Source organism: Leiobunum rupestre, chromosome 8, assembly GCF_980474605.1.
Source record: "Leiobunum rupestre chromosome 8, qqLeiRupe1.1.hap1, whole genome shotgun sequence".
Lineage (NCBI taxonomy): Eukaryota > Metazoa > Arthropoda > Arachnida > Opiliones > Sclerosomatidae > Leiobunum > Leiobunum rupestre.
Genome location: NC_143391.1, coordinates 22,554,501 through 22,622,318, shown reverse-complemented (window position 1 = coordinate 22,622,318; position 67,818 = coordinate 22,554,501). Strand labels below are relative to the sequence as shown.

The window sequence follows — 67,818 nt, the reverse complement described above, 5'->3', positions numbered from 1 at the left end:
CCTAGATGAAAGGTCAAGATCTTGCGCACCCAAATAAGATTGATTATAATTAACACTAGAGAAGGCAGGGGCCCTATTAGGCTAAGTATACGCCAATCACTAGGAATTATATCCGATCAGATCTGAGATATATTTTTTTCAATTTTACACGTCTCTATCTTATAGCGGTTTATACAGATTTGATTACGATGAAATCAATCGAAAGTGTCCCAATAATCAAGGAAGTGATCCAGATCTCGCTTGTTAAATTCAACGTAAGATAGAGCGAATTGTTGCCTAATACACTATGTTTATTTTACAGAGGGATATCAGTTACTGCTCTTACGGCACCCCATGTGGTTGGTACGTCTATAGAAAAGCTGACAGAAAACTCAACTATTTCGTTAAAAGCCCGTAAGTATTGTATTATAAATTAAAACTTGGACGAATGAACTACTGGACCCGAATCTAGATTGCGCACTCCGTTCTTTTAGATCACCGTCGATTGTAGCGCCATAGTGTTCGATATTGCAAAGATTTTCACCCAAATATTAAAACGTGCGCAAAATTAATCAACGACGTTACGTTTCTTACGAGCGGCACGTGTTATGTATTTGGGGGGAAAGGTTTCGCGATTCTCTCGGTAGGAGCGCTGGCGGGCAATCGTTCATTCTTCCGGAGAAATAGAAGTTAATAGAAACACTAATGATATTAAAGATCCATATTTTCCTCCGAAATAGGTGCGAATGTTCCGAAGAATTGAAATGCGTACGCGTCTCTGATGATCTCTCAATCGCTGCGTACGTCTACAAATGCAGAAGGGACGGAGAAGTACCCTATTCTCTCGTAGCCGACGAAGATTTAGAGCGATGAAAGTAAGCTCACCCGGAAGGCCGTTAATTCCTTCAGCTCTTGAACGTATATTTGAATCACGTATATTTTAATCAACAGCCAACGAAATGACTCGGCTACATTTTCATCGCGCAGTTTCCGACTTTGACCCTTCTCCTTTCTTACGATTCCCCATGACAAGACATATCGAAAATGGAGAAACCTGAAAATATTTATTAAATTTTTTTTTAATTCGACGCTACCGCTTACCAGGAGGGAGAATTACAAAATATCTAACAAAATGAAGTTTTTGTGTTCCTGACCAGTAAAGAAAAATCACACCAAACTGAGTGTGCTCCCATTTCTTTGGATTGGTTTTTGTCGCTGGAGCACACTGAATTTGATGTTATTCAATAACACCAAACCCAGTGGTACTCCCATGTCTTCGGATTTGTTTTTGTCGAAAAATTGGAGCACAATGAGTTTGGTGTTATTAAATAACACCAAACCGAATGTGTTCTCATTTCTTTGGATTGGTTTTTCTTCCGCATTATTTTTAATCATTGTAAATGTTTCTTCATCTTTAAATTTTATTTGTTATCATGTACATTTAATTACTTTATTTATTATTGGACGGAGCGTTTTGCCATCCAAATCGAATAAAAGTACTTTTTTTTAAATCAAAAATAAAGTTTTTTCGTCGTATATTAAGTAAATATTTTATTCGTGAAACTGGGTAATAACGATAACAATAAAAATTGGCACAGATCTCTGAATTATTTCAAACCTCCCGGCACTTTCCGTATAAAGAATGGAAGGAAAATGTTTGATCATTATTAAGGGACGGTGGCGCCATCGATGATTTAAGAATATATATATTTTTGCTCGTGTAAACATGGCAATTTAAAACTATAAGATTAAATCTCTGTAATAATTTTAACTAACAGACATAGTTAATGAACGCATTTTCTTTTCATATTTTCTTAGTTCACTCCAGAAAGTTAAGTTCAGAACTACATGCGGTCCAGTGCGAAGCAACGACGCTGACCAGCCTTTATAGAAACCATAGATTCCTTCCTTTTTAAAAATTTTTCCAATACAGTCAAGAAGTCCCTTATAAATAAGTCCAACGCCTTTACTATCAACAGGTTGATTATATAATCGTGTTGAAACAACGTCCATGGGAGTCATACAGAAAACAACCATTCCCCCACTCATCATGCTAGCCAATAAAGCGGCTAACCAACTGTCTTTTCTCACAATCTAGACAACATAAAACGCAATAAAGGAAATTGAAAAAAAGACTGAACTTTAAATTCTTGTAAAAGTAGTAAAAAACACATACGCCAGAATTTTCAGCAACATTTTTGCATTTTGAAAAGGTAGCTAATTGAACACTAGAGCCACAGGTAACTCTGACCATGGCCGCACTGACTCCCCTCCATAACCCGAGAAAGCCATGGTTTTTATAAATTTTCCCAAATGCATCCACCATCCCATGATGACTGTGTTGATGGCCAACAGCTACAGATGGTGCAGACTGGGCCTGCAGATGTGTTTTTATCTATGAATAGATAAAGCTATGCTTTATCCATATCACTTTTTAAGCTATCAACCAACGGCTTACCATATAGAAAGGGCTTCCCATAAAAGCACCAATACTTCCAGAAAACGCCCCAGCTACTACACTTTTAGGGAAGCTCACATCACCAGATTTGGTTTTGGTGATACCCAGTTTCTCAATACAGTCGTAAGTACCCAGTCTGATGCCATTCATAATGAGCTGGTACCAGAGGGCAGGCACCAGTCCTTTCTGAAGCCCAGTGATACCATCAGCTTTGGCGATGGTGTAAAACGCGTGAAACACATTCTTATAGTGAACGCTATACATACCACGGGCTTTCAATTCCCCCTGGAGTTGGACCCTGGTTTTAACCACTTCTAATGGGTTTGTAAATAAACCGGCCATACATGCTGCTGTACCACCCAACACAAATTCCATTTTAGTTTAATAAAACGGATCTATCAAAAATCATGAAGAAAATTTCGACTTGGAATATGGGAACACCATATCAGAAATTCAGAGCAACGGAATTATAAATATTTGTGTTTCAAAACCAGTAATATGCGATAATATTTGACGTTTCTCAGTTTCTGAACCGTTATCAAGGATTCAAGGCCAACTAAAATAGGCGCCTACCACTATAGAAAACCATGTCCTTGAACTACTTCTATTTTTTCCCAAGGAACTATCGCCATCTAGCGGAACTCTGATAAATAACATTTTGAAAGAAAATCAACTCGTAATTTTATCTTTTACGAATGCAAAATATACCAAAACCAAACTATAATTATACTTAAATTAAATATTATATAACGCTATAGGAAATAGTAAAATATTGATGACCACTAATAGCGGGCAGATTTGAAACCGAACAAAGTTAGATTTTTTTATAGCGGGAAATTTAAATACCAAAAACAGCGATCTTGTTTTGAAAAACTTTATTTAAAACATGATTCTTAAAAAACCCTTACGAAAACATAGTTATCATAGTTAACATATAACGTATGTTAAGCTCTTTGCTGACGTTTCCGCGAGAGAAATAAGATTTTGGAAAAGGGAGCTCCTTTTCAATACGGAAAGTTTGTAAGATTTTTCGAAACCAAATTAATTTTAATCAGTTTTATAAAAATTTGGACGAAAAAGGATCTTAACCGTAAAATTTTATCAGCCTGAGGTCCGATTTGAATTCGATAAATCGTTAACTAACAATTGAAGACCTCGAAATGCCAACACATGGATAATTTCCCGGAGAAACATCTTATCTGCATCCGGATGGTTCCTCTTCATACCAAAATAATGAGATTAGAAATCGGGATATAAAAGAGAAGAGTTGTCTTCTATTCGTCCACTAAAAGGACCTGCATTTTTCCAACAGGAACCATGAAAACTGTTGTCTGCGTCTTACTGTCCCTGGCCGGCTATTGTGGTAAGTACGGCATGTGCCAAGTTCGATAAGAAACCCCATTCTGAAAGAGATCATCGTTTTTTTTAGCCGCTGCCTCCGTATGCACTTTGGAATACAGTCCACGCTGTGGAGTCGATGGCAAGGTGTACAGCAACCTCTGCTTCCTCAGGAGCGCCAAGTAAATGAAACCTCAGATCCAACTGTATTTAACAGAAACTAAAGCTTTCGGATTTTGTTGTAAATAGCGTTGAAGAAGCCGATGATTTCGAACACTGTAGATTTGCTAACGACCACATCTGCCCAGCTATCTGCACCCGCGAATACAACCCAGTTTGTGGACCAGACGGAAAGATCTACGCCACGGACTGCGTTATGCGATCCGAAAACTGCGGGTACGAATAAAATAGGACAACGTTTTCTATAATGGCTGTTGTTTGCATAGACTTTCACTCAAAGTATATACGAATTTACAGCAAATTGATTTTCCCCCAACCAATGGAAAACTGCCAACAAGAAGCCCATGCTGCCGGTATTTGCACATTGGAATATAATCCTCGATGCGGTATCGATGGCAAGGTGTACAGCAACCTCTGCTTCCTCAGGAGCGCCAAGTAAATGAAACCTCAGATCCAACTGTATTTAACAGAAACTAAAACTTTCGGATTTTGTTGTAAATAGCGTTGAAGAAGCCGATGATTTCGAACACTGTAGATTTGCTAACGACCACATCTGCCCAGCTATCTGCACCCGCGAATACAACCCAGTTTGTGGACCAGACGGAAAGATCTACGCCACGGACTGCGTTATGCGATCCGAAAACTGCGGGTACGAATAAAATAGGACAACGTTTTCTATAATGGCTGCTGTTTGCATAGACTTTCACTCAAAGTATATACGAATTTACAGCAAATTGATTTTCCCCCAACCAATGGAAAACTGCCAACAAGAAGCCCAGGCTGCGGGTATTTGCACATTGGAATACAGCCCTCGATGCGGTATCGACGGAAACGTTTACAGCAACCTCTGCTTCCTAAAGAGTGCCGAGTGAGATAATAGTTCTAATACACGTTATTTAACTGGTATCTAACGAGCTGGGTTGGTTTCTATAGCGTTGAAGAAGCCGATAGCTTCGAAGTCTGTCGCTCAGCTAACCACCAAATCTGCCCAGACATCTGCACCATGGAGTACGCTCCAGTTTGTGGACCAGATGGAACGATATACGGTAACGAATGCTCCATGAGATCCATCTACTGCGGGTAAGTTTATTAAGTTTGCAATGTATTAATATTTTTAAATATTGAGTTATTGTTATTTCTTAATTTCAGCCATGTGGTTTTCCCCGTTCCAATGGAACATTGCAAAGTCGACCCCGTAATTTGCCTTGACATCTACGAACCAGTTTGCGGAGCTGACGGAAAGGTTTACAGTAACGACTGCGTCATGAAGAGCGTTAAGTAAGTTTTCAGTGTCACATTCAAATATTTCCCAAACGAGAGTAACCTAGTGTGTATTTATAGAGTTCAAGAAGCCGATAGTTTCGAAGTCTGCCGAGAAGAAAACCACTACGTTTGCCCAAAGATCTGCACCATGGAGTACGCCCCAGTTTGTGGCCCAGATGGAACCATCTACGGCAACGAATGCAACATGAGATCCATTTACTGCGGGTAAGTTTATTACATTTTTAACGTAATATTTGTTTTTTTCCAATATTGAGTTATCAGTATTTCTCAATATTAGCCATCTCGTGGGCCCCGTTCCAATGGAACATTGCAAATCAGGAGCTCAAGAGTCCCCAATCGCTTGCCCGGCCATCTACAAACCAGTTTGCGGAGCCGACGGAAAGGTCTACAGCAATGACTGCGTCATGAGGGGTGCTAAGTAAGATTAGATTTTGGTGAAACATTTCAACTTTCCATAGACGATACGAAATTAACACAATTTTCCACTAACATAGCGTTGAAGAAGCCGACGATTTTGAAGTTTGCCGATCGGAAAACCACTTCCTCTGTCCAGCTTTTTGCACCCGCGAATACAATCCCGTTTGCGGTAGTGACGGAAAAGTCTACTCCACAGCCTGCGTCATGAGGTTCCAAAACTGCGGGTACGTACTCCAATAACACCAAAAAACGAATAATAAACAAATTAGTAAAATTAATTTAATTTCGCCAGCAAAATGATGTCTACTCGCCCCATGGAAGAATGCCAACAAGAGGTCCAATCCGCTTCAGCTTGCCCCAAGATCTACTTCCCCCGATGCGGTACTGATGGCAAGGTCTATGACAACCTTTGTCTTCTCCGTTCAGAAGGGTAATAGCAATATTTATTTAGCCTGCGTGCCCATAAATGATCTAAATAACTTATTTTTCTTCTTTTTAGTATTGAAGAAGCGGAAAGCTTCGAGACTTGCAGAAAAGCCAATCACCACCTTTGCCCATTCATCTGCACCATGGAATTAAACCCAGTTTGCGGAAGCGACGGAAAAATCTACGCCACTAACTGCGTCATGAGGTCCCAAAACTGCGGGTACGTACTCCAATAACACCAAAAAACGAATAATAAACAAATTTGTAAAATTAATTCAATTTCGCCAGCAAAATGATGTCTACTCGCCCCATGGAAGAATGCCAACAAGAGGTCCAATCCGCTTCAGCTTGCCCCAAGATATATTTCCCCCGATGTGGTACTGATGGCAAGGTCTATGACAACCTTTGTCTCCTCCGATCAGAAGGGTAATAACAATGTTTCTTTAGCCTGCGAGCCCGTAAATGATCTAAATATCTTTTTTTTTTAGTATTGAAGAAGCCGAAAGCTTCGAGACTTGCAGAAAAGCCAACCACCACCTGTGCCCATTCATCTGCACCTTGGAATTAAACCCAGTTTGCGGAAGCGACGGAAAAATCTACGATACCAACTGCGTCATGAGGTCCCAAAACTGCGGGTACGTAATTATGCCGATAAAATCGGAAGAATATGTATGTATACACTTGGAATATCTAAGGACTCATTGGCACCGTGCTGAAAATGCGTTTGGAAAAATGGACGGAACATAAACTATTTCGAATGTAAAGTTTTGCCGGTATTTTCCAAATAATTAGCTGGCTGCCGTAGCGAGCGAAATACCAGCTGTAAGCCACGCCCGTTTCTATTAAAATCATCAGGGTCACCATCGTCTTCTTTAACAAATTCCAAGTGTATATATTTATAGATTCTTAATATCACCATATGTAACATAATAACTCATAAGTATGCCATAAAAGCATTTTCGTTAATGAAACCTTGTTCACGGGATATGACGTAAATTACGTCACTTACAACTAAGTGACGAAATATGCGTCATCAACTTTACTGGTTGGAAACAAAATTTTGTTAGAATTCCTCGCGCGTTTCTGGCTTTGCCCATGTCAAGTTTAACTCGTGCCTCGCGATCACATGATTTCATTTCCATGGTAACCTTTTCAATAGCGCAAGGATTATAAGCATTTTTGCATTTTTGGGTCCGCTTAATGTATGTTCCGCGTGAAACAAGGTCTCATTGAATTTTTTTCAATGGAAATATTATACAGAGGCATACTTATGAGCAATTATGTTACATATGATATCACCAATAAGCGAATGATTTTTAAACTGAAATTAATTCCTTAGCAAAATGATGTCTACTCGCCCCATGGAAGAATGCCAACAAGAGGTCCAATCCGCTTCAGCTTGCCCCAAGATCTACTTCCCCCGATGCGGTACTGATGGCAAGGTGTATGACAACCTTTGTCTCCTCGAATCAGAAGGGTAATAGCCATAGCTCTTTAACCGGGAAGACTTATACGTACTATTAACATCTTTCTTTAGTATTCAAGAAGCGAGAAGCTTCGAGACCTGCAGAAAGGAAAACCATCATTTGTGCCCATTCCTTTGCACTGACGAATACAGACCAGTTTGCGGAAGTGATGGAAAAATCTACGCCACCGACTGCGTCATGAGGTCCCAAAACTGCGGGTGCGTACGTTTGTCATCACGTTTAAACTGCGTTAGATACGTCAATTTAATACATAATTTTATTAACAGCAAACGTTTGACCACTCGTCCATTGAGCGAATGTGATGCCGAAGCTCAGCCTGCCCGCAATGTCATCTGCCCCTTGAACTGGGCTCCAGTTTGCGGTGTTGACGGAAAAATCTACGGAAACCTTTGTTTCTTGCGAGGCTCCAAGTAAATACGTCTTTTTTTTTTATCCATCACAATGTCGAATGCGATTGAACAAAAATATTTTCAATTTTAAGTGTCGAGGAAGCCGAAAGCTTCGATGTTTGCGGAGGTAGACCATAAGGCACTAAAACTGAGAAGAAAGAGTATACCATTCTTTGCCAAGATCTAATTTAATATCGATCACATTGTAAAAACTACATTTTAATAAAACGCAAATGTTAAGAAAAAATAAATTTATTATAAAACCGTGTTCGCAATAACGGTATCATAAAACTTAGTTGAAAACAATTACTATAATAACTAAGAAAAATACTAAGCCTAGTCTAACACAGACGCCAAATTTCTAGCATCTTTCTTCTTTACGGGATAATTTGTCCTTCGAGATTGAACTTTTGAAAGATTTAACAAACCGGACTAGACGTTACAAAAGGAAATGTTTCTTACGAACTCAAGAACCAAGTCAAATTATTGCGTTATAACAATATATTTATTTAATCGTACACATGACACTAAAAAACATTCTACAAAGAACCACCACCTCGTTTTTCACATTCCACCAAGGGCAGTATCTTTATTTTCTTCCTAAATAAAATATCGCGAATATGTGTTTCATTCGGTCAGTATTACGGAGTTACCTAAGAAGACATTTAACGTAGAAAACAGACGAACAGGATGTCCGAAGAACGTTTCGGGACGCGTTACGCGTAAAAACTTTCCTCAACGAATTAAAGAAGGGGGATTTGATCATACGAGCGTTGCGTGATGGTCATAATGTCAGTAACGTGATTTCGGCATAGAATGAAGAGTCTTTATCATTTTAATGGCAGACGCAAAGCGTGAGCCGACCAAGGTAAAAAGATAAACGCCAGGGAGGAGACTCGTCAACGGAAACGCCATTAAAAAACAACAACCACCAAAACGACAAAGATAACAAAAAATTGCAAAGACGCAGCCTTAAGACGAATGAAGCGTCTGTCGCCATCGAAGCCAGCGGGCGACGTACAAATGAAACGCGAATTATAAAAAATGGATTTGTCAAAAACAAATTAACGAGTCATTCCTCTTTTTATAATTATTTATGCCGTTGAAAATGCAATGCATCAAATCATTAACGCTAAATTGTAAGCACTAGGCAGTTCGCCGTCTTATTTTTAAAGTTATTCGCTATGTAAGTAAGTCGAGGTCGATTGGAAGCTACGAACAGACTTAACCCGATTATCTACCTAAAAACGAAACTGTCCCGTTATGTCGTCACGAGTAATCGTGGAGATCGTCACGGATGTAGTTTTTGATAATTTATTCATTAATTAATAAGTCGTAAATGAATAACTCGAAATTCTCGTTTTTTATAATGTCCGGAATAGCGTTTTTCTGACAAGTACATGTATTAGGAATTATGGATGACGCGTTAGCGACAACGTGTTAACGAGGAAACCGTACGTGTAACGAGGATTAAGTACGGATAAAGCGACACGATAAGGCCCTATAATCTCACCCGCAGTTAATCCGGCGAAATTCGCAAGAACTATCGTAAATCAATCCGTCGGAAGCGCAGACGGGATCCAAGAGATAAGGGCAAGCCCTGGGGCAGTTCTTATCGTTACCGTCTTCCAACGCATCATCTTGGACGCCATTTTCACTCGATTTGCATACATTCCAATCTTTGGCTTCGCTTACGCTAAATAGCGAAAGAAAAACTGTATAAAAAATTGAACAACGTTCGAAGGCGTTTTCAACAAAATGACGAGGGTGGAAATAAGAATCTTCTCTTATATAATAGCAATTTCAATTTTAAATCTTTTTTTTTCTTATCGTGTATATACTATTTTTTACGTAACACCCACGTTTTAAGACAAAGATGTAGTTAAAACCTTTAATGGAGAGGCAAAGTACTTAGAAACAAGATAGGCTATAGGGTTATCTTAGATTCTCATCCTTAACAACGTCAAAGCCACTAAATTTTTTCAAATTTTGTACGTTACGTTATAGGGACTATATAGCCGCGTAAAAGATTGGTAAAGTACACCCACAACAACTGTATTAAATTAAATCAGTTACCGAAATGGAATTGTCGACGAAACAGAAATAACGCGAGTACATATTTTGCGAGCGGATGGGAGAGAAAACACCCAAAAATATAATTTATATTTTCAGGTCAAGATGAACGTTTAAGAACGAGAATGTAAAAGCTAAGATACCAAACTTACTATTTATAGAGTTAATTATTCGAGTGAAGCGAAGGGGAGGACAAGTTTAATTACCCCGCGTTCTTTAACAGACAAGGGTTCTGATATATTTGACCATCCTCTCCGCAGGTGGCGTCGTAGGCGTCCGGGCACAAATGGCTCTTGACCGAAAAAACGCCTATTCAGTCAGCATTCCCCACCGAGAAGAAAACGAACAATGAACCAGAGGGACGGGTTGAAATCATAAATACAATCTCGTATATAAAAGCAAATTAAAAAATATATTAAAAGTCACAAACCAGATAAAATTAGAACGCAAACAACAAGTAGCGACTTCATAATAAACTACACAAAGCTACTTTCTGAAACGGAGCAACTTTAGCATATGCGATATACGGACGATTTTTATCGGCTGCGGGTACAACGAAGAGTTGAAATCGTGTTTTTACGATGTGTATTTTTATCTGCTTTGGCTCGTATAAACGCGAAAATGTTACGCAATGAAAAAAACCACGATCTGGATAATACCGGTAGTCCGTCACCGTTTAAAATAAATCAAGCATCCACACAAATTTAATCCGTGGTTTGCGGGAAAATGTTTTCGGAATGTTAAATTTATGCAAATTCTTAGCGCTTTTATTAGGAAGAGTATACAGAATTCCGGTTTTAAAGAAGAGGAGCGTCTTTCCCCCAAAATAAGCGAACACGCGTAACGAGGATAAATAAAAACCAGATCATTTGGAATAGTCGCTACGTGTATCAGATTGTCTTTTATTTCGAAACAATGAAATTGTAGGAACACCCTAAGACTGTCTCTTTCAAGCAAAGAAAGGGTCAAATTTTTTATACAGACTGGGACTATTTAGCCGAGCAAGAGAGCACTATACTAGTAGCGGCAGCGATCGGAAAACATACTTGTGGGGGCCCGGGCCATTATTTTTACTAAACAATTTAGATACATAAAACTTAAGGAAGAAAATGTATAGCTCTAAATCTTTAATGCCATATTTTTAAAAAGTGTTCTTTCTAATACGTTATGTAGATGATTGGATAAAACAGGGTACACGACGACGCGATTTTCTGTTTGGACCGAGGGGCTAACCACTTCCTCAAATTCTGTACACCCATTACAGCGAGTACAGCCTTTGGTAGTGCTAAATCTGTAATCGATTACTAAATCACTTTAGTACAGTCAAAGCTAGGGGCTTGTACAACGATTACGGATAGTGATCAGGCTTGGACGAATCTATCTGAATTTTTTTTTATGCTTATTCCACCTTAATGTTACCGCATTCTTCAGTGTTAAAATAACTTCTGTAAAAAAACTGAACTAGAACAGTGAAGTTAAAAACCTTTCACTGGTGCCGATTTATCCTCAATTTAATTTCTTTGGGGGCTCTGCCCCTGTCATGTTTTTCCCTGTGGGGGCTCGAGCCCCGGAGCCCCCCAAGGGATCGCCACCACTGCAGACTCGATAGCTAACGCTAGATTTCGCCAAATATAAACTAACGTATTTTTAAGAAACTTAAATATAACATTTATGTGTAGATTGGAACTTCTAAAATATTTAATTTTGTACATAATTAGCTTTTTAAATTTTAACAGAACTAACAACGATAAGTTCTGATAAAATAGGACAGTATATGAGTTTATCGCGTTGACTGATAGGCGGTTATATGTTATCTGAAAAGGCTATTAGATGAATTCGTGTAAAAAAATTTCTTATTTTATACGGAGCATCTTCATCGTAAGTATAGGACCAAAGTGTAGTACTCTTTTCCCATCAAAAAAATGGACGAAAAAATAAATGTTTTGAAATTTAATAATAAGCTTCTTCGTCATTTGACTAACAAGGAGAGTACCCGAGGTGTTTATTGCCGATTTAGTTCATAGTCGGCCGTAATGTGGACCTATATGAGATATGAAATTTCCCAAAAGGAAACGTTGCACTACCCATTCGATTTGCCATGGCAACCGAAAATGTTTTTGACCACTAACAACCAAAATAAGATTTTTCCCTTATTTTACCCAAAATTTGTTACAAATTTACCCTAAAAATGTTTCAATTTACCCAAACTTGATGAAATTTACCTAAATGTGGTCCAAATTACACATTTCGTGATTTTCAAAATTTTTCAAAATTTTCGTGGCTAGGACCCTGTGAAACCGAGAAAATCCCATGCTTTTTTAAATGGAGATTTTATCGTTTTAAGTGATCAAAAACATTTTCGGTTGCTATAGCAAAACGAATGGGTAGTGCAACGTCTCCTTTTGGGAAATTTCATATCTCATATAGGTCTACATTACGCCCGACTTTGAACAAAATCGGCAATAAACACCTCGGGTACTCTCCTTGTAAGATCAAAGGGTAAAATTGGATCGATCTTCGCTATAGTTATATAGATTCAACTAAATCCCATTCAAAACAATACACTTTAAATTTAATTTGAAATAGCGTTGGAGGAATGATCGAGGACGTCAAACTACTCGTTGATACGCTGAACCCCGTGTGTAAATGACCGACAAAACAAATTCGATTTAGCTTCGCGGACATTAGGGCGTTTTAAAGTCGTTGTAAGAATTAATCCACCTTTTAAAAAAATGGGAAACCATAAAAAACCACGAAATTAAGAGTGAATGCTTCCGATAGAATCGGCTTAAAAAGAGAGGAAAAAGTGGGATGAACCCAGAAAAAGAAGTACACAATCGAAAGTGGGACGGAGCTGTGGGCCAGTTATGAGAAACGACGAAAAAATGTGGGTTAAGAAAACAAGAATGGCAAAAACACGATTTTCTCCCGACGTTATCAAAAAACGCAGAAATGTCGCGATATTGCGTTATGTGTCGAGAATTAAAAACCGAAAGCAGATTTATCAAGCGAGCGTACCCCCTTCCCGTTACGGAAAACTTAGGCTACAAAAAGCGTTGCCCAAACAGGTATGAAAAACACCGAAAAGTACATAATGCGATAAAGGGATGAGATACGAGACCTTGGAAAGGTTATTTAAATACGAGAATGCTACTATTGTTTCGCCTCCAACAAGAACGATATTGTTCGCGCTACTCCGTCTAATCAGATTTACTAAATTCCCCGCAAAAACGAAAGCGGTGAAACTGGAGGCGATGGACTGATAATCTCGTACGAACTCAGCCGTCAACCGCAAATTCCAAACTGATCCTCGGCTTCCGTAATAAATACTTAGTAGCGGTAACGTTTGGGATACGCGACCCGCGTCAGTACCTTCAAAAAGAAGTCTATCTTAGATCACTATGGTATTTCGAAAACTAGTAATATTAGCTAAAAGGAAATCTAGCGAGCGGGTGTGTCGGGATAGGGATCTCCCCCAAACTGAATTCCAGCCCGCCTTTTCTAGAACTATCAGTTTACCCGCGATCAACCGTCAGAATGGAAGTCAGATAAAAATAGAGTATATTCCGGTAATGGAGAATAACGGGATTCTTATCAAAGCTCTTTTCTTCTTTGTATGAGAAGAAAAAAGAACATCATACCGGAAAGACTATACTATAATCGGGTTTTTTATTTATTCATCAACAAGCGAAACGTGCTCGTATACATTTTCGGTTATGCAAATTTGAAACTAATACTTCGAAGAATGGGGTATTTTTTTAGCAATAAAGTTAGACCCCCATTTATAGAAATGACCTATTTACGTATTCGAAAAAAGCGGTCGAAATCGATGGAGGGGGAATTGGATGTCGAAGAAATTGAAAAGAAATATACGTATAAATTAGAACTACAATAACATTTTTTTCAACGCGTTTTTGAAAAAGCGACTATCGAAATCCGCTCCGAGAGACAAACTAGATCTTCATTATTTTATCTTTTTTACGCTTTATCGGAACTGTCATTAATTAAAGCGCTGATTGGGAATCGCTTATTTAAAAAACGCGCGAATTTGTTACGTGAGGCAAATTCGATTAGCCGTTTTGTCGTCGTTCGTGCCTTCAAGAGAGCCACGCACGCGGCCGAGTTTATAATATATACCGAATGGTATTATGGGATAGAAGAAAAAATTAAACGCCTTCTTTCAATAAAATCATTGACACGTAGTTTCTAGCTTTCAATATTAACGAGGGAGTCACACCCACTCCGAAGAAAGATACGACTTCAATTCTTTTGATATCTGTTACGCGCAAAAAGGGATCGTGCCCTCTTAAGCTATACCACGAACCCCACCCGCAACTTCGAAACGTCGTTCGTAAAGCTATAATGTATACGATACGTGGTCGCGTATCGCGTTCCAATGTAGTATTATAAGATAGCTTTGTCGAAGCTATACAGTATCGAAAGTCTACGTTATATGTTTAACCCTAAACCCAGTTTTTGCGACACTTCTTAACTCCAAGTGATAAAGATTACAATCGAAACTGACAGTACTTTAGGCTGGTATTACTGACCCTCCATTTAAAGTTACTGAAATATTTTTTTAAGCGAAGGTTAGCCGGAAACTGAACTACAACACGACTAAACGCGTAAGAAAAGAAAATGGTTTTCTCCTACTGATCTAAATATTTGGATAGAATTCGTTTCTATCGTAAAGAGAAATGACTTTTTGGGGTTGAGTCGGTTAAGGTGCGATTCGAAAACGTACTTATTCCATTTTTTTTAATTAACAACCGAGTCTTACGAACTCGTTTCTCTTTAATTAAAGGGAGAGGTGGGTGATGATGAGCTATTAAATTATTCAAAGGAATTCCAGGCCGGCCACCGCCAAAGATTCGCGGGGAATAGAATTGAACGCGGTTCCTTTTCGGCGAATTGAAACTTTTGTAGTCCGTTCCTATTATCTCGGCACTTTCGCTCTCGCCGCTAAGCCTTTCTAGCCTATTCTTCACGATTCGAAAACTGTTTTACAAAAGCATCTTTCACTCTCCCTTTTTGGACGATTGGGCGCGCGAGGCGTATCTGATTCGGATGTATAATAATTGTTCGTTAAGGTCTAGGCTATCCCGCTGCGCTGATTTTGATTTCTCATCCACCGCCGCCGGAACAATCGAATCAACGATAATCGCTCACGCCACCCGCCTTCCCCCGACCGTATCATTATAAAACGAAATTGCCTTCAATCGATTACTCAGTGGAAATAATCGTTCTCAAACATCGATCGATCGTAACGCCCGGGCTGTGAACTGCATTAATTAAACGATATACTTTTCACAATTTCTAATTGAGATTTTTTTTCATTTGTTGATTAAAGAAAATAGAACACGCCCTTATTGAAAATTTTCGTAACTTTCTAAGCTGATTTTTTTATTTTGTATTTATCTGAGGAAAGTGTTTACGTTTCTTAATCGTTGCATTTTTTAAAAATCTAAAATTGGGGTAACGTTAGTTCATGTAAATTTGGTTGTGGACGTCTCCATATTGTACAAACTATCACGGGAAACACCGCCCTCACCATTTAATTTGATATTTAATACGATAATGTAACAATTTCCAGAATATACAAATAATATAAATGAAATAATAACGCAAACATTGAGATATCGTTATTTAAATGCATACATTGGTTGGTTTTAGAAATGTTAAGTCTATACACATTGCCGTTTATAATTTAAAGTGGATAGAAAATAAGTTACGATTTGTTTTAACATAACCATAGGTCAGCAACCCTTTTGGTCTCCAGTCTCCGTTCCTCCAGTCTCCACTGGAAGGTTGGGCCTCCAGTTTCCCGGTATCCAGGTCTCGAATCTCCATCCCGACTAGATGCCTCCAGTCTCTATAGAAATCGCGGATCTCCGGTCTCGGAGACTGAAACTGGAGGCCGGAGTCGTCGATGTATAGTTGGCAACACTTTTGGTCTCCATTCTCCGGTAATCCAGTCTCCACTGGAAGGTTGAGCCTCCAGTCTCCATCCCGACTAGAGGCCTTCAGTCTCCATAGAAATCGCGGGTCTCCGGTCTTGGAGACTGAAACTGGAGGCCGGAACCGCCGATGTATGAACGTAACTAGCGCCAATCACCCCTATCATAAGTCTATAATATTGTTTCATAAGTTTTTCACTTTGGGGAATATTTTACTGCGAGCTAGTAACGGAGTGACGTCATCACAAGAAGAAAATCTCCCCCTAGCGAGGCGCGGTCAAAGGCTACGTGTGACGCGTTAGCAAGCGGACGCCAAACGGCGACGAAGCCCGAAATGCAGTCTGTCTTGTGAATAGCTCTCAGTATAACTTTTGCATGTGAAGAAAGGAAGTGTCAAACTTATGTACAATATTATACATTTATGCTCCTATTTTATGTTAAATCTCGTAGCAGTAATGTTAAATTCGTTTATTCACCCTAAATATGGAACTTCATACTCTCTTTAACCTAGGAGCAACAAACACAACACCCCACAGTCCACACAAGGAGAACGCAACCCGTCAAAAGTCGTGGATTTTCTTGCGTACGTTTTTCATTGGTTGGACGCTTTAGCGCCTGCTGCCATCGGAAGGGGAAAATTCGGAAATTGTCTTCCCCCCCGCCCGTAAAACGTTCATCGTAAAGGCTCGTGACGCTCGTCCAATGAAATTCGTACACAACCCTTCGTTAGCGTGTTTAAAGGCTAGCTGCGTTCTCCTTGTGTTTGTTGCTCCTAGCTTTAACTATCGTAATATCTTTAGATATCTATCTTAACTTTAAAACATTTCAAGTAAACCCACGAAAAAAACGTGCCAATATTCTATCATTATAAAGAGATATACACATCCTGCAATTAATGTGGCTAACGACGTAAAAAGAAACATTCTTTTCCGTGTGAAATTCTCGATAAAAAAGCTTCGCAATCCAATAGGAAAGCGCTGGACCCTTGATAATCACAATATACGTAAATATTACTCGGAAGGCGCGCGGGGACCCTGAAATTGACGAAAACCGGAGATGAGTCACGTCGTAACGTCGCCAATTTCGCTATAAGCGAAGGAAAGAATTTCAAACGAATTTACTTTTAAAAATATCTAATTCCCTATACGCGGAGGTATATCGAAAATTCCTCAAAGAACATTAATAATATATGAATTCCTTCAGTCATTTGACGCGTGGTTGCGACACGCGGGGATGGTACACATGCGTCCGGCACGACGCCTAATGACGCCCTTCGAAAATTCAAGACGCCTTTTACCGAAACGCGCTATTAACGCGAACGTGTCTCACATCTTAACAATAGGCGCTAAATTGAAGGTCTAATGTCAGATGAAAAACCCGGATCGTTCTTTCATTGTTCAATTAGACTCTGCATTTGAAGTAAACACGCGATCACCCCCGATACCCCCCTCCTCCTCATCTGGATTTCCGCCGCCTGTTTGCGGAACAGACTTCACCCTTCGCAAACACAATCGCCATTATGTAAGCGGACGAAATGCGACTTAATTCGTGAAGAAATTAAAGGCAGCGATATCAATTGTAAAGCGGGTATTTTTTGGAGGAAAAGAGAATAAAGAGATTCGCCAAATCACGATTTCCTCTCGCTGCCGGCCGTTTCATCCTTAATGATACCCTTCGCCGCAACAAACATTGTAAAGACACACGGTCGTCGAAAGAGTTAAAATGATTCAATCTCGAGTTTAAGGTCGCCTATTTTTACAGACTTTTTTGGCCAAAGGGTGTTGGCTCGCGAACACCCTTCGAGATGTTCTCTTCGCGATGGAATCTAGGTCTCACTCAGATATACTCATCTTACAAGTTGCATCCATGTTTAAAAAAAACACAAATAAATTTAAAGTTTAATTTTTCCCAGAGACGAATGTCCTTGAAGATATCCACTTTGAAAGTTTCAAAGGAACGCGTTTAAATACGTAGGTTTATTCCGTATCAATTCTTAACAAACGTCTCTTGATTTTGAGAAATCACCAGAGATAAAAAGTCGTTCAAATAAAAATTGTAATTGAAAATTATTTATCCTCCGAGAGCTTTGAATAAAAAGGATGGTGGAAAAGTTGTACCGGATCGAAACTTGATCTCCCGTATTAATTAACGTTAGGAGACAGACATTTAGGGACAACGCGTTAGCGGCGCGTTGATGCCAGACGATTAGCCGGGAGCCCACAACTGTCATGTGGGATCTCACCGTAGAACCTTCGTATTAAACAAACGACCTTGCTACGGAATATTGGAAGTTACCGTTACGTGTCTACGGAACACGCAAAATTTCCTCTACCACCACCGTTTACTATCCACATAGCAATTTTATTAAAATGGAGAGTAAGGTACAGTTTTCGTCGTTGGCTTAAACGAGGTTTAATTAAGTGAATTGTCAACGTACGCTAGGGCTAAGTAGTTAAACGCGAAGAACCAAGCCCAAATAGTCCGTCCTTGACTCACGCCGTTTTAGCTGTTAAGAGGGAACTTTTTAAAATCAGTTGTGTGGCTACTATGAAAGATTTATTAAAAAATACGACCGTAAATTTTTCCGCGAACCGGCTCGACTAGGAGCTAAACGTACATTCCTGTTATTTCGCCGTTGAAGCGAAATACACACTGATTATGATTTAAAAGCGTTACTTTTAAAACCAGATCAAGGAGTCTCCATTAATATACGAAGCAACAACGTGAATCATACCTTAATCGCTTAGAGATTTATAAAAATGGCCGTTTTTGTTTTAAAAAGGGGTCTCTCTTATGAATTAGGAGGAAAATATAAAACTCATTTCGAAGTGACGGTTTCGCGATCCTCCGGGAAATTTCCAAGTTATCCATTGAATAAACGCGTCGGGTCAGTTGGTCAAACGGTAGAAAAATAATCGACAAATGAATGTTTAAGCGCGTATAAAGTAAAAGCGAAAAAAGTAGTCGACGTAACGGGGTGGAAACGATCATTAGCCAAACTGATTCCCTATTGATTTGATAAAATGGGTCAAAATAAAAATTGACGATGACGTTTAATTCATCCTCGCGAGAAAGCGCCGAAAAAAATGTTTTTACATATTTCTTTTGGTTCAATAATAAATCGAAGGAAACATTTTCCAATTATTAAGCGGGTAGTTTTAAAAAGTCACCTAAATTATCAATTATTTCGGTTGGGATAGGAGCGGTTAGTTCCACTATATGCCGAGAAATTTCTGAGATTTAAACGTAATTACCATGATATATTTTCCGCCCACATGGTACAGAATATACAATTAATTTAAACCAGAAAAGAAATTGCTACGCGTCGTAATGTCCAACATAATTAATATTAAAGTTCGCGCGTTATTCGGTAGAAAATTTACGACTAAAAAAGCATTACGTAAAACCTACACGACCAATTCGAGATAAAATTAAATCTACAAAGGTAATTAAGAGAATAAGCCATCTTTTCTTCACGCGGCTCAATAAATAACAGGATATCGTCAACAAATTTGAATTTAATCGAGCTAATTGCATATTCTGGCGGGTATACACGAAGGCAATGTCAAAAATTGTAAAATCTCATTACATAGAATCGTGAAATGAAATTCTCGGGAGGGGAGGCGAGAGAGAAAGGGCCTTCGGTTAAAATCTGTCAGGGTGTTTCGACTTTGCAGAAAAAGGCAAGGTTTTTACCTGCCTGCAATAAAAAGCAAAAGCACTTTCTTTTCATTTTCTTTTTAATATATCATTTTTACACATTATTGGTCGAGGGGGACGGAGGAAATCCACGTCGGGGGGGGGGGGGCTGAGAGAGTGATTCAAAAAGGGAAATAAAAGGTAGAATATTTAAAGGTGGGGGTCGACCATGTTCTAGATGCTTAAGCGGTAGATAGTATACGTAACTGGAGGGGTGACGTGAGAGACCATGCTAAAGGGGCCAACATTTTCATACCGATCGCCACTCGAGAAAGACAGAATTCGCGCGCTCCTTCGAGCGATTTCTCTCAAAAAAGCGAACTTAGAATAGAGGAGGGGCGCTAAGATTTTTACGAGAAGACAATTTCGCGTCAAATCCAGCTTCACTTATAGGTTCGCGCTTCGTTGGCTCGCGAAAAGAATAATTTCGAAGCTCGATAATTTTTTCCCAAAAATCGTAACATTATTAACCGGGGAAGCGAGTAACCCATTCCCAAACGCGACTAGGAAAAAGTACTCAGTGAAAGAAAAAACTAACGTATTAGTATTAAAGTGCGGGAACGATGGCAACTACGGAGTTGCGGATCGTCTTCGGACTAGCTATTGTTTTCGGAGCTTTTGTCTTGACATACTCAGGTAAGAGACATTGTCATTTATGTATATCCCTATTCGGCTGCCCCATGGCAAAACCTTTAAACCAACAAATTTAGGAAAAATTTGATTTTTACGCATCTGTATTACTAAGGCATGCACAAAAGTACTGTAAAAGTTTCAGGTAAAAGTCGTAAATATTTAACTATTTATGACTTAAAAATGGTTTTGGATTTTATAATTTTCGCATTAAAAACCACGTTAAAATCTTTTAACTTAGGTTTTGAAAAAGGCAAATATCTCAAAATTACGATCGTGTTGGTTAAAAGGTTTTGCCATGGGACAGCCGAATTGTCTTTCGAGGTTTAAAATTTCTTATATTAAATCGGGTAAATATGCCCACTCACCGGGGTTTCATTTTATATTAGACATCGTAACTAAGCCACTCAAAGGGGTTTATAATCACGAAAATACAGTTGAAATATTTCAAAATGTCAAAAAATAAATTCCACGACTTGATTGTCAAGCGTAGCTAACAAGGAGACTACCCGAGGTGTTACGCACCGATTTTGTTCAAACTCGGGGGATTGGTAGACCTTCATGTAACTTGAAAAATCCTAAAGGGATTTTATTCAATGGGCAACGGTTTTGCCATGGCAACGAAAAATGTTTTGGACAACATAAAATAACATGGGATTTTGACCGATTTCCCTGTGAAAATAATTTAAAAAATTGATAAAAATGTGACCAATTTTGATTTTTTTCGTCAATTTTTATCAATTGTTTTTATAATTTTGGTATTTTAATTTTTTTTCAATTTTGTAAAATGTTTGGAAAAGGTCAAAATCCCATGTTATTTTCAATGGGAAAATTTCCATTTTAAGTTGTCAAAAACATTTTTCGTTGCCATGGCAAAACCGTTGCCCATTGAATAGAATCCCTTTATGATTTTTCAAGTTACATGAAGGTCTACCAATGCCCCGAGTTTGAACAAAATCGGTGTGTAGCACCTCGGGTAGTCTCATTGTAAGTGTAGTTTATCAGATGAGATAAAATGTGACAAATGATGGTGTATAACTTCTTAAAAAATGTATTTATAAAATATTTAAACCATTGTTTTTGCGACCCGTTAGATATTGTTTGTTTGTCCCTTTTCAAATAGAAAAACAGGAAAAGATGTCAAATGCGTAATTTATATAAATATACATGTGGAAATATTATAAGTATCATTTAAATATACAGTTTTTAAAGAAAAAAAAAATTAAATAAAAATTACTTCCCTTATATCCTCGCAAAAAAATCAATAGATCGGAATGTGGCACAATTTCTATCTTCAATTGTTCGATCAAACCAACAATCAAAGAAACGCCAATGATAAAGTAAACGGTTCTGAAAATAAAAATATAAAACAACAATTTACTGAATATTTTTTAGAGTCCAAAGAATAGAGGCGGTTATTGATAGGGACGGAGCATTATTTACACGTTATCATTATCAGAATTAGCATAAAAAATATAAACGCTCAAAACTCCCTCACTCCTTTCGGTTTTACAAAAAATTCTAGTTTGTCCAGTTTTGGACAGAAATTAAGACCAAGCTAACCGTACAGTTCGGATTAAACCGAGGTAATAGGGTACCGGCTGTACGACTAAAACATATTAATTGGTATCAAATGAAGCAATGTAGGAGATATACGAGGCACCCATCGGGTACACGAAACAATTTGAGGAAGATTTTTGAAATTTTCCTTTCATACGTGAGTAGAAGAGATGCTACTTTAATTTGAGAAGCGGCAAATGGGTCAATATTTTGGTTATTTTTTAAAGCGTCCACTTGGATTCCACGCACCTCCCAAATCTAAATTGGAAACCGGTATGCGAAGATTCGTCGGGGCGCGATACTTTAAGAACTTACTTTATCGCCCACCCCAAAAAAAATAACTAAAAAAGCAGTCAGCTGACCTTTAATTACGTACCGGTAATATTGGTAATCGAGACAATAGCGCCACCTAGAAACCACTTTCGATTATATAAGGAACTTCAAAAGAGAAAGTGGACTGATAATATTCCAAACTGAAAGAAACTTCTTTATGATGTTTTTTTTTGAAAGCGCTAGAAAGAGTCGAGTTTTTCGATCTGCTCCGTTACGCGAGACAACAATACAAAGTTCCGTTTCACTTGGTCAAATCTTCTCCCTCACTCTCCACTTTCGAGCTCGCGTACATTCTTTTTCCCCTTCATTAATTTATTCCGTATTATTATTCACCTTTTTTTTTCCTACAAAAGAGTAGAAGAGTTCGTAAATTCGCGGGCCAGAAGGGAATCACGGTCTATTCCCTTTTCGCAGATTACAAAACCAGATAAAGAACTACTCGCACTCTCTCCTCTTTAACAATCATTCCGCGGAACGATTGTTAAATAAAGCCATAGATAAATAGACTAATATGTTATATAAAGTCTTAGGTATCCATCTCTTTATATTGTCTTCGTGTTGCTACAATATTTAACTACTTAGCCAAAAAAAATTTAATTTATAAATATATTAATTTTAAACATTCAGCTTAATAGTTGAATCTTGTACCACCATGACGAATAATAATAATAAGCTAGGCTAATACCCAAGGCACCACCTTAGGCCCAAGTCATCTTGCGACTTTTAATGTCTTTAAACAGGTGGCCGGGTTACAATGCGTAGGAGGGTGGTGGCAAGCCCTTCATGCCAACAGCTCCCTACACTAACTATTACCGTTAACCTCAACAAGTTTTTTTTTAAGGAAGGGTAAACCCTTCAAACAGTGGGGAGAGAAATTGCAAACTCAACGCGGATGGAGTAGTTCCGAGTTTTCACCCAGTGCCGCAAGTTGGGATCGAACCCAGCTCCTCTTGCTGCGAGGGGAAAGCGCTAACCACTCCGCCACCCCACGATTTTAATTATATAAAAGGAATTTAGCTTTAGCCTTTGAAACGCCCTGTTGACAACATTATTTTCCTTCAATTAAATCGAAAGGGGAAAGAATAATTTTGTGACTAGGAGCGCCCCATTATGCATTGATGCATAGTTTAAATTTATTAATAATATGAGACAATGGGATAAATTTAATAATTATACTTTCAATTTAAATTTGATGAATAAAATTAATATCAAATTATAAGTTATAAAAGTTAATAACGCAATTACTGGAATGAAAATCCCCAGGGACTTCCCAACCTTGCCTAGGGCCGCGACGGAATTCAAACCACTCCGAGAGATCTCGATGAGCGATCATCGGAAATATTTTCGATGTCACCGCCAATTTGCAGCCCGCTGATTGCGCTAACTAACGGTCCGAGTAGCAAATTTTTGCGAAATCCTTCCGCAAATTGGGGTTGACTTCAAGACCGTAGAAATTAACGTTTCTTAAAAAGGAAAAACGTCAAATTGTCATAACGGAACGCGTCAAGGTCGAATTTACCGTCTTTTCCATAAAATTAACATTATAATAGTAGGTTAGGGTTTAATCCGAAAAATACCCAACCCTAAGTTGCCATTAGCCTAAATCCTAATCCTAACAGACTAAATTATAATTTACAATAGAATTTCCCCTTTTATAATAAAAAAAAATATGAAACAACTTTTCTTTTACGGAGCTTGTACAGACAGCTCACGCGATTCGTGACGTCCCGATTATCAAACAAGCAAATTAAACAATTTCGAATATAAAGGACTTGAACGAAAGGGGTTATACAATTTGCTTATTGCTAGCTCCATCGGGAATACATGATCGATCCCCTCCCGTTCCGTCAAAGAAAATGTAAAAATCGCGGCAGTGTTAAGGATAACAGCTTCAAATAATAAAAAAGTGACCCGCTCTTTTCGCCAAAATATTCCAATTCTTATAACTTTTGTTCGACTTTCTTTTTTTCTTAAAGAAAAATGAGAGAACAATCTTCGGAACAAAGGAGAAGAGAGATTGAGAGAGAAAACGAAGCGTTTGTTTAAAATTGGAATTCGTGATCTGAAATTGTTATTTCTCACTTAACAACGGGCCGACTGGGGCCAGACAAAATTAGTAAATCCGACGCTAAAAATTTGGAAACCAGCCAGTAACGGATTTTTCGCTTATAAATCTAATTTCTACGAATTGGCTCCGGAATACTGATTAACTACGATCGGTTCAGTCTGGTTTAACCCTACATCGAAGTTAATTTGTATTTTCTTTAGCCCCCCTCCACTCCCCATTTCTCAAGCCGAGTTAAAAAAAGTTGGTATCTCCGTGTTTCGAAATATAGTAATAAAGAAATGTGAATGTCTTTAAAAGAGGGAAGAATGAGAGAGAGGTCATCAGGGGTGGGGCAGGAGACTAAAATGCCGTAGAGAAACTATTGACCTCGTAAATCTTTAGCCAAATCCATATTTTGATATTTTCTTACACATTCCGACTGGGTCATATTTTCGCAACACCGTTCGTATTTAGTGGGTTTATTAAAGGTTTTTTACCCCGTAGTTACAGTTCCGTAACGCGTATCTATACGTATTTCAAAATAGCGTAAAGTCGCCACGGGATGCAGATAAAATTTACAACTAACGTAATTATCATTAGAAACATTACAACACTAGAATCTGAGAATTTTAGCGCCCACAAATTGATTTTTTAATCAAGATACCGACGCTCGGGAAAAAATTTATTTCGTCGGGCTAAGAGGCGACTAAATAATATAACCAAGAGACAAGAGACGTTGTTAAAATTGCGTAAATCTAATTGTCGCGCTCGTTATACTGGTTAGTATAGCCCAATCGCTAAACGCCTAGCTCAATAGTGTATTTGAGGGTGAAACGAACATTCGGCGACTTAAATCCGGAGGTATCCGCCACAAAATTCCCGGATAGACACTTTTTCACGCTACATTAAAGAAACCTCATAAAACAAATCAATGTCACACCCGAAGTGACACTTATCCCAAATTCAAAGTACGACCACAAATATGCTAAAAGCCCCGGCACCTTTAAAGTTAACTTGACCGACGTAACTGATAATTAAAATCCTATTAATTAACGGGGTTGGGGTCGCGATCCGCTAAAGATCGATAATGAAAGCGTTCCAATGTCGAAATCGTCAAAAACAAAAGGGTCAAAAGTTTGGAGAAGTTGCGTCACGAATTGAGGTTTGATATTTCAGCGGCAGTATTTCCATTTCTCCCCTATTCACCCTCCAGGTGTTAAAGTATTTATTTATTAATAAGGAAAAATCTGGAAACGCGAACGTTTCAACGGGTGTTCCCCGTTATGGAAGAAAAATTAAAAATTGTTCGGTATTTATAAAAACTAGATTTTATTTCAGCCTTTAATTTTACCTATAAATATAATATAATACTACGAGCCGGGACTAGAGTAATTAGTTTAATTCTTTTTTGAAAAAAACGGACGAAACCGGAGCACCGGTTTTACCTGTTGTGGCATTTGTAATAACGATTTAAATTAATGCAGTCGAGGACATATAAAAAACGAGGGTGACCTTAACACCCAAATGATATAGGAGAATGTTATTTGTTGATCAGAGAATAATCATATGATTGATAATCGTACTTTTCTAACAAACAAAACGTCAATATCCGTTATATTGATGAGTTATGTAAAGTAATCAGGAAACGTTTAGCAGAAATACACGTCATTTAAATAGACCCGCGAAGTAATGTAATCCAAATGGTTTGGTGATTGCGTTATTATATATGATTGCCGAGTTCTGCTTAAATCCTGTACAATGTTTCTTAAATATTCCGAAAAGTGTAAAACCCGGTCAATCGATTAGTTTATTTAAACGAGTTTGTGGAGACGGCGAGAATCAATGCGCTTTACAAAAAAAAACTTTAGAGTTAATCAAAAATTTTAAAATCACAAATTTGCCAGATGATCGTAACCCAGAATTACGAACAAAATCCTAATTTTTCAATCGCTTATAAAGACGGAAGTAAGGCGATAGGAATGATCTTAGCCCCTGGAGTTTTGGAGATAACAAAAATGCCTACATTCGTTCGGATACCCCTTCAAAGATTGTTACATAAGGTGGAAATGTATTTATTGCCTCGAGAAGTGAATCGAAATTTTTTAATTTTTCAGTAGTATTACCTTATAACACTAATAACTTTGTTACCGGATTTCGTAATATTTCTTACGAACGTTAAAACATTTTGGCGGTACAAAATGATTTGTAGTGATAAGACGGTTTCATTCCGCCAGGATAAATCTCTCAGATTTATAACGTAATCAAAAAGGGGCTCGACAATACGATGGGATGGGACTGGTATTTAGAGGGAAGGGTGCGCCTATAAATTTTGGTCTCGCAAGGTTAAGAAACCTTTGGTATATTCCAGACGAGTGGTTTAGATGAGCGAAGGAGACAGTACTTCTAATCGTAAAATGCCTCCCCAAATTTATTACAGCACGTGAAAAAACGGGTAATCGTAGGGTCACGCTAGAGGCCGCGTAATTTAGTGTTTTCGCCATTTATCAAGGCATATAAAAACAGGAAGAAAAAACTAACTCGATATAATTTTGTATTTCGTTGATAGCTCCACTAACGACTAGCCCGACTGAATCTACCTCGGAAAAACCACAATTCGTTACGGTCATCAATGTAGTGACCTCGGTTAACGAAGAGGAGTTAATAACAATCGCGCCAGATATCAGTGGTGACGAGAAAAGTGCACGACTCGAGGAAGTCGACACGTCGACCAGCAAACAGCTAACTACGGCAAACGCAGAAATTACCAGGGAAGCTGTTTCAACTACAGTGCTATCCGAGGTGACTACGATTACCGACGTTCCAAAATCAACTAGTGTACCCACGACAAGTACTACTGAGCCTCCAAAGACAACCAGCGCGTCAACAACAACGACTACTGAGGTTCCAAAAACCACAAGCGTGCCCACGACAACGACAACTGAGGTCCCAAAAGCAACCAGCGCGTCACGAACAACGACGACCGGGGTTCCAAATACAACTAGCGCACCCACGACAACGTCGACCGAGATTCCAAATACAACTAGTGCACCCACGACAATGTCGACCAAGGTTCCAAATACAACAAGCGCACCCACGACAACGTCGACCGAGGTTCCAAATACAACTAACGCACCCACAACAACGTCGACCGAGGTTCCAAATATAACAAGCCCGCCCACAACAACTACTATTAAGGAGGCAACCACTACGACTGCCACCAAAGTTGAAGATGCAACTACACAAAATGTTACCGAATTAGTTACCACAGAGTTGGTCAAAATCGAGAAAACTACCGATGGCAGCACAACCACCAATTCGGGCAAAGATACCACTACAGCCAAAGTTGATGAAACAACAGCCGAAACCACAACCACCGAAATAATTACGTCAACTGCGCCAGGAAAAGGCAAAGCTCTGGAAGCTAGGAGTATTTCATCCAAAGATGATCAAGATACATTGGCTACGAAAATAGACGTTGTAACCGAAATTTCTCTCTCAGTCGGGGCCATTAGCACCGTTGACTCTACCGACAAAAGCGAAGGGTCGTCATCAACTGAATTGGGAAAGGAAGTAACCACGGATGAACCTCAAATAACTGAGAAAGTTACTGACCATTCGCTGGTTACACCCAGCGGTGAAGCTACGTTAGAACCAGAAAGTGCCAAAGAAACTAAAGAGCCCGTTACAACCACAGTTACCATTAAGGAAGAGGAAGCTAGAATCCAAGGAACAACAGCTATTCCCACAACAGTTGAGTCTCTAAACATCGAAAAAGGTTCTAAAATTCCCGAAGGTTCAAGCACGAAAGAGGACCAAGTGACGGAGAGCTCGACAAAAATAGATTCTACAAGCACGATTCAGGCCAGCGAAGCTATTTCTGAAGAAACGATAACTTTTGCACCAAAAAGAATATCTAGACAAGATGCTGAATCAGAAACAGAAACGTACGTTTCAACGACAACCGAAGCTGATAGCGTCGATACCACGACTATTTTACCACTAACGGAATACACGGATTATTCTCTAGACGAAACAAATGAGACCACGACTCTTTATAGTCCGACAACTTCGGAGACAATTGAAGAATCTTCAACGACAAATCTGCTCTCGAATACCGAAATACCAAGCACCACGAGTCTCCCTGAAGATATAGAAGAAACGACAGTAGTAAGAAACCCTAGAAAATTAAGAACGCCCGATAACGAGAATGACGCCAAAGAAGATAGCAAGGAATCCGAAGAAGAGGATGACGATAAAAATAAAAGCACAACCACCGATCAGAATTTGAAGAAAGATGACGACGATGACGATGACCGTGAGGAATCGCGAGAGAAAAACAGCACTATCACCACAATAGCCACTACTTCTAAGGCAATAACTATGACGACAGAAACAAGCGCAAAGAAAGACGACGATTCTAGCGAAGAAGATAGCTCCGAAGAAACAGTTTCAGAAAATGAAAACAAATTTGTAGAGGTTTTAATGGAGATGGGTCCTTCAACAACAATGGCACCACTCTCAGAAGAAACAGTATCCACAACATTAACACCAAAAGGCACTACTACTAGTTCATCCTCTTCTGACGCGGAAATATCTTCTATCCCTTCCTTTACAACAACTCTAGCCGACGAGATTTCGCTAAGCATCGATGCTACCACAGCCACACCGGTAGAAGTATCTGCGTTTGATGCCACATCTACAGAAGCATCGCGAGAAACGTCTTCCAGCAGTGAAACCTCGACATCTGTACCGGAAAACATTCCTTCAACAAGCTCTAGCTCCACAATTTTACCAACAGTGGTAACTGACAACGCCTCTTCAACGACCACTGCTATTGAAAGTGTAACTACCGCGGTTGCCACAGTCGAAACGACACAAGCTCCGCAGCAAGAAGCCGGTAAGATAATCACTACGAGTACACCCGTAGAAGGTGGCTCAACTGTTTCTGTTAATGAGGAATCGCAAACCACTATTCTACCCGACCCCGAACTAAGCACTCTAGCAGAGGCACCCATTACGACTTCTTCATCGGAAGATAGCGTGACGACTACTACAGAAATTTCAGTTTCCAATACGGAAGAAGAAAAGTTGGAGGGGACTACAACTCTAGCCGTCACAACCGAATCGAGTTTGGAGTCTGAAAACGTCACTCTTCCTGGAACAACGGAAATACCAGCTCCTACTGAGGCTTCGGAATTATCGATTGCGGCGCTTGAGAAGGGCCAGCACGAACCCAAACGATTGGAACCTCCGAATGATTTTTCGAGAGAGGAAGATAAAGAAAAGGAAGATGAAAACCGCGAAAGAGAATTTCCTACTACTAATAGTCCCATTCCGCAACGGGATATAGAATTCACGCCTGAGGAAGAGCCGGAAGAAAGCGTAGAAGAGGCTCAGCCTGAACTTCCAATGATCACCGTTCCAGTAATCACCCCGGAAGGTAACGTTGAAACTGTCCGTTTAATCGAGCTTCCGGCAACGACCGAGCCGTACGCCCCGGACAACGGTCCCATCACCTACGACCCACTGTCTCTCAACCCGCGCAAGGTCGGAGTAGAAGAAGTTGACAATGAAAACTTGGACGTGACCAACCCGATTCCTTTGGAACAGGAAGACCCAGCATCCCCAGACGAGTGCGTTATGCGGTGCAACGAAATCGATCCCCGAGAGAGCCCAGTTTGCGGAACGGATGGTGAGGTCTATATCAACGAATGCCATCTCCGAAGAATCAATTGCAGGTCAGTCACTTTTTCCATCACCTAACTCTTCTCAAATGGAATTAACGAAACGTTGTATCGTAAACAGGACAAACACCTCGGTCGGATCGTGGGATTTATGCAGAGGGAAACATTACTTATGCCCGGCTGACTGTTTGAACATTTACGATCCAGTTTGCGGAAACGACTTTAGGATTTACAGAAATCTATGTCATATGAGAAAGAGGAACTGCGGGTATGTAGACCATTTTATCTTTTAAATATTCCCACAAATTTAATGTTTTAATATTTAATCTTTAACAGTAAAAAAATGGAAGCTCAAGATTTGAAGATATGCTATTCCAGAGCCAAAGGTATTCCTTTAAGAACTTTTATAATCGAAAATCCTTATTCATTTTACAATAACGTTGCGATGGTGTTAGAAAACCCCATTTGCAGTTTCCCTTAAATAAATTTATAATAATACGAATATATTTCAAGCAGAATTCCGAAACTATCAACCCTGTCCCGAAAATTGTTTGGAAGAGTATAACCCCGTTTGCGGTTCGGACGGCAACGTATACGCCAGTGAATGTGTTCTGCGAATGAGAACATGCGGGTAAGTTTTAAAAAAGAGGATTTAACTAATATTTTAAGTTATAAACCACGAAAGGCCTACAAGTTCGTGAATAATATAAGAAAGGAGTGGGGGGTATCCACAAAAACCGCGATTCAAGGGGAACTAATAGGCTTACGCGACTCAGGCGATATAATAGAAAAAAAAATGAAAATGAGAACAACCTTGTTGTAGTCGCCATTTTCTCCAATTCTTTCATCCCAGGCAAGACGTCCAAGTGGTCGAACTAAGTCGGTGCGCGCAGCCTCCAAACTGTCCCGATTTCTGCATCCCTCTTCCGGATCCAGTGTGCGGCTCTGACGGAAGACTGTACCTCAATTACTGCCGGCTCAGGCTTGAGACATGCGGGTACTTTACCATCTCCATCAGAAAATAGAAATACGCAGTTGTTAATCCATTCATTTTATTTACAATTAACAGGAAAGGCGTAACTAGGAAGCCAAGAAGATACTGCGATCGCCTAAGACTTAATCGTAGAATGGCACCCCAAACGTGAAAGAGAGTCTGACCATTTGAATCAATTTTTCAAAAGGCTACCAAGCCAATAGCCATATTCGTTAACTATAAACAAGGAACTTTCACAGAGGCCATCGCGACTTTCTTCAATATCAGCACAATCGAACAAAATTAACGCAAAAATTGCGGACATTCCAAGAATCCGGAAGAGTTGATTTCTTCCGGATTAATTTCCAAGCTCATACGCGCGTAAAAGATCTCAATTTTGAAATATTTTCTTAAATTAGAGCTATAAAAACCCAACAATTAAAGAAAAAGAAATGCAAGGTGCCCAACTATTTTATTTCATTCGAACTTTTAATGTCCATGAACCTATTCGCTCTCATATGTAAAAAATAGGCAATTTATTCCTATAAAAACAAAACAGTTATTATTAGCAGCCAAAAAGCTTGTATTTAATATAACAAGAACTCCGTCCGCAAAGCAACTCTCTTGTATTTAACTATTAATCTTTTGCGTAGCTACTTCGCGATCTTAAACTATTTGTTATTTTATTTAAGATTTTTTTTTTAAATATTGTCTGTTGATGTAAATACAGTATAAGTTAAAATAATAAACTTTTTTTAATTAAGTATCCTATTTGATGCTAGGGGTCAGGCGTATTGTAATTTTGTCTGTGGGATTTGTAATTAAATATTAGAAAATTACTACGTGATTTAATTTAGGTTGAGCGATGAATTTATAATTACAATTGCTAGAGTAGCTTAAAGGCCTAGGTTTACTTCTGCCTGTCACCCTTTAAATTTACTTTCCTTCCAAACAAATACCCTGGTGGTAGGCCAACAGCAGAACACGTTGGCCTACCACCAGGGTATTTGTTTGGAAGGAAAGTAAATTTAAAGGGTGACCGGCTGAAGAAAGCCTAGGCCTTGGACGCTTTACTTCCACGTATCAACGGTTCCCAATTTTCATTGACCAAAAATCTTCTCAAAGTCATTTTTCAAAGTAATGACCTCAGTATTAAATTAACTTAATTTAACCTAAGCTGAACCTCAATTACCTGAACTAAACCTAAACTTAACTTAAGTTAACTTAAACACTGGGGAAAACTAGGCTTACCAATCTATTGACGAAATTCAGATACCACGGAAAGAAAGAAAGGGAATCAGCAGACCGTGAAATTATGAAATTAGGAAACGTTTAGTCTCTTCAAGTGGGTGAGATAAAAAAAAATATTCTAGGATTGCTGTAGGTGGGAGAGAGACAAACTATTGCAGTATATGTGATAGTTTAGGCCAGGGTGGGTCACTTGATGACTTGGGTCTAAGGTGGTGCCTTAATTGGTATTAGCCTAGTTCAGTTTTATTATTATTTATTATCAAACCAAATTCCGATTTTACGATCGATTTGGATGGGTGGAGACAAACTCCCCAGGGCCGTCTTTACCTAATTGGAGGCCTCTGGGCAAAGCTATGGGCGATCCCCTGTAACTAAACCCAAGTTTCTAACCTCCAGTAAGAAGTCAATCGTCGCTCTAATATACAACTATCGGTTCAAATAGTTTCACTTGTCCTACTAAAGAAAAAGCTTATTCTGAATTTAAAAATACTAACAACAAAAAGTCTTTATTCGTTTTAGATTTACCCTGTCTATAGACGCGACTAAATACGAAGTTTAGGACTTTCGAACAATGTTAAAAACATTTCTTTTATTAAAATTTCTTTTGCATTTCACAATTTCAAAAATGGGGCCCTCCAGAATCTTGGTGCCCTAGGGCAGTGCCTTTTTTGCCCAATGGGAAAGACGGCACTGAAACTCCCATAGGTAAATACTAGTTTTCCTTTGAAGTTTGAAGAGAGACTGAGTTAAAAAATGTACGTAATGATAGGTAGAAAAGAGAGTATAATCTCTAAATCCGTCATAATGATTTGCTGATTTTAAAGCTGATTTCAAGATTTTTCATTCGAATGGGATTTTAGCAGGTGTCCGACTCCTCTTGAATACAATTAAATTTAACTTAACGTATACAAATTTAAAGTCTTTTCTCCGAATCATTTATTCCAGATTTTTTGGCGCGAATTAACCATCAGTAACAATATCACAATAGAGTTTATATAAAAACACCGTTTATACGCTTAGTTTTATGTTGACACGGAGAACCCGGAAGTTCATCACGGCGCAAAAAAGCACGCTTAGATCGTAGAGAGCCCAGACGAGGTCAGATTCGTTTCTTCTCTTTCTCGCTCTCTATCCGTTTGGAAAGAAATTACAAACTTATAGTCGCGAAATATTTCTCGCTATTATAAGAGCTCCCTCACGAAATGTGGTACATGTTGAAGAAAACAGTCAAAAGAGAAGCGCAATCACGTTCCGACTTACGTCGGGAGAGAATAATTCAGACACTGGCATCGAATCTGACTCAGCAAAAGATCAGACCCAACAATACTAGAACCGTAGCTACATCATACATACGCGTTCTCTTTGAGAGTAATACCTATTCGGTACATTATCCATGTAGGGGCTCGGCTGTTTTACGCTTTCTTTTACAAAGGACCCCGGCAAAATCACGAGGACGGGGAAATTAGAGCGACGGGTAACCGCAGCCAGCTAGAGAAGACTCCGATCTCGGCAGCCTCGAAAGCTCAAGTCCAAACAAGCGGGTGTTCGCTGATTGGTGGTACCACTTAAGTAATCTAACGACAGAAATAATCGGACAAAGATTGTACGCGATGGGAACAGAGTCCCAGACCGCGGGCGAGGTCACCGAAAGTCAGGTAAGAGCGCATTAAATAACGCCCTCTCTCTCTCTTCCCCATCTTAGCGCGAGAGTCGACGTAATTATCGAGCCCGTAAAAACTACTTTTCTTTTCAAGGGTACCTCGTCCTTTGTAACCGTTTCGTTAATCGGGGGTGTGGGTTTTATGCGACTTACATATTTTTAGTTAAAAGGGGCAGATTTTAGGTTAGTGACCCCGCTAATTTTTGAAACTAGGATTTTCGGGTCCTTTTTTTAAATGGTTGAAAGGAATTTAACACCACGCCTCTTGAAAAGGGAGAGTGTTATTACAGAAAGAACGCGTTACATCGGATATCCGTATGTTGGTGTAGTTAGGATTATCGAAGAAAGTCACGTGTCGCGGACCAATGGAGGATATTGTTCGATTGGTATCTGGGAAGAGTTCCGTCTCAATGAAAGTAGGCTACTAGATTAGAGCTCGTTGGATTGTGGGAAGCCATCATCCGAGGACATTTTGGGGAGGAAAATTGAAGCGAAGGTATTTCGCCCTGTCATCCCGCGACAAAAGAACATTTCCCATTTCCTATCAATAATATATAGCGTAAATATTCCTATCGCTCTCGCTTCTTCCTACCGAAACAATAAAAAGTACATCTAAGAAAATATTTCAAAAAACACACAAGCGTGTCATCAGACTTCAAATCGGACATTTTACGAATGGACGTTACCCAACTTGACATATTTAGAATACGCGCCACGGACTACGGTTTAACCCCAAAACACCGTCATTGGAAGGTCCTCCCTCCTAATGATCGAAACAATCGTTTAACAATTGGTATAAATTAGGGTCGCTCCATCTATAGCGAGGGGTGTGTAACGGCTAAATAGGTCCGGAAATCACGCTTTCATTGTCTCGCAATCATTCGGCTATCCGAGAATAATAAAGCACGAAACATTTCAACCCCGACAAATCGTTGGCGCGCGTTTTGTTTCGGGGCTAGTTGGGTTGTAAAATTTATATACAAAACGAATCTAATTTCCCTTTTAAAACAATTTTGGGCAAAAGGTACGCGTATAATGAAGTGCGGGGGGGGGGGGGGTACTTCGGAAAGGTATCGACTCGGGTCTCCCGTCCCCTTCCTCGTCTCAATCAACAATTCCAATTCATTTTTGCATCCCGGGCCAGATCATCCATAAAACATCGGAAAGAATCTCTCGTCGAACGCGAAACGGAGGGGTAAACTGTTTATCGCTGCCGTCGTTTGGAGCCCCCGCCATTTCAAACCGTGGTAAACCTCGTCGACGACGGTGAAAGTGGCTGTCACGTGACTCGACTTTATGGGTATCCGCCTAAAAACAGTGTCACACCCGGAGCTTTCCCCCGTCAAAACTTCGAAAGTTAGTTATTCGCACTTCTCGGAGGTGAAACGTTATTTTAGTTCTCGAGGACCCACACTCATTCTATATCCGAGCTCAAATTGCCCCGACTGGTATAATAACAAACTTCCCTTATTTTTATTTGTCCCAGGATAGTCAAAGCGGAGTAATTGCTCCTCTCCAAGCAATACCTCCTGTACCACCACCTCCGCCACCAGCAGCGGCGTTACCACCACCACCTCCTCCACCACCACCAGCGGTCAGTCTACCTCAAACAACGTATCAAGTCCACCAAGTGTCAAGAGCTTCCAGCGTCCCGATGGTGGTCTGTTCGGCACCCCTGTGCCCAACAGTGGCGTGCGCCGGCTCACCTAACACCTACTGTCCTGCCACGTACCCCATAACGCACCAGGGATTATCTCTAACCAGCCAAATGCTGAACTATCCATTCCAGACACAGGCGACTCTCATAAATACGCTGCCCGCCTCGCCACCTTCCTTCTGCCCCATGATCACCTGGAAGCAATCGTAGTAAGTCCCTCTACATCATTTTGTTTTGTTTAGCCTACGAAACGTTATAGGGACTGGTAAAACGCGTACTTGGGTAAACAATTTACCACACGAAAAGACAGTCATCCTAAGAATTGCATTTGCTCAGTAGTTTTATACATAAACCCAAGCATTTCTCCAGAATTGGGTGTATGTTATCGCTGTTTTCAGTAAATTACACGTAACGTATTTCATAAAATCGTAAGTAGAGATTGTTTAGGGAATTTTTAGGAATTTGACTGAACGCGACCCCCAATATGAAACGAATCCGGTGAATGTGGATCGGATGAAATCTAAATTAGTTCGTCCGGTGACAAATCACGTAGTCTTAGATAACTGTCAACCGTATTTAAGGGGTTTCACCATTTTGAAAATGGCGAAGCAGGTGCCTGCCCCCCCCCCCCCCCTCCGATTTTAATATTTATCGATAGGATCGTAGGGGGAACTTTAAAACAAGAGTCGAGCATTTGGAATCGCGTAACTATCCGAGGAACTATTGTCCAATTAACATAAAATTATACGAAATACACCTACACTGCACGGGGAGGTTTAAAACCGATCGCCCCACACCGGGATGAATTCGTTGGTTTATTCATGAGATTTTCCTATTTTAGCTAACACTATATGCACAGACTAGAATGTCCTGGTAAAATCGCCCATTTTGTTCAGGGGCTCTCATAACGAACGGAAATCGACCCCTAGGGAACCTATCCGGCGTCAACTTCCTCAAAATATTACTATAGCTTTGACAAACGAAGTCAAAGGTGGGCTCACAAAGTTGAAAAATTCGCCTTATTTTTTATTTATTGGGAAATATTTATGGTACAAAGTGGTAGAGTAGACGCTTAGGCAAGAATCTTGTCGTTTAAAATCGCAATCAACCGAAACAATAAACCTTGAACCAAAAAAAACGTTAAAAACATTTTCAAATATTGTTTTGTCAGTATATTAGGTCCTCCTTTAATAAGTTTTCGCTGTTGTCTTATACAACAGACCAATTTATTTATGCAAACGAATATCACTTTAATTGGAGCCTTGTAAAAAAGCCGCGGGCAAGAGATACTGAAATATTTCACAAATTTAGATAACAATAGTTACAAAACATTTATTGCATAAGTAAATATTATTGAATGATTGTAATGATATGTTTCCATTAATTAAATTGTTCAGATTATAGTTCGTGTACCTTTTCCGGTAATTTAAATGGAACGCAGAAATGTAAGCTTATGAAAATATTTGGACCTACGCTATAGATGATGGACCTCCAAGTCTTCTAGTTTCGCAATACTAAATATTAATTATTCTTAATACAGAATTAGACCCGGCTATAATTTTTACATAGCCTGACCAACATACATGTATATAAATAATAAGTTATTGGTCTGGTTATTTCGGCTATAATCTGCAGCCAATAACCAACATTTATAACGAGTGACTGACTATTTAATCAAAACTAAGGGCTATTAAAATAACGCAACGAATAGATTCCAGCAACAAATCATCAACCATCTTCACGGTTTAAGATATTTATAAGGTGTATGTAAAAATATTTTAAGACACGGTGGAGACAGGAAACAAATTAAATGATTTTTTTTGCAGCGGAATGGAACAAGTTTGGTATTCCGAGTTTCACAAACTTTTTTCGCAGTTTTTACCGCAAAGTTGGCAACTAAGTATGCTGACGCATAAATTAGAAGGTCATTGGTTCACTTTCGTTGATTCCGCCAAAGTTCGATTTTGTTGCGAGGTAAGTCAAGCTAATACAACCGTGCTCCTTAACCTTTCAACCTTCCCTAGACCAAATTTCATGGTCTATAAATTCATGATAGACCCCTTTATCCAAGCGACCATGAAATGAACACGAGAAACAGCAGTTTCTAAACAATATATATATATATATATATATATATATATCTGTAATTAATTAAAGGTAAATTTCGGCAGCTGTAAGATATTCTGCACCATCATTTCTACGTTTTCCTTATTTTTGAGCAAACTCATAAAAATGCTCCTAGTCATCGTGACCAAGCATAAGCGCACTGTGATTAATAACGCGCGAACTTCTCAAAGAAATTGTTCAATAGAACATTGTTCTGTGGGTTTTTATGGCATTTGGCTTTACAGACCCCGATTCCAACGTAAAATTTAAGACTGCATAGAATAGGCAAAATATATTTAAATGACTTACAATTTCAGAGTTGTGGCCACGGTTGGACATCGATGAAAGGACGAGTGACCTTCTGGTTCATACTCAACGCGTTTAACCAAGGCTTTGTCTTTTTTCAATTGTACGGCCAGCAATGCCAAAGGTGCAAAGGCGGAAAGTTCGAGCCGGCAATGTGGTATCCCGAAGAAGTCGTCAAAGTAATCATTTTAAAGCTTAACCATAAGTCTATAATATTGTTCCATAATGATGTCGCTTTGAAAAATATCTTACCGAAAGCCCGCTATAGACTTTAAAGTTATGATATTTTTTAAATCGCGTGACGTTATAGCTGTAGCATTAAAAGTGGGCCCTATTACAGGGGATTCACAATGGTGAAGTAAACATATTTTTCGCCTTTGACACTCTATGCAGTCTGTGTGACGAATAGCTATCAGTAAAAGTTTTGAAGTGTTATACGTATAGAACTATATTTCAGGCTTATAGAATAAGTAGTCGCCGACAGAAATGAACGACTAAATGATGAAAACCCAACCCGTCAAAACAACTCGTGGCCACGGAATAATTAACTTCGCTAAAGGATGTACTTCAACGCGAAAAAATCAAGATAGCTTAGTGTTCCGAATATGTTCCTTAGCGGAATAGGATGTTTTCTGGACCCAACAAAGATATCGCCTGAAATACATTTTCGATACATCCAGGGTTACCATATATGGGGATGAAAGGGAGAAAATGTGGAACAAATATCTAACGCGAACTTAGGATAGAAATCTACCGATAACAGTCTTTAATTTAACGAAGCGAGTTAATTAATCCATGATGTGTCCCCTATAATGTCTGACCTCCGAATGCAAACCGAATAATGGTAGTCAATAGTTTAATTTTCTCAAAATAGCTTAATATTTAGGGACGGTGCAAGCAAAAAGTACGGGAAAAGTAAAACAATAAAAAAAATATTGAGTCGGACGGTTAAAGGAGGTGGTACTGACCACAGAATTACCATATCCTAAAAAATAAGGTTTCCATTTGACTGCTCGAGAGAATTAGTCTAATACGAGAGGGTAGTCACTTATAAAATCATTGTACACCTGATTACTTATTTCCGAAAAACATTCGGTGGTTTCCACTGATTTCTCATAATATATCTGGGATTTCTCACAATTTATCATAATATATCTGGGATTTCTCACAATTTATCATAATATATCTGGGATTTCTCACAATTTATCATAATATATCTGGGATTTCTCACAATTTATCATAATATATCTGGGATTTCTCACAATTTCTCATAATATATCTGGTATTTCTCACAATTTATCATAATATATCTGGGATTTCTCACAATTTCTCATAATATATCTGGGATTTCTCACAATTTCTCATAACATATCTGGGATTTCTCACAATTTCTCATAATATATCTGGGATTTCTCACAATATATCTGGGATTTATCACAATTTCTCATAATATATCTGGGATTTATCACAATTTCTCATAATATATCTGGGATTTCTCACAATTTCTCATAATATATCTGGGATTTATCACAATATATCTGGGATTTATCACAATTTCTCATATTATATCTGGGATTTCTCATAATATATCTAGGATTCCTCACAATTTCTCATAATATATATCTGGGATTTCTCACAATTTCTCATAATATATCTGGGATTTCTCACAATTTCTCATATTATATCTGGGATTTCTCATAATATATCTGGGATTCCTCACAATTTCTCATAATATATATCTGGGATTTCTCACAATTTCTCATAATATATCGGTGATTTCCACTGATTTTTCATAATATATCGGTGATTTCCAGTGATATATCGGTGATTTCCCCTGATTTCTCATAATATATCGGTGATTTTCACGGATTTTTCATAATATATCGGTGATTTCCAGTAATTTACACTGATTTATCATAATATATCGGTGATTTCCAGTGATTTACACTGATTTATCATAATATATCGGTGATTTCCATTGATTTACACTGATTTATCATAATATATCGGTGATTTCCCATAATATATCGGTGATTTCCAGTGATTTCTCATTATATATCGGTGATTTTCACTGATTTCTCATAAAATACCGGGGATTTCCAGTGATTTCCACTTTATCATAATATATCGGTGATTTCCACTTTCTCATAATATATCTATCGGTGATTTTCAGTGATTTATCACAATTTTTCGGTAATTTCCACTGATTTTCCCTTGATTACCTACTATTTGTACACCTGATTACTAAAGTTACTACCCCCTCGGCCTAATATCGCACGAAACGAAAGAGATTCCCACGTATTATTGCACCTCTGAGAAAATGGCTTCGAAATTGATGGTCTATTTCTTGGAACGCTTGATTTGTTAAACGGAACACCCAGGCGAGGGGCTAACCACTCTTAGAAAGTCTTACACCGGATTACGCTTAGATTAGCACTGCCAAAGGCAGATACTTCAAAGATTACGCGTAATCCCATTAGTACAGTCAAAGGTACGGCTCTGTACACCGATTACGCGGAGTGATCAGCCCCTCGCAAGGGCCCCCACTCAAATCTTCAATTTTTTTATAGGAAAAATAGGATTATATTTCTAAAAATATAGGACTTTATAGGACTATTATTACAAAATTATAGGATTTTATAGGACTATGTATGCTATTTAATTTATAACTTTATGAATTTAAAAACAAAATCTATATTTAGAGAAATAAGTCTTCGATTTTCACTTAAAAAATAGAAACTATTTAACCATGGCATTTTATTACAAAATATACTAGTAGCTAACCATGCTAAAAATAACAAAAGTATAGACTAGAATGACTTGGTATAGGAACTTATCCTTTAGCTAAAATAGCAATTTAACTACTGAGTGGTTGGATTTGAAATGGGCAAAATATGAAAATTATAGGATTTTATAGGACTTTTAGGGGATTTTGCTAAAAATATAGGATGTTATAGGACATTTTTGAAAATGTAGGATTTTATAGGAATTATAGGACCTCTGGGGGCCCTGAACACGGGAAACTTGCTCGGTGCAACTGGCAGATCTCCGTAACGCAAAATAACGGAACAAGGAATACCGATTTGGGTGCTCGAGATTAACTCTGAACCCGGCTGCCGTATTATCTTACTCCGAAGAGAGCGATTTTATTGTTGAGCTAAAAAGGAACACGCGAAAAAAATTCTCCGAGAGCGATCTCGATTCGATCAGTCGAAATCACCGTCGAAATCGGCAGATCGGTTTAAAGCTATCTCAGAGCGCTCGAGAGCAATAAATGGAACACTCTTTTATTGATCATACGAGATACGAGCATGTAAGTGGAAACGTGAAAGTATATAGAGGCGATCTTGAGCAGTCAAATGAAAAACTTTATTAGATTATATTACGAGGGCGCCTCCAGGTCGATATCGGAACGATCTGAGAGCTCCAATTTTCAAAAAAAAAAAGTCGTAGGCGTAACAAGAGGTGGCCAGAGAACAACTTGAACTGGTCACGAATCCAATATAATAAAAAAATTCATGAACTAGTATTTTTTCCCCAATGTTAATTTCGTTAAATTTACTTTTTTTTAATAAATAGGTGCTAATCAATATATACCACCGAGTTGGTCAAGTTTATTACAATTTTTGCCAAGCACCAATTCAGAAAAATCGAAGGCCAGGTAAACCACGAAACCCCCATAACAGTGAACTTTGTCAAGCTTGCCAAGACGGCGTATGCTCAGAAAGAAAATAAGTGCAAAAAAAAACATCGCGCCAACCCCTTGTTTATTCTCATTTATTATCTTTTCAATTTCTATTTTTTTATTTTTTTTTTGCTAAAAGCGTTATACTTTTTAATTCTTGCAACGTTTACGTTACCACTATTTTGGTATCACAAATCTTACTCCCTATCATAAGTGCGTAACCTATAGTATCAAGAAGTATGTTTTGGTAGCGTCTTTTTGCTTTAGCCAATGAGGGGTCGCTTTTCATAATGATCATGACATCATTACTATCTAATTATAAAGCCGCTCCTTGTACCTGACTTTTGGTACTTGATCGCGATTTGTGATACAAAAACACCAAAAAAAAACTAGGATATTTAAATATACCAAAAAGTTTAATACCAATTTAGTTACGATTTACAAGTCCTCATTAAGAAAACTTTATACCGCTAGTCATTATGTCATAAGAAGCTAAAAATGAATCGCAGTGCAATAAAAAAACACTGTCAAAATGTATATTTCTAGTAAATAAATATATTTCTTAATAGTCTTAAGATATGATAATTCATTTAAAGTCTAGAGTATATATACAATAGTACAAAATAAGTCAGATCTAAAAGATTATAAAATAAACACAATTTTTATGTTGAAATTAACAGCTTTTACAAAATTAATTCCATGTAAAATATATAGCTAAAATATAACAAAATAATACACTAAAAGGGTATAAATATATTTCTAATATATTTCTTCAGCACAACTCTTATATAATAAACTAAAAAGTTATCAAAGTTAAACCCCATAATAGTTGTGACTAGGACTGAAAAACTTAGGGCCAAATATATCACAACCAACTAGATAATAAGATTACAAAAATACTTCATTCGGAAAGCCACTGTTTTCGCACAGCTCGTTTCACATTCATTCATGAGGGAGGAAGGGAATGTAATTATTTGTTAGACCTTTTAAATAAATAAATATATTTTATATGTATGTGTTTTATAAATAATCTAGTCGTCTCTAAAGTAAAAATATTTAGCTTGCCAACTTAAAAAGGTTTGAGCAATGGGATTTTTTTAAATTTTCTTTCGTTATATTTTACTTTGGTCATTCAAATGCGAATCAAAGAGTGCGAGCATTTGCAGAATTTTGAATTATTAACTTTAGCAAATCTACTCTCTAATAACTGGTTTTCGTAAAGAGCTATACCTCAGGTATGGCAATTTTTTGGCAACACTTTCTTCTCTTTGCCAAGTTAGTTTTAATATTTGAATAAAGATATTATGATCAATATAGATATAGATATATCACGTTTGGTTTCAATTATAACCAATATCTAAAATGCTATCTCATGCAAATGGAGAAGCAAATACTCTCACATTCTACGTAATTACACGTTGTCTACGCCTAGAACCCTAAAAGCTCAGCAAATTTACCCATAATTTGGTACGAGTTAAGAAGTACTCTTTGTTCGAAATATACTGTACTTTTTGATAAAATGTTAAAGAGGTACTGAGATTTTACGAGCAATTATATTAAACCATCTAAAGAAATGATCTATCCTCCAATCTAAAGCTCATCTTTCTTTAGAAGAATTTGATTATTAAGAACACCCACAGCTGACAAAAGGGCATAAACTACGTATGATAATTGCTCACGAACCTCATCCCAAGACTCGGTACTATTATCCGCATTTGCCTTTTCCACAGCAGCCACTAGATGGGGAAACGCAATCCCTTCATAGACATTGCTCAAATTGGGCCCATAGATTGCGTGCCTTTTTAAATCATATTTTGTTATTTCACTTACCATCTTTATTTTTAATAAAAATATATAAGAGAAATAACACCGACCTAAAATTTGGCTGTTTGCTACATGCAGTGACTGGCAATAATAAAGACCTCTCCAACTCTATCAAGCGATCATTATATTGACGTAACGCCAAAAGTAAACTGAAAATTTTATTTACTCTCGTTAATTAATAACAAAATGGCCATTATATGAATTAACTTACTTATTTCTGTTTACAATTTCATAATTGTCATGAAACTCATGGCACGCTTTTTTAAACTCTTCATTCGCTTTAGCAATGGGTTCTAAAAGAGACAAATATACGGGTTAATCCCAAAAACGTATTATTGTTAAAATATTTTTACCTAAAACAATATTATTATCAATAAGGAGATTCTTATATTTCCAAACAAAAGAATTCAGGTCTTTCTGTACATGATCACTGTAATCTTCAGCCTTCATTGGCAAATGTAAATTATCTGTTAATTTCATCAGCATTATTCCAATTATTTTTGTTAAGGTTTGTGCCACGTTGAAATCCTTATCTACGTAATTCGCTAATGTGTCATATTGGTCATACACTGTATGGTATAGTGGGTAGTCGCTAAACTGTGAGAAAAAATAATTAACTATAAAATTTAAACAACGGTTAATCCAGGATCTTCAATACTTACAGTCTTCTTATCAATAAATTGTAAATGGACAGCAGATATCCCTTGAGTGGCAAAAAATCCCACAAAATCACTACCAGATCCCGGTATTAGGATTTCCGGTTTCCTTAAAGCGCTGTTTTTATCTTGCGGCATTCTTGTCTTCCACATATCATAAACAGTTGTTTCGTCATTACCCTCTTCCAACCATTCTACACTTGAAGTTGCTTCCTTCAAAACTTGTCTGAGAAGGGGACTGCCCACCGCCATTAAAGAATAATTTCCTGCAAATAAATTAACTTTAGTAAATAACAATCCAGACGACAGATTTTAACTTAAAAATAATATAAATACCTGAAAGAGCCACATCAAGGTTTATATAGGCAACGGCTCTGTGAAGTAACTCTTTGGCATGGTATTGAACCCATTCTGTAGAACCCGAAACCCCAAATTCTTCGGCATCCCAGCTGGCAAAGACTAAAGTTCTGCCAGGTTTCCAGCCTTCATTTAACAGCAGCCCAAACACTCTAGTAAGTTCCATCAGCACAGCGAGTCCAGAATTTGGGTCACTGGCTCCTTCGGTCCACGAATCATGATGGCAGCCGACTATGACGTATCTTCCTGGTTCATATTCACCAGGAATAGCGGCAATAACGTTAAATATATCTTTTTGAACCAATTCATTGTTAACTGTGAGATTTATTTCACTATGGAATAAAGCCAAAAAGTAAGGTGACATAGAGGGTATTAATTAAATATTAACAGAAGTAAATGAACCAAAGTTATCGAAATAGCGCTCAGAATTGGAGGGCATTTTTCTTATGAAAATGATGAGAAAATAGAGTCAAATAAAAGCTAATTTCTATCCCCCAGGGGTGCCACAATGTTCTCCGATTAAAATTCCCTATTTTACCTGACCATTTTAAGTTATTTACCCTGACTTTTAAAGGGTAAAATTAGACAGTTTTTAACTTTTACCAGAAATTAATAAATTTAATCAACATATATTTCAGTACAAAAGTTAATTCAATGTTAAAAAACTTTTCAAGGATCTAAATAATAATAGCTGGATTTGCCATAGATCTACAGTAAAATTACCTTAAAAAAATTGACAATATTGAACTGAATTCCCTGACTTTTTAGAAAATCTTAAAATTACCTGACCTTTCCCTGACTTTTTTGGCCCATTTTTAAATTCCCTGATTTCCTTGACATTTGGCAAACCTGTCCCCCTCTTTTGTAGTTGGGAGTTGTGTTTATAGCTATTTCTATGCATAAAAAAATGGAAAATGTAATTTCATAAGGAAAATGCCTCCAACATGGGAAGTATAGCAGTCTGATAACCTCGGTTCATTTACTTATGATATTAAGTATTACTAATTCCTCAATGGTGTGTTGAATCCGGGCCCAACTTTGTAAGTTATGTTTAGTTTCCCCTGCCAACTTTTAAGAGCGTCGATTCCTCCTAATCCTCTGAAAAAATTATAATTGCAATTAGAAAAAACATTGGGTTTATATAATGTTTCAATTAACTGTAAAAGTAAATGAGCGTCATTGTAGCCAATAGGCAAAACTGGAATGGATGGAAGTTCAATCTTGGACTGTGGTATGCGAAACATACCATCTGAAAATAAAATTCTGAGGATTTAGACCTGTAATTTTCATTTATAGCGTTTTCCATTGGGCTGCTCCGAGCAGTCTCCGATCGCCCGAAAAACAAAACTGAGCAGCTCCGAGAAGGATTCATGTTTTACATTGACCCTGTTACTCCCTTGCGGATTGATCTGAGATGTCTCATCTCTTGAGACGAAATGAAATTTTCAGATTGCTCGGATTGCCAATGGAATACAAACTTCATACACATTTGCTTTCAGAAGATAGCAGACGTTACACTGCTCTCTTAAAAATGTGTATTTCATTGGGAGCATTTTTGATGGGTCTTCCGAGCACCTTCGATTTAGAGCGATGACGTAGGAAACAAAATCGGGTCGCTCTCGGAGTGGTTTCAATGGAAAACGCTATCAAACAACTGATATCTAACCAATGGATGGTGTTAGTGGTGTGAGTGGATCTCCTGGGGATAGTTTCAGACTCCCCATGGGAACTCCATCTCCTGGCAAGCCGATTCCAGCTGGTGCTAAGCTGCTATCTTCAGGAACCACATCGCTTGGATCAGAGAAGAGAATAACACCAATGGCACCATGTTTTTCAGACAAAGCTACCTTAAAAAAAACAATCACTTTATTTTTGGGATAATTTTAAATTAATATAAAAGCTTACTTTGTGCCCTCTATGAATTCTGCCATTCCTAGCAATTACAATATGTCCTTTGACCGAAATATTTTGAGATTCTAGAAATTTGAAGTCTTCTGGACGTCCAAAATGTACGTAAACAGCTTGTCCCTTAAATGAATCACTACATTAATATGAAAGTTTTAAACAAATGTGGTATCTATTTACTTTAACACTTTTGCTGGGCGAATAGGCGAGGAAAGGAACCTTGGAATGAGAGTTATTCTCATGTGTGTTGTAAATCGTAAATAATTGCTCTTTCAATCCATCCCCAAGGTGGATGGAACTGGGAAGTTTACTAAAAAGTTAAAATATGTTAAGTTGGGGTTGTTTAGCTAAATTAACAATTTGAATATGAAAGTTCATACTTGGATGGCTGAGAAACTAGGACATTGAATTTTTCTAAACGGACAGTTTTAAAGCCAAACTCTTTCCAGGTATCGCGAATGGACTCTGCTAGTCTTTGATTGCTTTCAGATCCTACACGGTGGACTTCAGAACTGAAGTTTCTGTATGATAAACATTATAGCTAAAACTTTCGCAGACTTTGAAGACAATAAATGTTACCTTAAAAAATTGGCTATGCTATCATTGCTGACGCTTTTCTTAAAAAAATTTCCATTATAATCTTGATACATATATATGCCAGTTTCGTCAATGCAATCTGTGCTTATTCGATGTTGGATAACTTCATGAACACCTCTCCTCACCATGTAGCCGAGGATAAGTCCAACAAGAAATGTAACAATGACAAAAAGTATCTGCAAATACATCATGGCCTTTAATATTTGGAATAAAAACTTTCAATAACAGTATTATGATATCTTATTGTACATATTGTATTATATTTCTGTACGTTTCAAATTTTTTTAATTATTCGAAGACTTAACATAAGCTGGTGAATGCTTAGCAGCCACTACTTGTAATAAATAATCTTCTAATAACCTTAACGGCTTTTCCTTTGGCACCAGAAGACCAATTTGGTCGAATGACTTTTGGCTTGTGATGAAGGCGCTGTCTCCCACCATCACTGCATGGAAGGTCCAAATCAACATTTTCAGCATCTACATCCCATTTTGTATAAGCCTTCTTTCCACGAATATAATCAGTCATTTTTTTATTGAAAACTTGAAATGATTCCCTATTCTGAAAAAATATATTTATTATAGCCAAACTGAATGTGCTTAATAGCAGTATGACAAATCTAAGTAAGCAGTGAAATAAAATAGAGTATAGATACAGATTTTATTTAATTATAATTAAATTTTGAACATTGGCTATTATGTTAAAATTACAAGATTATTAACATTTTAGAATTGTGACACATGACTGGAATGTATAGTTATAAATAAAAAGTATTGATTAAATGGTAGGAGTTTTGCAAGTAGATGTCCCAGGTTCAAGGAGAGCCTTCCGCCTAGCAGTTTCTCTCGCTACACTTTGATGTATTCGGTTCAATCTCTCTTGAGAATTTTGGAGAATGTTGCTGACAAGCATTACACGACGTTTCGAATTCATCAACTTCTTTACGTAAGCATCCAAATCAAATGGCAGTTGCTGGTTTTCAGAGATTTTCCTAAGATCTTCAGCTAAACTGTCTATTTGCTGACGTAACTCCATTTGACTGATTCGAGTTGATTTGACTTTTTCATCCAGCATTTCAATAGACGGCCTTAAAACACCCAAGAGACCTTCAGCTAAAGCATCTCTCGTTGGTGATTCTGCGTAGTCCTCAGTTCTATCTTCAACAGAAGTTGAGCTCTCTGTATCTTCCATTTCGTAAACTAAAAACAAACATCCAAATAAGAATGTTTTCCCCAGGTCATTAATTTACGATAAAAGCCATGTATGCCTACCTGGCATGTTCTTAGCATCAGATTCCATAGGAGTTTGTCTAACGCTTCTTAATCAAGCGCAACAAAACCATCGCAATAAAGAATAATACAAATAGCACACTCAATGGAGAGCTTCAGTTCTTGATCTAAAGCTAATTATTATTACAACTTTAACGTTTATGCTCCTTCAGTTTTTCGCCCCGACCCCAGCACCCCTAACCTCAACAACCGCAATAAGCCTAAGTCTAAGCACTAGATCTACAAATTAAATATTGTCAGTTAATGTAACTTACCTAGCCTGAAACTTATAAGGCTTGAAACAAAAATATGGTTTCTTAATCATCCAATTCAAATCATGTGAATACTTAAATATTTTAAAAATACTGAGAGCTAAAACGTAGAAAGCAATTTTCCATTACTCTGACCATGGATTACACCAAAGATATTAAACTCGTACCCTAGATTCGAATACTGAGAGCTTTCCCATTGACGGTTTTGTTACGAAGCGTTTACCCTTTTCTGACTAGTGACCTCAGAAAAATCGGGTTCCATCGGTTGCGGCACGGCCGTCTCGAGATCTGCTTCGCACTCATAGCTGCGGCCCAGGCAAAGATTTCCTCTCCTATGTATTTTCGCGAATACCTTTTTTTAACACTAGGAGCGCTGTCAGAGCCCCCCTTAAATGTAAAAAATCAGCGGGATATTTAATAGTTTTCTATGGCGGTAAATTCAACTAGTTAATCCTTTTTGCATTGTTTTTCAAAAACTTCTGGAAAGTTTGGGATGTACAACTTATGATTTGATCTTTATCTAATAAGTTTTCATTTAAAACATTTATTTAATTAAAGTAATATGCTTATATTGAGTTTTATTAGTTCATTGCTAAGCCTAACCAAAGTTTTTCACAGGATTCAAGTTTTTAAGTTTTCAAACCAGTATTTGCATTTATTTTATCAGAATTTTAAATAAACAACCACAATATTATTTAAAAAATAGCTTTATTATTCTTTAAATTAAGTTCACATTTCTCAAACTTTAGTTTTAAAATATTGCCAATTTTTAAGATGCAAAAATGCCCACCACAAAAATTTGTTGTGTTCCATTCTGTGAATCTAAGAATATCAATGTATCATTTCATCAGTTTCCAGTTTATGAAAATTTATGTAAATTATGGACTAAGAACATATCTAGAAAAGTTGAGTGTAAGGCGAGCAATAGATATATTTTCAACTCCTGTCATAGCGGCTTTGGAATACCTAATGAACTACCAAGGAAGTCATCCACAAGCGCACAGTTTAAAACAGCGGGTTCAACTATCACTTATATGAAAGTTATTCAAAAGTGGTATGAAATTCACAATGTAGCCACTATGAGTCTTGGATACAGGTCCAGAAATCAGAAAAAGTGTCCATTCTTCTCTGTTAATGACGAGAGACTGGCTTGGCTAGAAAATGATTTTCTTCAATATCTAGAAAAAGTTCAAACCGACTGCGAGAAGAAAATATTGAAAAGGAAACACATGAATCTATTAGAATAACTTCATTGTCTACAATATCTTGCGTGTCATACCTCTTTAAATCTGGTTTCCAGAAAATGAAAGAACTTGTGTATAAGCCTCTTTCTCGAAAAGTACTCAAGTTGTAAATTCTAGTTTTCTAAATTTTTTCCTATCTATTGTTTAGTTGTGTATCATTCAGTGGGAAATCCACCTTGGTTTACTATATTTATCAGATTTAAATACCTTCCAAGTTTCCATCACTAATTATCATTATATGTTAACTCATATTCCACCTAGTCAACACATGTACATGGACGTACCTGTATAAATTATTACAAGTTAACCCATATTTCAACTAGTCAATATTTGAATAAATTATCATACTATGTTAAACAATATTCCAACTAGTCCTGTATAAATTATCATTATAATACATCATCCCATATTCCAACTATTATGTATTATTAAACTTATTTTGGCTCTTAAAAAAACAAGTCAATACCTTAATAATAAACTTTTACATATTCTTCAAGAGAAGTCACATTTGTTTTCTTTTAAAATTAATTTATTTTACTAATTTAATTAAATTACATTTTTAAACATTAATACAAAACAAAGGCCTCTGGAAGTTACTACATAACAAAAATACAGCTGTAAGGAGAACCAAGTGTTTATGTTTACATTTTTATACAGAAAACGGCGACTTCTGCTGAATCACCAAATTTTAATAACGTTTTTCAAAACTTTACTTTGCGTTAAAAAATCTCAAGAGGTGTTTAACTTTTTTATTATTAATTAACTAAATATTACTAAAAAAATATTTTACAAAAAATTACACATTATGCGATAATAATTGAAATTCCAAAGTTCCGCGCAGTTCCTTCCATTCGATAACATCAGAAATACATGAACCGAAATTATCAGCGACCTATCCCGCTTATACTAAAGGCGTTTTCCCCGTCTCCCCCTCTCTTTACTCGGTTGTAGTCCCCCCCTCCGCGGAATGCAATCCTCTACGGGTCCGTGGTACAGATTTGAATACTCACCCTGGTGGCCGCCGTGAGAAACTTTAAAAAAACACGGACTAAAAAAATACTTAAAAAGTACCTTTTTCAGTCAGTGTAAAGAATTACAGCTACCATTATATCAGATATCAATTTAGTTAAAAAAAAACCTGCTTTCTTGACGCAACAAACGGGCGGTTAAGGTTTTTTAAATATCCTATCAATTTATCACGTATTCTTAAGTTTTCTGCCATTATTTAAAAAGTTAAACTACTTTCCGACTGCATACTAAATGATACTACAACTTCACAATCTATCAACTAGTAAGCCTAGGTTCGCAGACTATAATACGTTCGATAATTTGACCTTCGTTCAACTGGAACTATTTCATTTTTCACTCACTAGATGGCATATTACTCTACCCGGCATGCACTAAAAAATATACCTTGGCCGCGGGTGGGTTGAAATATTTGAATGCTTCCTTGTCACCCTCCCCTAGCGCTGTGAGAAAACGCCTCAGAATAAAAAAGCAGTCGCTGATAATTTCGGTTCATGTATTTCTGATAACATGGCTACGAATTTTCCGAAGGGGGGGCTACACTAACGCCAAAAAATGATGTGAGACGTTTTTGAACTAATTTCCCATACGCGATTTTCGTACGATCGCCTGGGCCGCTATGAGCAGAGATACTGACTCTGCTATGAGCGCGAAGCAGATCTCGAGACGGCCGTGGTTGCGGTAAGGCGCAAATCATGGAGCTATTTTTTTTCTGAGTTCCAGCGGGAAGTGGGTAAACGCTATCGGCAACGCGCGAGAGAGTGATTTCGATTCTAGGTTACGAGTTTAAATTATCTTTGATTACACCCACCTCATGTTGTGGCTACTGTTTTTTTTTTGGTTTTTTGAGAACAAACTAATGGTGTCGGCCTTCGACACCAATGTGGATAAAATAATACCCCCCTCCGGCCCTTCCCCTAGTATAAATTTCATGAAGTCCCCCCCCTATCCCTGTAGCGCGCCTAAGGCGAATTAAAATAAATTATAAAACACACTTAGTTCTCAACAAATGGCAAATTACACTTTCTTTATTCTTTTCACAACACCAATGGATTCTTCAGTATCATTGTCATTATCATGCCTCTTTTTTTTCCCCTTTTTCTTTTTCTTATCATCCATTTCTTTCATTTCAAGCCTAGTTAGTCTCTGAGCTTCTGACACTCTTTCAACTAGAATCATTACTTCTTCTTCCTCCGTTTTAAACAAATCAAGCTTTTTTCCTAACAAATGTTCAATTCTTTGATAGAGTTCCACATCATACCTAAGATAATAATACACGATAAACAAACTAAACTTTAAAAAAGAAAAAAAGTGGAACACATACTGGGTAACAAATGTAATTGCTTTTCCAGCTCTGCCAGCTCTTGCAGTTCTTCCAACTCTATGAATATAGTCTTTAGAATGTGTTGGAATATCGTAATTTAACACCACATCAACATGAGGGATATCTAAGCCTCTACTAGCCACATCAGTAGCTATTAGAATGGATCGATTTTTGGCTTTGAATTTGTTCAAAGAACCTAGCCGCTTTGACTGGCTCATTTGACCATGCAAAGGAATTGCTGTAAATCCGAGGTTTCGTAATAGCAAGGCTATTCTTTGTGTATTATTACAAGTGCTTGTAAAAACCATAAAAGAATTTCCAGCTAGTTCGTTCAGAATGTGCACCAAATAAACATCCTTGAAATAAAAATTAAGCTCTAGTCAATATTTCTATTAACAATTTAAAATATCTCCATTACCTTATATTTTAATGGAATGAAACAATAATATTGTTGGAGGCTGTCCACTGTATGGTACTTGTTTGAAATTTCAATTTTTACTGGATCTTTTAAAGATGCTCTTTGTAGTTTTTGAACCTTTTTAGTCATTGTTGCCGAATATAAATATGTATGCCTCTCTCTGGGTATCACTTTCAATATTTTATCAACTTCTTGTTCAAAATCCATATTTAAAATCCGATCCGCTTCATCCATTACCAGATATTTTAATGGTTTTAAATTAAATCCCTTGGTATTTTCTAAATGATCAACCAATCTTCCAGGAGTTGCTAAAATAACTTAAAATTAGCTATTTAAAAAAATGGCAAATGGGAGATAATTACCTATAATTATATGAGGTTTTTTGGCTAGAGCAATAGCTTGTGTCATCATATCTACACCACCAACAATGACCGCTTTAAAAATCATAAGGGTTTACTTTTTTTCAAAACAACAACAGATCAAAAATCATTAGAGATAATTACCACATTTGACCCCTATTGTGGCACCAAGTGCTTGGAATTGCTCGGATATTTGAAAAGCAAGCTCCCTGGTTGGGGTGAGAACAAGAGCATAGAGACGTTGAGGATTGTCTAATAATGATTGTAAAATAGGAAGGGCAAATGCTCCAGTTTTTCCAGATCCAGTTTCCGCTAAACCAATTATATCTTTACCTAGTTATATAAAAACTACATGTAATTTCGGTATTCAATAACAGTTGGTTTCTTAAAAAACCTTGTAGCGCTAATGGAACAGCTTCTTTTTGAATTTTTGTAGGTATTGTCCATTTTAATTGAGTACAGGCTTCACAAAGTACGTCAACAACTCCCTTTAAAATATAAACATTATAATAATAGTAAAAATTAGGGGTGGGGTGCATTTGGCCGACTGCTAAATGTCCGAATGCCCATTTGGCCAACTGATACACTATAGCCTGTCCTGTACTATGTCTTTAGTGATTATAGAATGGGCAATGTATTCTAAGTATTGGCGCCCGCTGCCCCCCCCCCCCCCAGCCCCGTTCTTTATAACCAAGCTGGGCCTTCTAAAACGCGACCTAGTATCATACAACCGCCAAATGAGCAGTCGGCCAAATCAACGGTTGGCAAAATGCACTGTCCATTTGGCTGACTGAGAAGTCGGCCAAGTGGACAGTGACAGTCAGACAAATGGACTCCTCATTTAGCCAACTTCTCAGTCGGCCAAATGGACAGTCGGCGTAGCGTGTATTTTGTGGTCCGCCAAATGAGAAGTCGGACAAACAAAACTCTCCCAAAATTAGGCATTCAGGTTAAGCTTTAACAGTTGGGACTTGGTAAAGCACTTGCCAATGATTGGAAGGTCTCCTCAACTAAAGTGGTATCTTTTTCTTCCAACGTATGTTCATCTTCATCAGAAGGCTCTTCACCTGAATTTCTGTCCATGTTTATGAAAATTAACTAAACCTATGAAAACCGTAATACTTAATTTAAAACACAGTAGCTGTCTCTTGAGTCTGCGGACATGCCACGCTTTGAAATTTGTGTAGTCAGTAGAAGAAAGAGCAGACTACCCTTTGATACATTTTTGGACCATTTATTGACAGCAGACTGAGCAGAGTGGAGACTCGAGAGAGATTATAATAACGGTATTAATTTTCTACTTTTTATTCTAAAATGTTGATAATACTTTATAGAAATATTAAAATTTTTAGTTTATTTAATTAATACAAAAATAAAATATCATTCAATATTTATTAAGTTTCAGAAAATTTACTACTTTTCTTGGACTGTAGTATGTTCAGCCCTTTTTGGAGAATATCGGAAGATGTCCAATTGTAAAAAAAATAATCGTTTCCCAAGAAGTATGACTTTCCAAGGTTTTAGCGTTCTTCATGCTAGTTCATTCGCAATGCCAAGCGAATGATCTGAAATCTTATTTTGAAGTGTTTGCAAGTTTTAGTAAGGCCTCGTATATCTAAATTACGTAACGTTTTATCGAAAGGAAAGTGAAATCAAAACAAATGCAGCGGGACTTATAATGGCTGCATTGTACTCTTATGCTAGAAAATTGCTAGAAAGTGTAGTAAACAAAGGTCAAAATATCGTGAATGAAGAATCAAATGAAGGCAGAAGCAATCGTGACAATGTTTTCGCTAAGTTTCTTAGCCCATTTGAATCTTATATTGTTTCGATTCAAAGCCTTTTAATATGGGAACGTCCCTACATCAGTGCAGTTGCACTTCTCATTGTAAACATTGCTTATTGGTGAGTTTTTTAGTTTAATATCCATTTTAAATAGCTCTAGGGCTTCCAATGCCAGACATCTAAACTGTTGACCTACTTATCTCATTACTTTAACATAAATTTGGGTCTAGGGCTGTTTCTATATCACCAAAGTGGGTTATATTACTAGTTACATGGATGTAAATTGACTATGTCCCTAACAAGCATATATATATATATTTTTGACAAGTAAAAGTAAAAAAAGGGAAATATTGACTTTCTGTTATAAAAACATCGATCATATCTTTCACATTAAACTTGACAAAAATATAAACAACCCATTTTTAGCAATTATCCCGTTCTTGGGCATTTGCCAGGTTTAAGTAAATAGAAAAAAAATTAAATTCCTCACCTATTTTGAAGTTTGGAAGAAACCTTAAATGTCACAATGTTTAAAAATAGTAAAGCTTAAGTGTTGTAATCATTTAAAAGTCATTCTTAAAAGTTGAAAAACTAACAACCTTTAAGTTCTTTGCACTTAAGAGTTATTTTCTTTTTAACTGGCCTATTTTAGGATCATAGTGACCTGCAGTCGTCGACTATATTCCTTTGTGGCAGTCGTTTCTTTGCTAGTCTTTTTATACCGTGCCTGGGTTTACCAAATATGGCCTGAGATTAGGGGTGATTATTTAATAGTTTTTAATTAATGTGATCAATTTTCAATAATTCTCTAAAAATATCCTCTTACAGTACCTCTTCCTGAGGGTACAGACACTGAAGGGTGAGTGAACAAGAATTTCTATTTGAACTAGTAGTTAACCATATTATTTATATTTCTTGGTATTAGATGGACTCCTGTTCATCCTCAAGTATATAGTGTTCCAGAGATAAGCGAGCATTTAAATGATTGGTGGCTAGCTTTATGTCATTGGTGGGAAGCTGCTTGGAAAGTCAGAGAAACACAACCAGGATTGGTACAATTTGCAGAACTGACTTAATCAAAATATTTCCTAATAAACTTGTATTGAATCTTTTAGTTTTGTTCCATTGCCTGTGCCAGCTTTGCCATTTTAGCTTTAATAGGACATTTGGTTCCAGGGGTTGTTTTAGTATATTTGGCTGGTAATTTACATAGCAAACATTTTGTAATTTTAACAACTTTATTTAACGGCCTTATCTCCACAGTGATGTTAATGTCATTTGGGCCTGGTTTGGTCTTATATGTAGTGCCAAGCGCTTGGTTGCATTCAAAAAGTGGACAAGCTCAAGATTCTGGTTCGAGTAAGTACTTCAGTTACGTTACCACTGGCAATAATAACAACAAATTGTGCTTGTATAGATGATGGGTCTGTTGATCGTGATAGTGAATTAGATGAATTTTTACCTATAACATCAAGAGAGTCGGACTTAACTCTCTCAGAGAATCATAGTCTGGACCAGGATGAAACAATAGCCCGAGAATTAGGGCTAGAGAACATGGTTAAAGATGGTAAATTAACATAGTGAATAAGACCTATTTGTAGTATATTGATATTGACGTACTCATGTTTAATACTAGCTATAGAGCAGGAGGATTCTTTAAGCCATGGTTTGGGTAGCTTCCCAAATATGGATGAAGATATTAGTGACGATGAGGGAGGACTGGATATTTCCAGTGTCCTGTTAGCCGCAGCTGCATCAGCGACTTTATCTTCAGCTTCCTCCAGAAGTGGAGGGAATAATAACAATGGAATCCATTTTGTTGCATCCCATTTTAAGGACACAAACTCTGATTCTGATAATGAAGAAGCTTTCATCGAAGGACTTTCCTTTTCCAAAACTCCAGAGCCAGCTATCCTAGAGTCTTCTACAATTCGCCCCCTTGCCATGACCAGTCACATGTCTTCTTCTAGATCACCTAGCCAAATTATGCGTACATCGGGAAAGCCAACACCACCATCTGATTTATCAACTTCGAAGACAATGAAGGGTGGAAAAAAGCTGTCACCCACTATCGAAGTGGAAACCCCATCACCTACTGAGCCCCAACAAACGCCGAGCAGTGATTTGGATCTTTCAGAATTCGAATTGGTATCTGAATCTGAACTTAGTTCATGATAGTTTTAGCCAGACACGATATGCTTAGCTTTTTGTTTAATGCTTAAATCCCACACTCACTCGTAAGTTTGTCAAGGATTGATTTACCTAACCAAATACTTTTTTAGACAAAAACTGGGTATATTTCCTTGGCTTAACTTTTAACCTTTAATTTTTAGACATATCAACCTAATATTATGTGGAATGACATAATTTCATTAAAATCTTAACACGCATTTAGACGAACAAATTATCCAAAAATACTCCCGTCTTGTAGTATATGTATAGCCCATAGTTTTGGAAACTTACTATTTTAATGAAAACTATGGCATTTTGTATTTTCTACATATTAGGGGAATTTTTAAACATGACACGCCCACCATCATGAAACGCAAAGCTATTAGAAAAACTAATTTATCAATATCTCTTAATTTGTACTTAAATATGGCTTTTGGCATCTCAAGGGGTTTTAACATTTTATTCCCCTTCCCATGTAGTGTAAGTTGCTTATAAAAGCAATAATTTTCATGGAATTTTATTTTTCAGCATTAAATGTGTCAGCCTTGCTGTGGTTCCCTATGCCATGTTTTTGTCCAGAGACAATTTTAACGTTTAGTTAAGATTAAAAAGAACTTTAGTATTACGCGTTTATTGAGAAATTTTTAAATTAGACACTTCCCTCTTTTTAGTTGTATTAGAATATTCTCAGGTATGATTCAGTCAACGCCTTTAGTTAGTGCATATACCTTGTTTTGCTATTAAATATTTATTGATATATCATTGCATGTATTATGTATACCTTTTTTAATTTAAATCTGTGATGAGTAAATTTTAATATAAATTATTTAAATTTAGCATGCGGAGTTGGTTTTGCAATTACTTATAAAATTCAGTATTCAACTTACTATATATCGAAATATGAAATAATTGGCACCATATTATAATGAGCTTAAACACAATTTAAAAAGGGCATAACGTCTTAAATTATCTGACAAAAGACCGGAATATAGTTAATTGCATGACGTTCTTAGCCTTGAGGGGCATGACCTGAAACCTGCACATGTACAAAAAAAGGCCACCCTCTTTTTAACACTTTGTTGCACTGCAAATATCAAGGCTTCAAATATGAATGTACATTTTTCAGCTTCCACCACCCCCTCACAATTAGGATACAAATATAGCGAGAGTAGAAATGTAAACTAAGATGTGTGATATGTAAATAAAAATGTTTAAAATTTTTTCAAGACTAAAATTTGTGATAAAAGTTAAGTCATACATATGCATAGGATTAAAAAAAACAGCTTAATATACTTCATACAAGTTTATTCACATTATTGTTCTTTCATTTCTCTTAACCTTCTAACTGCTCCTCGAACAGTAGATGCAGCAGTTGTACTAAAATACAAATTGTTTCATCAGCTAGATTGTTTACAATAGAAGTAATGTTGCAATAGATTTAATTCTACTTCGAAAATTTTATCTTTTGGGTCCCTATTTTATCATGTATATCTGTGGTTTTCAACCTTTATTTTTCGTAGAACCCTTCACTATCAGAAACAAATTCTGCGGAACCCCAAAAATTTTAGGAATTAAATGATATCCCAGGGGCTAGTGGGCAAAGCCCCCAATGTTTGGAAAACCAAAACGCTTCAGATTTCAAACTTGAAATTTATAATTATTTATAAACAAAACTGAAGAATTCTCAATTTATTAATCAAAACCACACAAATATGAAGTAGAATACGCTAGATTATAAATCTGTTATTTGGGTTTTTAACCTTAAAATATATTTTTGGTAATATTTCTGCAGTACACAGGTTGAAAACCACTTGATGTAGATGAACTTTACAAGCTAATCAAAATATTTTAGAAGCGCCTATGCTAATGACTAAACACTTAAAATGCTTCAGAAAAAAGATAAGTAAAGAAATGCGAGACATGGAATAGAAACTGACTAATTTCAAAATTCATTTCAGGAGTCTAATATGCAGGTAAAAAAGCCTGTTACACCCAAACACAAATGCAATGTCACGTACATAAACATAATTTTTCAATTGCTCAATTGTAGCTTTAATGAAGCATTATGATTATCTTGAGCTTTAAAAGATATGGCTTCATATTAAAAAATCCCAATTACTAATATTTAAATAGACTAAGTAGGGTAACAACATTAATGGAAGTATGTAACTAACATCCGGAGAAGATTTCTATTTCGTATCTCTATTTCCTTAGGGTAATGTCTAACTGAGTCGTTTCTTCAGCAGCATTATAATATTACTCAAAATAGATTATAATCTTTGTTTTGCTACACCATTTTAATCTCAAACTACTTTAAACCCATGTATAAAAGAACTAATCATGTAATTTACGCATCTTACCTGTAAACCCAAGCACCACCAGCTACTGTTTTTTGACAGGCTCTGCATTTCCAAATTCCTACGCATGTCCTTTTCATTGTTTCCTGGAATATTTTTAAATGCATTTATTTTTTTTAATGTTCCAATTGTGAACTGTAATTAAAGATGTAATACCTTTCCACAAAATGTGCAGGTATATTTAGAATGCTGAGTTATTTCAATTTTTTTCACCATTTTTCTCAGTGAAGCACCATATCGAGTTCCATATTTACCGACGACACCTACTTTCTTGGTACGTTTGGCCTTAAAGTTGTAAGTTAACACAATTAAATAATGTTCATTAAACATAAAAACTTTCTATATAGAAGACAATTTTAGCCTTGGCTAACGTGTCTATAGAAAAAAAGACCTAAGTAAACTTATATAGTTAAACCCATGTAAATATTAGTATTTACATTATTAAAAGAAGTTTTAAAATTATAACCTATAAACAAACATAAAAAATAAAACAAGAAAGTATTGGATTGAATAAGATTTAATTACCATTTTGAATAAATATGATGGTCAAGTCCGTACGTTTACAGAGGAGATAGTTCATACACAAAGAACGGTTATTTAACGGACCGAGCAATATTGCTAGCAGACGACGACTCGAAGTCGACGAGGCTACCAAACAGCGTTGCCATGTTCTAAAATTCGATAGTATCGAGCATAGAAATAAGATTTCTATGGTATCAAGGCCAGGAAACAGATTATTCGATTATTTTAAGCCTGAAAATTGACGGTGAATTTTGGCGTTAAACTTGGATCAGCATTTACTAAAAATAAAAAAATTTAAATAAGTATTAAATCAAGTTTTTGTTTTTTGAAATAACCTTGATTGAAACAAAAACCAATTCGAAAATAATCGTATTTAATCGTAAGCTCAGGTGGAATTATCGAAAATATCGCACAGACAGAAAACAGTGGAATCATGGGCACTGTATCTCTAACATGTTTCGAAGATTCTAGCGCTTTAAATTAATCTCGAGCTGAGAACAGAGAGAATTTAGAGAAGGAACATTCGAAAAATTTTATTCGAACGGACCGAGCACGATGGTACACGCAAAAAAAACTTGCTCCGAGCATGGAGGAAGAGAGAGGAGGCTTTATGAATAACCTTTTACCCCGGGAGCTTGATGCCAACTCCCACAGAGTAGGAGAGTGAGGGCTGACAAAAAAGGGGATCAGCAGCCGTCAACTCACACGGCCTGGCTGCGCGTTCTCTAGTTGGCTCCCTCTATTTTTGTTGAAATTGTTGCCCGTTGTGAAATTACACCGAGTACGCCTAAGCACTAAAAGAGGGCGCCAAATAGGGAACGCGTGAGACGACACGAAAACCAACGGGTGCTGTTTTCCTTTTTGTCAGCCCCCACTCTCCTACCCTGTGGGAGTTGGCATCAAGCTCCCGGGGTAAAAAGGTTATTCATAAAGCCTCCTCTCTCTTCCTCCATGGTTGCAGTGTGCCCATCCCCACGCCTTTTGGTATCTCTACCGGGCGCTCACTCTAGCCTTTTTGTGGGCTGGGTGTTTTTCGGTGGTGGTAATCATCCATTACTCCCACAGCAGTGTGCTAAGTCGGGAAAGGGTTCTCCCATTGTTGCTCCCATAGAAATCTTATAACATAGAATGATTCCGTATAAATACAAAATGGGCCAATTACATTTTCGGAGATTTCGTCATTATCAGCCAATCATGATTCAAAGAGTGACTACGGCAACGACTCGTTGCCATCTAGTTTGAGTTACTGTAAATAATAATTCGATTTTAGATTACGTCACCTTAAGATCCCGCATTTGATTGGCCCACGTCAATCGAGTCGCGGCCTCCTGCACGCGCTGACGTGAGCGCGTGCAAGAGGCCGTGATCGAGTTTAACGTAGTTTTTAAACATGGTAGACTGTTTCTTTACTCGTAAAGATTTTTCTCTTATATGCAAACGTTTTGGATAACTATTGCGTTGTTTGTTGTTATGGCTCTTCGATGTTTCATTTCCACGGTAATGTGTCGTTGTACAGGTAAAAGTTGGGGTTTCCTTAAGCCTCGGGGCAATTTGAAATGTTAACAAACGGCGGGCTTTCAAATTTATGATTTGGTAAAAATTACTTCAGGAAGTTCAGTGAGCTTAGTGGAACAACAACTCAGGACTATAATTACTGCAATTTCCGTTTTTTTTAAACACTTTATTTAACATTGTAAATATCGGTCTTCGTTGAGTACTATCTCTTATGTTGTTTAACAGTGGAATGTTGAATTTAAGCAGAGTGCGAGACATTTATCTTGGCTAAGTTTCTCAGAGAAAAAGCATATTATTAAATAGAAGGTAAAGTTTCGAAAAATAAGACAATTATCAGTATGATTGTTGCTGTTTAATTCAATGACTGTCGTCAATTCGTCGTAAGTGTCCTTCTTTAGTGGGATATAATTACTCTTTCATAAGGTTTTTGTTTATCTAAGTTTCTACAAACATAATAATAAATATAATATTATTTACTTTAAATGTGAAATAACCTTTAAATACAAAGGTTAATACTAAGGACCTTCAGTCACTGCTTCTCCCAAAACTGCCATTGACATTGCCTGATATTTTTAAAGTTGGGCCTATGTCAGGCTTAGGCTTAAATATTTTCAAAGCGAACCTAAACGAAATCTTATTTATCTTCCTCACAATGGCATTTAAATATTCCTTATAATTGTTAGAAATTCTATACTATGCAATTGACGAGACCATAGTAACAGGATGAACGTTTAATGCAAGAACTGATTAAATGTAACATAAACCAACGTATTTATATACAAAATAAAAAGGTAAATAAACATAAATAAAAAATATGTTTAAACCATAAAACGTTTGATAATATAGTACAAAGGGCGGTGTCGCTTATATTCGCTAATCTAACACCCTTTGTCGACGTCGACCGGTACTTGTAAGACCAATTTCGGCGAGATGATGGTTGAGCTTGATCCTGGAGAGAGGTTTCGTTAGAACGTCAGCGACCATAATTTCAGTGGGGCAGTACTGGATATCGATAATGCCCTTTTCATGCATGTCATGTAACTTGTGATGCATGACATCGATGTGCTTTGTGCGATTGTTGATTCTCTCGGACTTGCTGAGTTTTATGCATGCTTGATTGTCTTCAAAAAGAATGGTTGGCTTCGAAATAGGTAGCCCGACGTCTTTGAAAAGTGTCTCAACCAAGAAACTTCAGAGGCTGCGCTGGCTGCGGCAATGTACTCGGACTCGGTTGATGATATTGATACTGTTTCTTGTTTACGGCTGACCCACTGAATGGTACTCTTGCCGAGATGAAAAATAATGCCGCTTGTTGATTTACGATCATAATGATCCCCTGCGTAATCTGCGTCAACGTATCCAACTAGCTCAAGGTTTGGTGACGAGGATAGCCGTAGAGAGAAATCGATCGTGCCTTTTAAATATCTCATCACTCGCTTCGTCGCAATCCAGTCTCGTTCTCTTGAGTTGCTGACTCGACGACACAGCATACTGGTAGCGTAGGCGATGTCTGGTCTGGAAACTGTTGCGATGTGAAGTAGGACCCCCACGGCTTTTCTGTACTTCGTATTATCGGGTAGCTGGTCTTGGTCTCCAAGGAACTTTGGGTATTCTGAGTCCATGGGCGTTTTCGATGGTTTGGCATCGACCAGGCCGAAGTCTTCCAACATCTGCTTGATTTGGCAAGATTGATGGATTCCGAAACTACCGTCTTCTGACCTCTCGACTTGGACGCCAAGATAGTATGAGACATTGCCCAAGTCCTTGATCTCGAAGTGCTGTGGAGTGTTTTGATTGTATCGACGGACTCGCTGACGATGAGAAGGTCGTCAACGTACAATAAGATATGGGTCCAAGCTTCTTTTTCGTCTCGCTTGCTGTAGAGGCATGGATCGGAATGACTCCTTGTGAAACCTAGGTCAACCAGAACGTGATGTGCCTTCTGATTCCACGCCCGTGCCGACTCATTCAAGCCGTATATGCTGCGTTTCAGCTTGCAAACTAGGTCTTCTTGTCCTCGTTCGGCAAAACCAGGTGGCTGCACCTCTTTGACGTCTCCGTACAAGAAGGCTGTCTTGACGTCAAAATGACGTACTTGCATTCGTTTCGAGGCGGCAATTCGAAGAAGGATTCGAACGGTTTCATACTTGACCACAGGTGCGAAGGTTTCATCATAGTCTTCACCGTATTTTTGTGAGTATCCCTTTGCGACGAGACGGGCTTTGTGTGTCTGAACCTTCCCATGCTGATCGTATTTGATCTTAAAGATCCACTTGCAGCCGACGGCATTACGAAACTCAGGCAATTTTGTTAGACTCCACGTCTCTCTCGCTCTCTCGAAGGGATTTGATTTCTTCTTTTGCCGCATCCGACCATTTGACTCTTTCGCTGTTTGGTAACTTCTCGACTTCTTCCCAAGATGCCAGTTCCCTTGAGTGTTCTGCCGTTACTCTGTATGCTAGTCTTGGCGGTGGTACGCCTTTATTAGGCCTCAGTGACCTTCGGGGACCTGGACTGGATTGATCTTCGTCTGCTTCGGACCCTGACTCGTGTTTGTCTTGAGGATCCGGTGAAATGTCAGGATTGACCAATGAATCGACTATTGCTTCGGATGGAGTGCGTCTTTTCCCCTTCTGGCTGTGATGATGTGTTACTGCTACTGGACTCTTTCATTAAAGGTCAAAGGAATCTTCAATGAGTTTTACGCTTATGCTCATGGCGACCTTGTTGGCTTGTGAATTGAAAATTCGATAGCCTTTAGATGCTTCACCATAGCCGACCAGGATTCCTTCGATGGCTCGATCTTCCCACTTCGTACGCCTTTCTTTCGGAACGTACGCAAAACCCTTGCTTCCAAAGATGCGGATATGAGAAATTTTCGGTTTCGAACCCTTCCACAGTTCGTACGGCGTCTTCTCTATCGGAGCGGTGGGGAGACGATTCTGAAGATCCGTCGCTGTTCGGATTGCTTCGCCCCAAAAACGGTCATCAAGTTTGGCATCTAAGAGCATACATTTCGCCATCTCTACGATACTTCGATTTTTCCGTTCTGCGACGCCGTTTTGGTGGGGTGAATACGGTACGGTCTTCTGATGCTGGATTCCTTCTTTGATGAGAAGATTTTCAACGTATTTTGCAACGTATTCTCCGCCATTATCAGACCGGATCGCTGTCGGATTTCTCCCGAATTGGTTTCTGGTGAGCGCAATGAACTCCTTGAATCGGTCCAACATCTCTTTCTTCTTCTTGAGAAGATACGTGTGCGTGAATCGAGTATTGTCGTCGATGAATGTCAGCAGGTATCTGCTTCCATCCAAGGTCGGTGTCGTCATTGGCCCACACACGTCAGTATGAATTAAGTCCATCGGTCTTTTACTCTTGGTTTCGGAGGACCTTGGATAAGGGGTTGCTGTCATCTTTCCCTTGATACAACACTCGCATATAACGGTGGTTGGGCATTTGTGAAGCTGTATCCCGACGCCCAAATCATTTGTTACCAATTCTTTGATTGCAGCTGGATCTCGATGTCCAAGTCTTCGGTGCCATAGATGGAGGCACTCGTTGTGCGATAAATTTGTGACAGTGTTTGCGCTAGTCTTGTTTTTTTAGCTGAAATAGTTGACCATCCTTTTCTGTGACTTCAACCACTCTTTCGCCTTCGCAAATGGTGCAGATGTCGTCTTTAAAATTGACGCTGTGACCGGACTTCATGAAGCTCTTGACAGACAACAGACTTCCGCCCAGTGACGGTACGTATAAGACTTCCTTGACCATTATGTCGCGGACATCTCCTTCTGGACCGATACATTGAAGGGTGCCATTTCCAACGCCTTCAGCGATGATCACCGAATCGTCCGCCAGATATTTTCTCTCTCTTGGCCTCTAATTACCGAAAGAATGTTTTGTCACTAGTCATGTGACTACTCGCACCGGAGTCGATATACCAAGCGCCTGGTGACATTTTTGTCGATACTTGAAAAGTCTTGAACCCTGAACCGAGTGATTCGACGGCGCTCTTAGACTTCTGTTTTTCCCCATCGGATGATTGGCCTTGCTTTTCTCGACCGGACTGCTGCCGATTCCGCCTTCCTCGACCAGAGTGACGTTGACTCTGCTTGCCTCTCAACGACCAGCAGTCTTGTTGATAGTGTCCAGTTTTTCCACAATTAAGGCAGCTTTTTGCTTTCCTCGATGAGGTGTTCAAGGCGGATTCTGCTTGACTTGCCTCTTCATGGCATGAGTTTTCTATCCGTCGATTATATTCGTCGATCAGTTTAGCTTGTACGAATTCAAGGGTGACATCTGCTGCAGGACGGACCACCATCGCTGTGACCAATGAGTCATAGGAATCTGGAATACTGCACAATAGCATACTGGCGACGTAGCTATCTTTGACTGTCTCTCCAACTCCACGAAGATGCTCAACGACCTCGAGCATGGCTGTAATATGGTCTTGCACAGATTGTCCCTCTTTCAGCCTCATCTTGTGAAGTTTTCTAAGAATGAAGAGCTTGCTCGTCATATTTGATTGCTCATGTAGCCTCTGCAGGGCGAGCCACATCTCTCTTGCCGTTGACTTCTTGGCTATATGGACAAGCTGGCCGTCTTCAACTGTGAGCGTGATTGCTACCTGAGCCTGTTGGTCTCGTCTGTCCCAGTCTGCCTGGACGTCTTTCACAGGCTTGTCCATATTGACGACTTCCCAAAGATTGTCCCTAGCCAGGATCATTCGTAATTTGAATTTCCAGAGCTGGTAGTTGCTGTTGTTGAGTCTGGTTACCAGAAACTTCGAATCTGCGCTTGAAGCCATGAGTGACGAAGTTTTTACTGCTGAAGTCTTGAAGACTATTACCTAAGCTTATCCTAACAACTCAACTCAACTCAACTCAACTACAGAAACACACGAAGAACTAACTAACGGTAACTGGGCCCATAACCTGTTAGAAATTCTATACTATGCAAATGACGAGACCACAGTAACAGGATGAACGTTTAATGCAAGAACTGATTAAATGTAACATAAACCAACGTATTTATAAACAAAATAAAAAGGTAAATAAACATAAATAAAAAATATGTTTAAACCATAAAACGTTTGATAATATAGTGCAAAGGGCGGTGTCGCTTATATTCGCTAATCTAACAATAATAAGTAAATATGAAAACAAAACTAAAAATTCAAAAAATCTTAACACTTCTTAAATAAAAATCCAAAAACGTTGAAGTGGTTCATGTGAAAAACTCCAGCAAAAACCTATGGGGATTCTGCGAGCTTGGATCGGATGGATCCTGTAAAAATCGTCTGAGCTTCTACTATATTTAACCGCCATGTTATGGCGCTAGCGGCTTGCCGTAGTCAATTAATGGCCGCTGATTGGCTGAAGCTTAAGCAAAGACTATATAATCATTAGTCGTTGCTACAAAATGACTTGGCGTCAGGTTCTCCCGTAGACTGGAGCATTCTAGGTAGGAGTATAAGATTTCTATGGTTGCTCCTTTCGTAGGGTTGAATGACTAGCTCAGTGGCTGCGTTCAACAACTATCAATGGAGAAAAACCGTTGAGTTATCGTTGAGTTCTTTTAATCAACGCTACGTCACAAAAATCTAAAAGTTGTAGTACGATTTATAGTTCGCTGACTTAACGAACAAAATGGACTAATTAACAACAGGGACGGTCCAGATCTATAACATTTCCCTATAAAGACCCAAAAATAAGTGTTAACGCGTTCAGCAGCGTTGCCAGGCAAATATGTTTTTATCCTGGTGATTCAAACGTCATACACTGGAAACTGATTTTTGAAATTTCGCCATCTGTCGGGAAACATTTTTAACGGTTTAGCGGTTGAGATTTTAATTTTCAGATTGTTGTTTACAAAGGAAGCCCCTAACGTGTCTCATAACCATCTATGTTATCACGTTAAATAAGTATAATTAGTATAGTTAAATAATACGTTTTCCCCTTCTAATTCTAAGATAACTTCTAATTCTAAATTATTCATCATAAAAAAGGTAATCAACTATTAAGCCATGATACGATCATTTATATTTATAAATAATATTATACAATGTTAAAAATAACAACCGTTACAAATTTGGAAATTGCTTTCAGACGGCAAGCAGAATATTTTACTATAAGTATGATAGAAGAAGCTCGACATTCTAAATTTTTACGACGATTAATTTAAAAGACTATTATATTAGCACCGCTTAGTAATCTCGTGGTTCAAATTTTAAATTCCAAGCATTCCAAGGAAGCTTCTTGCCCAATTTTACTCCCCCCGCCTATTTTGAATCACCAGCCTAAACATTTCCTGTTATGCCCGCGAGTACCGCTAGAGTGCGTCGATGCTTGTTCTTTTTTCCTTTTTCCCATGCCGGACCATCCCTGTTGTTAATTATTCCATGGCTACCCCTCCTTTAACTTTGTCGAATGACGTCACGACACCGATGAGCAACGGAAAAACCATCTCGATCAGCCGATGTTTCCGCTGAGTCTCCGATGATCAACGTGTCGTTAAAACCGGAAGTCAAAAAACCCGTTCAGTAAAAAACCGCTAACCGTTGAGCTCAGCGCTGAGTTTTTTTTGTTGAACGCAGCCAGTGGTGTGAATAGGTGGTTTTTTTTCGCCTGTCCCAG

General features: G+C 37.9%; 10 protein-coding genes across 15 annotated transcripts in view; 4 read left to right on the top strand and 6 right to left on the bottom strand.

Moving 5' to 3' along the window:
- The window catches only part of LOC149932768 (uncharacterized), a 3,888-nt gene extending 2,463 nt beyond the window's left edge, over positions 1–1,425 (top strand). The window contains exons 2-4 of the mRNA XM_090156231.1: positions 302–393; positions 720–854; positions 931–1,425. Coding sequence (XP_090012357.1) covers positions 302–393; positions 720–852 — 225 coding nt within the window. The 3' untranslated portion in view covers positions 853–854; positions 931–1,425. The remainder of the gene's footprint in view (positions 1–301; positions 394–719; positions 855–930) is intronic.
- Positions 1,426–1,515: 90 nt separating this feature from the next.
- LOC149932767 (solute carrier family 25 member 35-like) lies at positions 1,516–2,918 on the bottom strand. Of its 2 annotated transcripts, XM_090155495.1 has the most exons (4): positions 2,704–2,789; positions 2,438–2,623; positions 2,156–2,374; positions 1,516–2,073 (listed from the first exon to the last, which is right to left on the bottom strand). In XM_090155495.1, exons 2-4 carry the CDS (start codon positions 2,585–2,587, stop codon positions 1,747–1,749), a joined length of 696 nt encoding a protein of 231 aa, XP_090011621.1. In that variant the 5' UTR covers positions 2,588–2,623; positions 2,704–2,789; the 3' UTR covers positions 1,516–1,746. The 2 variants fall into 2 exon arrangements, with proteins under 2 accessions (XP_090011621.1, XP_090011620.1); XM_090155494.1 differs by having other exon boundaries at positions 2,438–2,918.
- Positions 2,919–3,693: 775 nt separating this feature from the next.
- Positions 3,694–8,209, top strand: LOC149932766 (uncharacterized). Of its 2 annotated transcripts, XM_090157037.1 has the most exons (19): positions 3,694–3,800; positions 3,867–3,957; positions 4,025–4,171; positions 4,253–4,390; positions 4,458–4,604; positions 4,686–4,823; positions 4,889–5,035; positions 5,105–5,233; positions 5,297–5,443; positions 5,517–5,657; positions 5,734–5,880; positions 5,949–6,086; positions 6,156–6,302; positions 6,371–6,508; positions 6,571–6,717; positions 7,422–7,559; positions 7,620–7,766; positions 7,836–7,979; positions 8,051–8,209. In XM_090157037.1, the coding sequence occupies exons 1-19, from the start codon at positions 3,755–3,757 to the stop codon at positions 8,094–8,096; spliced, it is 2,463 nt and encodes an 820-aa protein (XP_090013163.1). In that variant the 5' UTR covers positions 3,694–3,754; the 3' UTR covers positions 8,097–8,209. The 2 variants fall into 2 exon arrangements, with proteins under 2 accessions (XP_090013163.1, XP_090013164.1); XM_090157038.1 differs by lacking the exons at positions 4,458–4,604; positions 4,686–4,823 and having other exon boundaries at positions 3,695–3,800.
- A 232-nt stretch (positions 8,210–8,441) lies between these two features.
- Positions 8,442–10,585, bottom strand: LOC149932765 (thrombin inhibitor rhodniin-like). The gene is made up of 4 exons (XM_090157039.1): positions 10,462–10,585; positions 10,238–10,340; positions 9,472–9,654; positions 8,442–8,558 (listed from the first exon to the last, which is right to left on the bottom strand). The coding sequence occupies exons 1-4, from the start codon at positions 10,499–10,501 to the stop codon at positions 8,498–8,500; spliced, it is 387 nt and encodes a 128-aa protein (XP_090013165.1). The 5' UTR covers positions 10,502–10,585; the 3' UTR covers positions 8,442–8,497.
- A 22,974-nt stretch (positions 10,586–33,559) lies between these two features.
- LOC149932764 (receptor-transporting protein 3-like) lies at positions 33,560–42,059 on the top strand. The gene is made up of 5 exons (XM_090157006.1): positions 33,560–33,820; positions 35,312–35,691; positions 37,309–37,456; positions 37,906–38,073; positions 41,474–42,059. Exons 1-5 carry the CDS (start codon positions 33,776–33,778, stop codon positions 41,627–41,629), a joined length of 897 nt encoding a protein of 298 aa, XP_090013132.1. The 5' UTR covers positions 33,560–33,775; the 3' UTR covers positions 41,630–42,059.
- On the bottom strand, positions 42,054–48,587 carry LOC149932763 (N-acetylated-alpha-linked acidic dipeptidase 2-like). 2 transcript variants are annotated; one of them, XM_090157003.1, is made up of 15 exons: positions 48,458–48,587; positions 47,279–47,474; positions 46,901–47,094; positions 46,702–46,842; positions 46,502–46,631; positions 46,322–46,444; positions 46,083–46,263; positions 45,575–45,665; positions 45,419–45,514; positions 44,396–44,748; positions 44,066–44,325; positions 43,757–44,000; positions 43,615–43,696; positions 43,454–43,552; positions 42,054–43,377 (listed from the first exon to the last, which is right to left on the bottom strand). In XM_090157003.1, exons 2-15 carry the CDS (start codon positions 47,444–47,446, stop codon positions 43,170–43,172), a joined length of 2,370 nt encoding a protein of 789 aa, XP_090013129.1. In that variant the 5' UTR covers positions 47,447–47,474; positions 48,458–48,587; the 3' UTR covers positions 42,054–43,169. The 2 variants fall into 2 exon arrangements, with proteins under 2 accessions (XP_090013129.1, XP_090013130.1); XM_090157004.1 differs by having other exon boundaries at positions 47,279–47,479; positions 48,462–48,547.
- Positions 47,565–48,590, bottom strand: Snapin (SNAP associated protein). Of its 2 annotated transcripts, XM_090157007.1 has the most exons (3): positions 48,462–48,590; positions 48,190–48,320; positions 47,565–48,117 (listed from the first exon to the last, which is right to left on the bottom strand). In XM_090157007.1, exons 2-3 carry the CDS (start codon positions 48,215–48,217, stop codon positions 47,696–47,698), a joined length of 450 nt encoding a protein of 149 aa, XP_090013133.1. In that variant the 5' UTR covers positions 48,218–48,320; positions 48,462–48,590; the 3' UTR covers positions 47,565–47,695. The 2 variants fall into 2 exon arrangements, with proteins under 2 accessions (XP_090013133.1, XP_090013134.1); XM_090157008.1 differs by lacking the exon at positions 48,190–48,320 and having other exon boundaries at positions 48,462–48,589.
- Positions 48,591–51,735: 3,145 nt separating this feature from the next.
- Positions 51,736–54,047, bottom strand: pths (probable ATP-dependent RNA helicase DDX47). Its single transcript, XM_090157005.1, has 7 exons — positions 53,813–54,047; positions 53,224–53,313; positions 52,974–53,162; positions 52,833–52,904; positions 52,471–52,778; positions 52,053–52,408; positions 51,736–51,989 (listed from the first exon to the last, which is right to left on the bottom strand). Exons 1-7 carry the CDS (start codon positions 53,910–53,912, stop codon positions 51,746–51,748), a joined length of 1,359 nt encoding a protein of 452 aa, XP_090013131.1. The 5' UTR covers positions 53,913–54,047; the 3' UTR covers positions 51,736–51,745.
- Positions 54,048–54,327: 280 nt separating this feature from the next.
- LOC149932760 (uncharacterized) lies at positions 54,328–58,007 on the top strand. Of its 2 annotated transcripts, XM_090155674.1 has the most exons (9): positions 54,328–54,734; positions 55,267–55,373; positions 55,443–55,473; positions 55,540–55,666; positions 55,730–55,814; positions 55,878–55,973; positions 56,032–56,181; positions 56,251–56,762; positions 57,315–58,007. In XM_090155674.1, exons 1-9 carry the CDS (start codon positions 54,508–54,510, stop codon positions 57,318–57,320), a joined length of 1,341 nt encoding a protein of 446 aa, XP_090011800.1. In that variant the 5' UTR covers positions 54,328–54,507; the 3' UTR covers positions 57,321–58,007. The 2 variants fall into 2 exon arrangements, with proteins under 2 accessions (XP_090011800.1, XP_090011799.1); XM_090155673.1 differs by lacking the exon at positions 57,315–58,007 and having other exon boundaries at positions 56,251–57,308.
- A 67-nt stretch (positions 58,008–58,074) lies between these two features.
- On the bottom strand, positions 58,075–59,781 carry RpL37A (ribosomal protein L37A). Its single transcript, XM_090155676.1, has 4 exons — positions 59,669–59,781; positions 59,300–59,428; positions 59,147–59,229; positions 58,075–58,163 (listed from the first exon to the last, which is right to left on the bottom strand). Exons 1-4 carry the CDS (start codon positions 59,669–59,671, stop codon positions 58,100–58,102), a joined length of 279 nt encoding a protein of 92 aa, XP_090011802.1. The 5' UTR covers positions 59,672–59,781; the 3' UTR covers positions 58,075–58,099.
- Positions 59,782–67,818: the final 8,037 nt, after the last annotated feature.

What these genes read in the sequence shown, in the direction of transcription:
- LOC149932760 (XM_090155673.1), top strand. Translation starts at nt 54,508, where the DNA reads ATGGCTGCATTGTACTCTTATGCTAGAAAATTGCTAGAAAGTGTAGTA. An exon ending in GAGAAACACAACCAGGATTG is followed by an intron (nt 55,667 to 55,729) that starts GTACAATTTGCA and finishes TGAATCTTTTAG; the next exon opens with TTTTGTTCCATTGCCTGTGC. An exon ending in AGCTCAAGATTCTGGTTCGA is followed by an intron (nt 55,974 to 56,031) that starts GTAAGTACTTCA and finishes GTGCTTGTATAG; the next exon opens with ATGATGGGTCTGTTGATCGT.
- LOC149932765 (XM_090157039.1), bottom strand. Translation starts at nt 10,501, where the DNA reads ATGAAGTCGCTACTTGTTGTTTGCGTTCTAATTTTATCTG. An exon ending in TGTCTGTTAAAGAACGCGGG is followed by an intron (nt 9,655 to 10,237) that starts GTAATTAAACTT and finishes TTCGCTATTTAG; the next exon opens with CGTAAGCGAAGCCAAAGATT. An exon ending in TTTCGCCGGATTAACTGCGG is followed by an intron (nt 8,559 to 9,471) that starts GTGAGATTATAG and finishes TATTTTATTTAG; the next exon opens with GAAGAAAATAAAGATACTGC.
- LOC149932766 (XM_090157037.1), top strand. Translation starts at nt 3,755, where the DNA reads ATGAAAACTGTTGTCTGCGTCTTACTGTCCCTGGCCGGCTATTGTG. An exon ending in TGCTTCCTCAGGAGCGCCAA is followed by an intron (nt 3,958 to 4,024) that starts GTAAATGAAACC and finishes TGTTGTAAATAG; the next exon opens with CGTTGAAGAAGCCGATGATT. An exon ending in TGTCTTCTCCGTTCAGAAGG is followed by an intron (nt 6,087 to 6,155) that starts GTAATAGCAATA and finishes TCTTCTTTTTAG; the next exon opens with TATTGAAGAAGCGGAAAGCT.
- LOC149932767 (XM_090155494.1), bottom strand. Translation starts at nt 2,812, where the DNA reads ATGGAATTTGTGTTGGGTGGTACAGCAGCATGTATGGCCGGTTTATTT. An exon ending in TGGGAAGCCCTTTCTATATG is followed by an intron (nt 2,375 to 2,437) that starts GTAAGCCGTTGG and finishes ATCTATTCATAG; the next exon opens with ATAAAAACACATCTGCAGGC. An exon ending in ATGTTGCTGAAAATTCTGGC is followed by an intron (nt 2,074 to 2,155) that starts GTATGTGTTTTT and finishes TATGTTGTCTAG; the next exon opens with ATTGTGAGAAAAGACAGTTG.
- Snapin (XM_090157007.1), bottom strand. Translation starts at nt 48,217, where the DNA reads ATGGAATCTGATGCTAAGAACATGCCAG. An exon ending in TGATGCTAAGAACATGCCAG is followed by an intron (nt 48,118 to 48,189) that starts GTAGGCATACAT and finishes GTTTGTTTTTAG; the next exon opens with TTTACGAAATGGAAGATACA.
- RpL37A (XM_090155676.1), bottom strand. An exon ending in CCTGCACATTTTGTGGAAAG is followed by an intron (nt 59,230 to 59,299) that starts GTATTACATCTT and finishes AAAATATTCCAG; the next exon opens with GAAACAATGAAAAGGACATG. An exon ending in GGTGGTGCTTGGGTTTACAG is followed by an intron (nt 58,164 to 59,146) that starts GTAAGATGCGTA and finishes TTTGTATTTTAG; the next exon opens with TACAACTGCTGCATCTACTG.
- LOC149932764 (XM_090157006.1), top strand. Translation starts at nt 33,776, where the DNA reads ATGGGAACAGAGTCCCAGACCGCGGGCGAGGTCACCGAAAGTCAG. An exon ending in GCGAGGTCACCGAAAGTCAG is followed by an intron (nt 33,821 to 35,311) that starts GTAAGAGCGCAT and finishes TATTTGTCCCAG; the next exon opens with GATAGTCAAAGCGGAGTAAT. An exon ending in ATCACCTGGAAGCAATCGTA is followed by an intron (nt 35,692 to 37,308) that starts GTAAGTCCCTCT and finishes TTTTTTTTGCAG; the next exon opens with CGGAATGGAACAAGTTTGGT.
- LOC149932763 (XM_090157003.1), bottom strand. Translation starts at nt 47,446, where the DNA reads ATGACTGATTATATTCGTGGAAAGAAGGCTTATACAAAATGGGATGTA. An exon ending in AACACACCATTGAGGAATTA is followed by an intron (nt 44,749 to 45,418) that starts GTAATACTTAAT and finishes TTTATTCCATAG; the next exon opens with TGAAATAAATCTCACAGTTA. An exon ending in AATTTATTGATAAGAAGACT is followed by an intron (nt 44,001 to 44,065) that starts GTAAGTATTGAA and finishes TTTTTCTCACAG; the next exon opens with TTTAGCGACTACCCACTATA.
- pths (XM_090157005.1), bottom strand. Translation starts at nt 53,912, where the DNA reads ATGGACAGAAATTCAGGTGAAGAGCCTTCTGATGAAGATGAACATACG. An exon ending in CACAATAGGGGTCAAATGTG is followed by an intron (nt 52,905 to 52,973) that starts GTAATTATCTCT and finishes TGATTTTTAAAG; the next exon opens with CGGTCATTGTTGGTGGTGTA. An exon ending in TCATTCCATTAAAATATAAG is followed by an intron (nt 52,409 to 52,470) that starts GTAATGGAGATA and finishes TTTTATTTCAAG; the next exon opens with GATGTTTATTTGGTGCACAT.